A 72,089-nucleotide genomic window follows, 5' to 3' on the forward strand; every position below is an offset into this window, starting at 1 on the left:
AATGGGCATGGAAATCCTCAATAGATGATTGCTCGGCAATGGCTCTTACGATTTTATCTGAGAGAATACCAATAGCATACGGATAGATAATTTGCAAAATTTGACATGGAGAAAGAGAAAACACAAGGGCATGATCCTGAAATTCAACTAGAAATCTTAAAAAAGAAATTACATCACTGGTGGTATTAACGGAAAACTTAGAGATACCTCTGAGCAACATTGCCAATGGATGAGGCAAGCTGCTAAACCCGGGTGACATAGTAGGTAAAGGTTTCAATGGCAAGGATGTTAATTCAGAACGGATGTTACTCAATGATGCACGACGTTCAGATTCGTTGTCCAATGGGGCAGGGATAGTTTGAGCAGCAACAGTTATCCTATTAACTTCTCCCTTGGGAGGGGCTTCCTCACTACCTGCATTCACTGTGGTGGGTAGATCGCTTTTGGGAGGAACCTCCCCTGTTAACAATTGAGTGACCTTGCTAGATAATTCAGACATATTTTCAAGCAGCGTACTAGCTTCCTTCTTCTGAACGTCATTCAACTTTAGAGACAACAGATCGTTAACCCTATTCGAAAAATGATATAGCCTAGCTTGCACACGCTTAATTTGATTAGGAGAAGGATCATTTTCATCAAAAAAACTAACTACAGAAGCTAGCCCAGTAATATTCTCCGTGATCGTGGAAAGAGAGTCGTCAATTTCTTTCTCTCCCAAATTGGGGATGGAAATGGGCAAATCTAGGGACTCTCTAAGCTTGTTTGTGTCTACTGCAACCGTGCCTCCAGATTGTACATTTCTAATAGTCAATTCATAGATCAACTCCTCCTTGCGCAAATAGTTAAGATGGAGAACATCGCGAGGGCCGGGCATGGTGACAGAACAATTTTGAAAAACTCAAAAAATTCCAGCAACTGGGAAAATAGTTAGAGTTCGGAACAAACAATGTTTAGCCGTCAAAAGGGGCTAAATTGAGACCCATTCAACCACGCTCTGCTACCACTTGTTACGGAGTTTTCCGTGGTAGGTAGAGGTGAAAGAAGGTGCGGGTGTGAATAGGTCTCCAGCTACGAAAGCAAAATTAATTTAAAATTTAACAAGGTTATATTTTCTTTTCAAAAACAAAGAAATAACAAGCATGGCAGGTACAAAGTAGCAAATCAAAAAGGGTAGTTACAATATTTACAGGAATTGGGCTTCGCGCCCTGATTTTACACTGCTTGGGCAATCAGCTCAGTTTTACCCCAAACACGAGTTTTAACAGAGGGGCAGAAAACCCCATTCATACCTAGGAGCCCTTGCTCCAAATTACACAGAAAAGCCTCCACGAGGCATACAACACTCAATTTTCAAAAGAGCCACTCGCTCTCAAAATTTAAGCCTCTCTCAGGCCACACCAAACTCCACCTTCAAGTTGTCCTCACTGGACATAGACACAGGGGTAAAATACCCAACCTACTGAGGTCTATTAAATAAAAATGGGCAATTACATGACCTCTAAAATAACAATTTGAGAGGAGGCGATCTTGCACTCCTAATACACTTGTTTTTAAAAAACCTAATCTGGCTCTAGGCCACTAATGCAAGGGCTAATCCCATACTACCGAGGTGACTTTAGAAAAGAGCAATTTGTTTTACATTAACGAAGAATAGGTTGAGAAAATAAGTTCACCTCAAGACAATGTGAGTGGGAGCTCGAGAGGGTTAGCACTCTCTATCCCAATATGCAGCTTAAAAGAGAATAGAAGAAAAGATCGTTACATTTTAGGAAAAGGTTACATGGAGGAACGCTTCGCACCCGCCCCGAGAGTTAAACTGCTGAGCTAGCAAAGAAAGAATTTATTAATCGGCCATTACCTTATTGATGACCGCTGCCGAGGAAAGAGGCGCTTCCCGCCTCCTGCTATGTACTTTATACACTGAAAGATGGAACAGAAGTGGCCCGGAGACCCTAAAATCAGCAGTTTAAATACTCTCGCAGAAGGTTCTAGGCGTTAGGGGAATGAAAACACCCTCCCGCGATGATTTTATTGGTAGATCAATAAACCCCCTACACAATACTAAGAAGAAACACATAATTGGTGGAAAATTAATTCAAGAAATTCGGGATAGGCTAGATTTAAAACAAGGGGAAAAAAGGGGTTAATATTGCCAACTTAACCAAAGACTGAAAAAAATTTAGCAAAGAACAAACATTTGAAATAAAAATTTCTCCAACAAAATAGTTCTTTGACTCCGCACTAGGTTGCACTATTGTTGATCTTCAGTAGTGTCCTCTAGAAGAGAAAGTTCACACTTCTTACTTCAAGCGAAACAAAACCACATCAAAAATGACACAGTTCAAAAACTCAAAATTTTCCACGTGGTGACATCTTCTGAGAAAGTAGAGAATTAATAGCGTAGATAAAGTTCAGACTTCCTCCAGCAGAGGAGTTTCAACTGGCGCACATTTTAAATTAGTGGAGTGGAGGTGTACCGCCCGGTACAATTATTATTATTATTATTATTATTATTATTACGGAGATATCCGTGGAGCAGAAAGAGGTGAAAGAAGGTGCGGATGTTGAATGGGTCTAAATACGATAACAGAAATTGAGTTAACACTTTCAATAAAAGTTATATTTCTTTCAGAATTTCAAACTTAACAAATTTTTATTAGGTGAAATAACAATGAAATCTCAGGTACCAATAACAATGTTGAAACAAGACTTGGAAAATCCAAGATTAGTGATTTTTTACATATTTGGGGCTACAAGCCCTTAGTTTACAAATTCTGAGATACCGGATCCAGTTTACGAAAAATGCGAAATTCAAAGATTAGACAAGGACGGAAATATCCCACTTCAAGAGCACTTGCTCCAAAGGTTACAATATTTAGCCTTCCAGAGGCACCCCTCACAATAACAAAAAACTTAGAAAAGAGCTTACATGCTCTCCACTTCTTTCCGCCTTCTCAAGGCAACATTACACAAACTTTTAACTTCTGACCTCTAGGTCCGTCTTACACTTTTACCATATTTATACAGGGGTGTAATTTACCTAAACTAGTGGGCCTTTGTGGAAACAAGAGCCGGGTAAGTAACTGGCCCGTACACAAACTAAATGGAGGCGTACACTGGCGCTCCTAGATAATGAAGTATTAGGAACCTAATAGAGCTCACGGTCCGATGATACAGGGGCTAATCCCAATCTGCTGAGGTGACTCGAATGAAAAATTTAATACATTACAGGAAAGAAATCGTAGTCACCTTAAACCAAGATGAAGGGGAGCTCGAGAGGGTAACTCACTCGCTATCCCCGATTTGCAGTTAAAGACTTTATGAAATTTGACATGAAAAGGAAGATGTTTACATCAAACGGTTTACATAGCCAGAAATTTGGACCTTCCCCTCGCATACGTTTGCGGAGACAGCTAGAAAGAGAGAATTTATGTGGTCATTACCTGGCTGATGTTCTGACTGCCGGAGAATGAGGCGCCCCGCCTCCTGCCATAACACACACACTCAGAATGACGACGATCAATGAGACAAGGTAGCCAGCAAAGTCTCAGCTTATACACCCGCAGGTTCGAGAGGATTCTGGACTAGTCCGGACACACCCTTTCAATTTTATTGGCAGACACAAAAGTTACACCCAAAGAACCAAAAAGAAGCCTGTGATGGGCTGACAAATAATTACAGAAAATTCCAATTGGCCAGATTCAAAACTGGCGAAATGATAAGGAAGTGTTGCAAACTTTGAAATGTATACAAAAGACAAATGAAAGTTGATTTACTTGAGAAACCTCATGAACAACAAATTAATCTAAAAACCACCTAATCGATACTTTATTTCTTTTGCCTTTGGCAAACTTAAAAATACATTAACAAACACAGTACATGTTTGGACCACTTAGTGGTCATCTTCAGCTGTATATAAAAACTCTTAGATGATAATATTTAAAAGCAAGCACATTGGATATTAAAACTATATCCCATGGGAATCCAAAAACTATTGTTCTAGATGCTTTAAATTAAATGGAAGATGGGGGGGTTGGGGGTAAGGAGATTTATGTGAATGATACTTAAATTACACTATCGTTTACAATTGTGTTTAAAAAAACTTAAATGAAGAAAAACATATTTAAAATATTCAAAAGCGTCTATGGTAAAATTCTTTTTGATAACAGTAGGTGGCGTGAATAAAAAGTTCGTGTTTGTAATAATCTTCAGGCATATGTGAGAAAAATAATAACTAAATTAAAATTCGCATCTGTGGTGATGTTAAACACTTTGTTTTTAATAAACATACTTTAAAATATTCTAAAGTGTCTATGGTAAGGCACTTATTCAAAAACACTTGTGCTTGAATGAAAGTTTATGTCATATGCACCAGTTTTCAGGTATTTATTGTTTATATTTAATAACTTCCTTGAGTGATATTCTTGTGGTTAAAAGGCCGTGTTGACTGTTTAACTTCCGAGAATTGCTCTTCGGAATGTGATAAAAGAAATTGTGTTAGTCGTTTAACTTGCTAAAACCCTGTGGTGGCTTCTGTTATGTAAAATGGCGATCTGATTCGGGCAGCTTGCCTCGCGATCTGTAACCAGCAGGAGATCGTAATATATTAAAATATGAGATATGATAAAAGTAAAAAGCTCCGAATTCTAAATAGACAGCGGGAAGATATTTGAATTCGAGATTGCGTGGCCTTGACTTACCTTATCTGGCAAATGTTTAATCCGCGTTGCCTTGGAGAACTGCCTTCGTGCACGACCTAGTGTGATAGCGGTGTGACATGGTCTGATTGATCGCGGAATATTCCGGAGAAAGCGGAAGTAGAGTTGTGTCGTCATCTAGTACGTCTTGTGAGGGGGGAGGGATTACTGGTTGTGTTTCAGTGACGTCGCGCTGGAAACGGGTCCTGGACGGGTAATGACTAAGAATGCAGTCCGGCCGAGGGTTCAGTACCGCCAAGGCACCCAAGATGGCACCACGCCGGATCTCCTGAAGGATTTCATCCACATTAAAAGTGCTTATACAAGTATTAATATAATGAAAAACTTCTGTACTTGTCTAGACTGCCGATGCTAAGCCCCTTGTCACTGAACGCTATTTCAGGACCCCATTCCTTCAAGTTACCGCTGGATCTTCCCACTCCTGAGTCTTGTCATTCTATCCCTTCTTCTCGTCAAATTTAAGGAAATCGATCTCATCTCACAAATTCGACTCAGCATCTCGTCATTCTTTTGTAACATCACATTTCGAAAGCTTCTATTTTCTTTCTGAGCTAGTTATAGTCCATGTGTTATTTCCAAACAATGCCACACTCCACACGAAAGTCTTCAAAAACTTCTTTCTACTTCCTATATCAATGTTCGAAGTGAACACATTTCTCTTCTTAAGAAAGGCCTTCGTTGCTTGTGCTAGTCTGCATTTTACGTTTTCCTTAATGCTGCCATCCTTAGTTATTTTACTACCCAAGTAACAATATTCATCTACTTCCTGCAAGACTTCATTTCCTAATCTAATGTTTCCTGCATCACCTGACATCGTTCGAATGCACTCCATTACTTTTGTTTCGTATTTTTTATTTTCTCCTTGTACTCCTTAAACAAGGCTCAGTCCATACCATTCAGAAATTTCCCCAGATCCTCTGCAGTCTCAGATAAAATAACAATATCATCAGCAAATCTCAGGGTTTAGATTTCCTCTCGTTGGACTGTGATTCCCTTTTCCAAATTCGTCTTTGCTTTCCTTATCTGCCTGTGCTTTATAAATACTGAAAAGTAGTAGAGATAAAATCCAGCCTTGTCTCATTATTTCGATTGTTACTTCTTTTACAAAGCTCTCGATTTTTATCACTGATCTCTGTATCTGATCCCGATCACCTTGAGAATCTCAAATAGCTTGGTCCAATCAACATTTTGGAATGCCTTTTCTATATCCACGAACGCCATGTAAGTGGGCTTGTCTTTCTTAATTTCATCCTCTAAGATCAGACGTAAAATATGGATTGCTCCACGTATTCCTACATTTCTTCTGAATCCAAATTGATCTTCTCCTAACTCAGTTCCATCTTTCTTTTAATCTTCTGTAAATAATACGTGTTAAAATTTTGTAGGAGTGAGATTACTAAGATAATGCTGTAGTAGTTTTCACAAACTGCAATGTTCAAACATTATCACCGTACAATACTACATTGCCATATGAAATATTGCCTTTCTAATTGTCTTTATATCAGAACAGAAGATTCTCGAAAACTGTTTAATGTTTGCATTGACTGTATTAACCACAAATGTTTGTGGTGTTGAATTCTACGCTTGATCTCATGAAAGGTGACTCTGAGTCTTGTGTTTCGTGGAGGAACATGAAATGCTGTTATCTGCAGGAGCTCCACACAATCTATTCTACTAGTGGCTTGTGGCATCAAAGACTAAAAATGAAACTGATGATAAAGGAAGCAAGAAAACAGCAACGGAAAGTATACTGAACTCTGAAGGACCTTTAAACTTACACTTATAGAAGTTTTGAACGTTGGCAGTTTATAGAGTTGTCACAACGCATTATGTTCGCAAGATTGGAATCTATCACCCAAAGCTGATGGGGAGTTTTCAGTAGGCATTAAATCAGAAATATACCTATGAATCATCCTCTGAATCTTAAATCAGTGAGGACCTAACCTGGAATGTGGCTAAGGTTAGCAGAGAACGACATTGCACTATAATACTGCCTTATATGGTTCATTAAATCATTATCAAGTAGCATATACCTTCAAGTACGTTCTTTACTTCAGCTTACGGAAATTAAACCAAACCATCGTGGCAATACGAATTAAAATGTCTAGTTACAATTTAGGCAACGAAATAATGTGCATGGCAGTGCATACAGATTTTATTTAATAACTCTAAACTAAATAATTCAACGTAAGTTTCACAATAAAGGACTTTCTGAAATGCATATTATCCTAAGGTGGATTTCTTTCTGTTTCGCGCTTATTAGAACCAACATGGAGCAACAAGTAATATTCCGGCAATCTGGTGATAATTTTATAGAGCCATATATCAGAATAACATGGAAAGGTCTGCATAGATATTGTCAAGGTATAAAAAACTATTTTAGGAAAATAAAGGACTTAATGAAATAAATAATGTTTTTAGTATTCTAATCTTGAAATGGAGACCTTTCTTTTGATAGATAACACACAGGCATTAGTATTTCCGTTTTTTCACACTATTGTGTTACACGAGGAAATTACACGTATATATATTGTAACTGTTCCTTCTCGTCATAACACATGGGGAGATGAAAGTTATTATCTTGGGACACATGAATATTAAATAAACTATTTGTGGCTTGCCCGCAAATTGCCACGCAAATAGAAACAATTAACATTCCATGGTTCCCCATTTCTCTATGTAATGTTTGGGCGCCATGGTTACAGTTTTAAATAAAACAAAATTTATATTTACTAGCATAGAGACTTATACTTAAATCACAGGGTAGGATTTTAAATAATTAACCATTAAGTATCGCTTAAGAAAGAAAATTAACGCAATATAAAATACAAATGAATTTATTATACCAAAAAAATGAGATGAATCGGAAAAGTTTCCTTAAAGCGTGGAGGGATTTAGAATTTACTGAATTTACTAATTGCTTGCTTTATCTAATGGGACCTCACCAATTGCAGCTTCCGTTGAAGTCATCTGGTTTCCGTGGTTACTCGTTCTCTTCTTCTCGATGTAGAATTTGCTGCATGGACATCCTTCCTTCCTTCTCTGATATGGTACGGGATATCTGGACTAGCACTTCCTGCTTGCCTAGTCTTTAAATTAGACATTGGCCCTATACTTGTAAAAACTGATCAGCGTTGATCGTATGAGGAGAAAATTCAGAGATATGAATTTTTCCATATTAGTAGAAATCTCAATCCAACTGAGCTATACTATTTATACGGTACCGACTTATACCAAAAATCCATGGACTTGAACTAAACATAGTTCTTCGTCCAGAATATATACTGAAAATAACACAAGCCGAAAGCTTGTTTCGTCTCACGTAGATCCGATAACATTACCGCAGCTGAGTACTGTATCGAAGCGACAACACATTGTACAAAAATAACTATGTCGCGGAGCGACCACACATTGTACAAAAATAACTATGTCGCGGAGCGACCACACACTGTTTCAAAAATCAAATCACGTCGTTCAAAGTAGATGTTCACAGTGGAAGTAGTAGTGATGGAGTATTCGTAAATATCTCGCTCCGCGCTTGATAATATCACCAGAGTCCCCCACTCTAGGTAATAGCTCAATCTCAGATCTCTGTATAACGAAACATCTGATTCGTAGATCGCATTATCATCTCCCCTTCTCTTCTTTCTTGTCGAGTGCAGTAGGCGTGGCGATGATGTACTCTGCTGGTATGCAAGCCTCGCGCACGGGTCACTGTTTACTGCCTTCCCCAACCCATGAGTCACACAAAATCCCCAGCTTCAAGAATAATCCTCCATATACCCAAATATGAGATGAAATGAAAACAACTATGTCTCAACATATTGACCGTATTTACAACATAATGAATTCTTATCCTACATAATATAATTAGTTAAATAATAAACGATGTTATCATATATACAATATGATTCCAAAAGGCCTTGATTACAAATGATTGACGTTGAATAAATATGTTATTACGAATAATTGCCAATGGCGGATAGACTTGATATCAAATGATATCGCATAAAATGATATTATATTAAATTAGTAGGGCTGGAGAAGCCTGGACGGTTACAATATATATACATATTTGTTATGCATTATATTGTGAACATTGAGTTAACACATTTGGGACGCAGCAGTACATTCTCCATTTGCAGCTATTGGCAAAACACCTCATAAAATGAAGACGTCATCTTAATTCCGAAGCATATGTAACTCACCCACTTCATAATTTTTACTTGCACTCTCCCTAGCGAGACAATTTTAAATATTGTTGGGATGGTATCCAGATCTCGGTACCATATCTAAAACCTGACTTAATGTTGGATGCAAATAAAGTCTTCAGGGTTCGAACAGAAACGAAATCCCTACGATTTCTCTTAACAAAAGCCAAAAACATAAGTGGTTTTCAAATATGCACAATGCATAATCATACTCGACAGCTGATTTCTTACGAGTGATGCATTGCTTATTATTGTTATTGTTATTATTATTATTATTATTATTATTATTTTTTTTTATTCCAGTAAATATGGAGAACTACACTGTTACCATGTCATCATTAAGAAATGTACACGTTCCTGTGATTTAAAACAATTTATTTGAGCAAAATACATTTACTACACTAAAGTTATGAAACAAAGTTATATATTCGCATTCTTAAGTATTTTCTTTTCAAGTTGACTCGAACACACATCACCCTCGAGAATAACTTCAGACGCTGATGATATTTCTTCCTCGTCTGTAATTGATTATCTATTGCTACGATGATGATATTTCTTCCTCGTCGGTAATTGATTATCTATTGCTTCATAGGTACTGAAAAGAAATGTATCTTTTCAAATTATTACTACTTAAGACAGTAAGGAATAATTTACATGAAGCTGTATTACCAGCTCACGTCACAACATAACAAACCAACCAGATTTCCGCATGGTTGTGAAGGGCCTTACTCTAAGTGAGAATTGTACTTTGTGGAAATGCAAGACCAGATTTACTCACTGGTTCTTTAGGATTAAAAGTTTATTTTTATTTATGCTGGGGAGGCCCACCCCGCCTGCCCACCGGGGGAGGCTCCAACATCGCCTCCCCCACGTGGCGATCATCCAGTAACATCTGTCGCCCCCGTTTTTAAAATCTGTTTAGTTCTCCATCCAAAGTTAATTTTTATTTATGTTGGGGAGTGCTTATCCCGCCTCCCTCCCGGGGAAGGCCCCAACCATTCCTCCCCTTCGTGGCGATCATCCAGTAACATCTATCGCCTCCGTTTTTAAAATTCTTATTAGTCCTCCATCCAAAGTTAATTTTTATTCATGCTGGGGAGTGTTTACCCAACCTCCCTCCCGGGGGAGGCTCCAGCTTCGCCTCCCCTCCGTGGCAATCATCCAGTAACATCTGTCGCCCCCGTTTTAAAAATTCTTATCAGTATTAGCACAGCAATCTCAACTCAATTATGGCTTTGATTCTTATCAGGTCTCCGCAATCCATAGATAGAGTATTGGCAGCGTGGTCGGTGATTGAAGACACTGTTGGATGCTTAATAGTTTCTTTACTTGTATAACATCTCTACTAGATGGCAACATCACATTCAGAAGTACCTTTATTGAAGACCAGTTGGACAGAAGTATTGAAGAATTTGGTAGGCAACTCAACGTTAAGAAGACCGAATACCTGCAGTGCGGTTCCCAAACGGTCGGCTTGTTCAAAGTCAAGCTGTTGCATGTAAGCTGTTGGCAAGACATTTTCAGACGTCTTTCTTTATTGAAATGATACCAGAAGTCAGGTATCCTGTATGTCCAGAAGATCCATGCATTTCAGATCCAAGAAGGTCGTCCGCCCAGTAGCACAGGGTCGGCCAGTGCTGGCCTAAAACAGAAGAGAATTAACAGGTGCTCACATAATAACAAATGGGTAAGCTACATTCGTCTTTGAGAGTCACTCGGCTCAAGACATCCAGAACAACGCCAAAGTCGTCTGTGAAGACAAGGGCAAGATGTCAGAAGAGATACGGATTTCATCCTCCAGTCCTTGGTTCGTTGTACACCATACAGCTAGTCACAATGCTTTCTACATACGATTAGAACAATAATTCAGTTTATATTAGTGAATGTAAGTTTCCTGAAGATATTTCATCATGAAAGTTTACAATTACAGTATTTCTTAGTTGTGATAATTAGACTGCAGATTTAGCAGTAATTGCACTATAGACTTCAGAAACACTTCGAAGACATAAGTGCACTCAACCACCCGAATAGCCGAGCACATTAACTCACGCTTGACGATAGGATTGGGAATGAGCAATGTTCACAGATCCTGGTCTCAAGGCTTACATGTGACAGCAGCTTGTCCGTGCTTTCGCCAGCAAGATAAATAATACTTGAAGGTCCATTCACTTATCCAAACAATTTCAATTACAGTAACGAGCACAGACAATACAATAAGAGAATATGAAGCAGTGTCTCTGGACATAATGACTCATGCTTCATAAAATAGCTAATAATAACATATACAGGTCTAAATTAAAAAGAAAAGAATATAACAGTATGGTATTTAAATACACTTTCGACGTATCACAAGCACAGAATAATTTATCTTCAGGTCTGATGCATTCTTCATTATTCTGGAAAGAAGCCTAGATTATTCTGTTGTGTCGCATTCTGCAGAACTTCACTGTGGGAATCACGAGTTGCGTCCTGTGCAGGACTTCCGATGCGAGGTATTACTTCTTCCCTTAAGATTCCGATGCTTTAAATGCACTGCTCCTGTCAGACACGAACTTCAAACTCATTATATGGTGCCAGAATGAGTGTCTAAGACGATAGGAGCCAAAGTTGGCAGATATGACTCTAGTCAAGTCCGGTGGTGTTAAAGGTGCAAGAATACAGCAGCCTCGTGTCGATAGATTTCCATCACATAAAAGAATTCTTTCGGGATATAATTCCAACACCTATACTTCTCCTAAAATCGTAAAAATATCTTGTGGGATATAAAACCATTAATATTACATGAACATAAATCTGTACAAAATATTTTCTTACATATTATACTACAGTATATATATTATACTTGGTATAATATACAGGAAAAATAATGAGGTAGTAAAACCATCTGTTCTCCAGGCCTCTGAGTGTGTCATTATGACCAAGGAAGGTATTTGCAGAAAAATAGAACTCAAAGAAAGGAATATCCTGAGGAGAATACTGGGACCCGTAAGAAAAGAGGGAGGCACTTACAGAATTCGGCACAACGGTGAACTAAACAAACATCAGAATGCCATAGTTACTGTAAACAAAAAGGGCGCCTGGTCTTCTCTGGGCAGGCAGGGGGAAGGCATCCAGGAATAAGTGGGTCTCTTCCGTGAAGCCGGATCTGGAGCAACTGGGATCCCGCATGAGTCCATAAGTCACCACCCACAGTTTCGGGAAATCATCCACCGGGAGATTTTTCCAGCGTCACTTACGAGTGGGAAGAGCAAAGGAACTAGCAGACATATGAGGACGGAGGAAAGAATGATGGCTCGCAGTCAGAAAATGAAGGAGTACTGGAAGAGGAGAAAACGGAAAACCAAGTGACGAGAAGATGCGAGTCCCGTGGTCCTCAGTAGGCCCAAATGACAAAGAAGAAGACGGTATATACATGATGTAACAACAGTTATGACCAAACTTTCAGGACACATACTTCACACGTAGAAGAAAATATGCTATATGGGTCCTAAAACGCTCTATTTCCGTGTTAGAACTAATATTCTGCAACCCCGCATAAAACATTTATAATGGAAAATAAACTAGAACAGAACGTACCAGATACCTACAACAACAACAACAACAACAGTACCTCAAGGACAACAACATCAAACACTACAACGCAGTAATCAAACCAGAGAGCCTGTACGACACAGAATGCACGTTCTCCATGAAAACCGGGGAAATAGAAGAGATAGAAGAAAAGAAAAAAGGAGACAATGAGGAAAGCCCTGGGACCATTGAAAACGGGGGAACGTGAGTTCAGACATAAGATAAGTAAAGATTTAAACAAAGACGAAAAAATGAAAGGAGAAATTGAAAAAATTCAAGAGTTTCCAGTAGAAGGAAAAGAGAAAAAGTAATAACATCTGGACACGAGGAAAGAAAAAAACAGCGAAGTGGAAGGATAAAGAAATAATGCAAGTTAAAAAGGAAGGGGGAAGATGAATGCGCAGGGTTCTTGTTAGTTCTGTTCTTATGATTTTTCCCTGATTAACGTACTGTGTAGAGTTGTAGGAAAATGTTCTAACATGGAAGTTAAGTGTTTCCACAACCACGTGCAAAGAACGTACTTAACTTATTGTTACACCAAATATATATCATTTGCAATTATAATGTTAAAATCACAGAAGTGCAACTTAAGACATTTTATCACAAGAATAAACATCCACAAATTCCAAAGATAACTTTACTTTGAAGAGAGTAGTCCACCTCGAAAAGTAGGCCTAATTCACGCTTTAACAAACCGGCCTCTTATTTAAAAACTAACAATAGGTTGTTGTAACCTTCCTAATTTATAACACAATGTACAGCCACTTCGAAATAAAAGAATGAGCCCAAGGTAATGTAAGTTGCTCGCACTTAATACTTTTTTTACTACTCTTTTAACATCTCACGAACACTTAGAAAATTTGTGGTTGCGCAAGGAAGGGAAAAGAGTAGGATTGTAAAGGAAGCGGCTTTAATTAAAGTAGAATCCTGGTATTATCTCTTATTAAAATGGGAACCCACGTAAAACCATCACCAGGACTGTCGACGGTGGAAGACCATAACACGATCTTCCGAATGCAGTATGACTACTACGTGACCTAACCGCATGCCCAACTAGCTCGGTACTTAATATTTTATCACGCTTAATAATAATTCATTTCCCATCTATAAAAATCTGATAATACCCCGAATAAGACATTGATTCAGTTGTATCTGACAAAAGTGTAGCCTCCCTCCCAGGAACATATACAATCCCGTGTGTTCATTCTTCTTTTTGAGCGATTGTACTGTGCCCTTTTCAAGTACAACTGGATTAAATTTACCTGCGGCTAATACACGGGGCCGAACATCAAGTATCACTCCACTAAGTAAGTAAAGGGAAAGCAAACAAAGGACAGAGAAATGCTGAAATTGCCGTGGCCAGGAATAGAAACGTTCAACTCTGGCTTCACAATCCTACCCTCAAGCGTGTCTCTTCATGCTCGACTACAAAAGTGGATGAAGTATGTTTATCGGAACTAGCACGTACTCTTAGATTAATAATGATGATAGAGATGATTGATTATCTTGTTGTCTTGACGCTTTGTCGTCGTGGCGTATGAGGTGGCAATCCACTGCGGATGGGCCCGAAGGCTCCTTGAACATAAGGAAATATTGGGACAAAATAATAGGTAGGGATTTGAGAGAGAGAGAAGAAGACGTTGCGCGGATGGGTGGAGCAGTAAGGTTCAATGTGGAGGAGCTTGGAGGGATGTTCAAGGAATTGCCACCTCGCATCACCCCACCACACCTCCCGTGTGATGCCAAGATGAGGTGACAGCTCAACGTATTCAAGGATTGCCACCTCGCATCACCCCGCCTCACCTCCCGTGTGATATCAAGATGAGCTGACGGCCCACCGAGCGTATGGATAGCCATTCTGTACCTGCGGCTCTGAGAAACCCCTGATGGCCGATGTGCGGCCAGCGCTAGGAGTCGTCACCACTTTCCTACTGATATTCGGCAATCTCGGAGGGACGAGGGAGCGCCATTTGACAGACTGGAGGAAGAGGAGAGAGCACTTGTTTAGAGGACAGAGGAAGAAACGGGGAGGGATTTAAGGACACCCGAGAATGGCTACCACACGCTAACAGCCTCTCTTGCGTCTGGAACATGCAATCCTCTTCACAATTCGCACACAACAACTTAACTCACTTCACCAACTTAACTCACTTCACGCACAAACAATTCATTATTGCACCTCTACTAATGCTTATCATATAGCTTTTGTGCGGACCACACAGTAAACGTGGAGCCACCTAACAATACTTCATGAAATGTTTCGGTTATTCCTATTTATATTCTGGCATGATATGCAAGGAGAATGTACGAAACTCATATTTTTATATTCTCTTCATGTCATCTTCAAAATACCCGTGAAAATGACCTTATTAACTACTTAAATGGCAACTAAAGTGAAATCCATTGTTGCTTTAGTCGTCAATTCATGAACGCATCTCCTAACAATAAATTAATTTTACTTGACGGGTACTTTACATTATTTCAAAACGTTTTTTGTGTCTTGATGTTTAAAGAAACGCGCTCATTTCGGTCAAGTTAATGACTCGTATCCGATAAAATTTCTACCAAAGTAACAAAGTATTGTCAGTTTCCTGGGATACGACATGACATTGTTGATAAGTTTTAGGAAAATATATTATATTACAACTATAATAGGTGATGCATATAGAAGAGTTTAAGGTCTCGACTCAATCCCGCGACATTTCTGACTGCTTGTCTGCGAATCTCGAGCCTAGTGCAAATGAGGACGAGAAATTAGGTTTTCCACGCTCGGCTTCCTCTGAAGATAAACTAACACACGAAGTAGCATAACTCAGGAGTTTGCTGACGTATTACATTTATACTTTCATTGAATTTGTTACGAGTCTTTTGTGCCCTTAACTAGTCACCCATTATACAGTCTTCTCCTTCTCCCAGACGTTGGCGATCATCCTGAAGAAAGCACCTGAATTGTTCGGCGTTATTGATGCAAGTCCAGTCTTTGATGTTTTGTACCACGGCGTCAGTGGTCTACAAGCTCCTCGTTTGCCTTCTATAGTGAGTTTCTCACATCGGTTGGCCGGCAGATGCTTGTCTGCCTCCCGTTGACTCATCACTTCCCGTTACACAGCGCAGCGGCAGCACCAGAATTCGCAGTTCATATCCATGCATAGAACGTGTATTAAATGTTGATCTTCCGCTCCAAATGTTCTCGGAGTTGTGAAGTGTTACTTCGGGGTATAATTGCCTGATGCCTCCACATGTGTACATGTTAGAGGAAAGGGTACTCATGTACGATAATAATGTGAAAACAGAGTCATTCAGGGAAGTCTTTGGGAGATTTGTAACACAATTTCCATGTGTACGCCCTCCTCATAGATAGACCGTCCGGGAACCCACAAACAAATTGACAGGAACTTGTTTTTTAGTCGATAAGAAGCGAATGGATAAAATTGTGAACTTAACGAGGAAAAGTAAATAAAATCGCAGAAAGAGTACAAGATACGAAATAGCTAAGACTACTTGCCTGTGAATAGGAGTTTCCTAAGTCGATGCCAGAAATGTGAGGATGAAGGAGGAGAACATTTCCAACATCTCATGTCATAAGTTTCGAGCTTTTTTCTTAAATATTAATTACTAATTTTCTTATTTCTTATTTTCTTCATCCTTTTTGTCTTAATTTTAATTGTTATTTCATGTTAAGCACTGAAAAAGTGAGCGAAGTGCGGTCGTTGTTGCTATGCCGTGGAGCGCGAAGTGATGAGTTAAAGGGAGGCAGGAAAGCTGGGCGCCCTGCCGGCCAACCGATCAGAGAAACTCACTGTACCTTTCCTTGTAATATGAGGTGTAGAAGCCCGTACTCTCATGCTCGTAGAACGTGACCTAAATAAACTGTTTTAGTGGCATTGTTGGCGTGTTACAGCTTATACTCAGCTCTACCCCTCCTTTACACTTCATTATTGGTTATAAAATCTGTCCAGGCTATTCTGTAACCACATTACAGAGGCCTATCAGCTGTTGAAGGAGGAAGCTATGACAGTCCAGGTCTTTACTCCATAAAGCAGTGTTGACCAGACGTAACATCTCAACAGCTTTTGCCTGAGTTTGAGGTTTAGATTATCGTCGCAAATGTAGAAATCCTAAAACAGTGTTTAAACTCTTTTCAGATTTCCGCTATTGGTTGCGTCGGTAGAATAACATACACTGTATCCCCTGCCTGCCATATAAGAGGCAATTAATGTGGCACCCGGGTTTCGTAACTTGCGACCTAATTTGGCGAAAACGGGGACTTTAACTGAGCCCAGGCATTGCTTCCACTTAATTGTGACATGCTCCTCACTTTCATTTATCCTCTCCGACATCCCTTGGTCCACTCTCCTTCTTTTCTGACCCCGACGGTATTAGGTTTACGAGGACTAGGGAGTCTGTCATTTTCACACCCTTCGTGGTCCTTGTCTTTGTTTGGCAGATAGCACCATTTTTCGAAGTGTCGGATCCCTTCCATTTTTGACTGTGATTAGTTAAAATAGAGGATGGTTGCATAGTTGTCCTTCCTCTTAAAACGATAATCACCACCACCATCTCCTTTTCAGGGTCCAGGTTATCTTTTATGGTGCTGACTTACTCCTTCAATGTTTCGATTATTTAACCAAGGAAAACGCGATATAATGTGCCTGATTGATTGATTGATTGATTGATTGATTGATTGATTGATTGATTGATTGATTGATTGATTGATTGATTGATTGATTGATTGATTGATTGATTGATTGATTGATTGATTGATTGATTGATTGATTGATTGATTGATTGATTGATTGATTGATTGATTGATTGATTGATTGATTGATTGATTGATTGATTGATTGATTGATTGATTGATTGATTGATTGATTGATTGATTGATTGATTGATTGATTGATTGATTGATTGATTGATTGATTGATTGATTGATTGATTGATTGATTGATTGATTGATTGATTGATTGATTGATTGATTGATTTATTTATTTATTTATTTATTTATTTATTTATTTATTTATTTATTTATTTATTTATTTATTTATTTATTTATTTATTTATTTATTTATTTATTTATTTATTTATTTATTTATTTATTTATTTATTTTTGGGTCAGGTAATTTTTTATTCACATCTGCAAAATAATTTTAAGTATAAACTGAATTGAAGGCTATCCGATGCCTCGAAAACTTAGATTCGGCTAGTTTTAGCTGGAGGTTTTGAGTCTTCTTTCAAATAATATAAGAATGCTGCTCGGAGGTGGTGTTACGGAAGTGTGACCTCACAATGGCGACGTTCTTCCGTGAATAAATACACAATAACTAGGGAGAGGATTTCCGGGTGGGAGGTACGTTCAGAAAAGGCGAAGGAAAGGTTCAGAAAATACATACAAAAAGGTGCAAAATAGGTGCTGATGAATTAATTTTATTAGGGTTCAAACCAGTTACATGAGCTTTATTTATCACATTTACTCGGTTCTAGTAATTAATCAACATGTTATGTTGGATTACACAGAATTTGACAAAGCTATTGGCAGTATGTCGCTGGCGCTTTGAGCTAAGTAGATGCTTACATACCGTAGCGAGCAACTCCTCTCGACATCTTCAGAAACCAATGGAACATATATTTCAGCACCCTAAAGGGAGTTCAGTCGAAGTTGCAATGGTTGTTGTGGACTGTTCTTCAAACTGAATTCCAATTTGTCTTTAGCAAATCTATCCAGGTTGTCCCTAACTTCCTTCACTGTTGCACCTCAATACTTCCCTCTCAACTTTGCATATGATTTTGTGAAAAATACTCTCTGGTCCAGACTGGTAAAACACTAACGTGACCAGCAAGAGAGTACACAGTAAATAGGTGGAACTGTTAAATTCATGCTAGTATTAACTGAACTTAGTTTAAACTGTTGCCACATTATTGTTTAAATTTTAATTTACTTAGCAGCTGCAGATTGGCCGTTCTTGCTGAGGCTGGCCATTTTTGCTGGGATATCAATTTCTGGTAGTTACCATAAATTAAAATTTAAAATTTATTTATTGTCTAGTGTTGAGTTCTGATCAAATAGAATGTTAAAAATCTGTTCAAGAAAGGAAAAAATGTCTCATCTTTAAGAAACGGAGATAAATGGGGGATGGTAAGGTGCTGAACATCAAATAGAAGGGAAAAGATGGAAAATATAGAAACCTTTCAAAAAGGTGCAAAAGGTGCAACAAACTGTATTTATTTCGATTCATTTCGTGTCCCCACATACATATCTGTAGGTACTCGTACTTACCTGTATGGAAACGGCTACATTTTTAAAAAGGTGCTGAACATCAAAATTAAGACTAAGCCGTCGGCATAGACCAGACTGATTACTACATTTCTAGCTAATCGAACCTCTCCCTGCCAATTCATACCTTTCAGCAGATGATCCACGTACACTATAAACAACAAAGGTGAAAGATTACAGCCTTTTCTAACCCCTGTAACAATCATTATGGAACTATCAACATTAAAATAACGTAAATGACCTCGTTTTGTAAAATAGAAGATAAACAGAAATATACAGCCATCAGCTTGGATTCCGGTTCAAGTTCTTCAAACCCGCACATCGCTATATCCTATATACATCAAATTATCTAACTTTCCAGATTTATATTCCCAATGTGACGTTCAGTTCTCTTGGATTTCTTACCTACTGACATCAATTTTGTCTTGTCAAAGTTCATTTTCACAGCAAATTCACTGCATTTATTTTCAAGTTCGAAAATATTAGACTGCAAGCTTTCAGCGCAATCTGGCATTAAGACCAAGCAGTTGGCATAGACCAGACTGATTACTACATTTCCACCTAACCGAATCTCTCCCTGCCACTTAATACCTTTCAGCAGATGATCCACGTACATTATAAACAACAAAGGTGAAAGACTACAGCCTTTTCTAATCCCTGTAAGTATCTTGAACCTTGAACTCATTCTACCCTCATTTCTCACTGCAGATAAATTGTCAACATAAATGCCTTTGACTGATTTTAATATATTAAATACTAAATTAAATAGGATCACCGTGTAATTCTCGGAAACGTTGAACTTTAGAGAGATATTACTTACGCACGCTGTTGTGGAGTGTGGCGATCTGTATGGCTCAGTAATTTGCCACTACCTCCTTCGGAATGATTTTGTCCTACTTAAACAATGTAGGTAAAGTTGTAAGGACACTCATCAATCTGCTCAATCAACACTCCTCCTACTAAAATAAGAATTGTAATCATTCTTGTTAGTTCATATCATTCAGTACGCTGATATTTCTTTACGAAACCAACGACTGATTTTTTCAAAGCACGTGTGAGTTATTCTGTATCCTTTGGCTAACACGTATTGGTGTCAGAATGAAGAAGTACATAAATAAAAAAGAGAAGGTATAACTTCTCGTGACTACACTGGCCCGAGTGCACGGCCTCACTGGCGTAGACTATGTTTCAGCCTGTGGTATTTAATCTAGCTAATACTCTAAAGAATCTCGTGAGTGTTAGCTAAAGAATATTATATGACAAATTTCTGTACAAAGCACAGCGCACAGCTAACTTATTATGTTATGTACTGTATAGAACAGGCACTGATTGTAATGTACATTTACAAAAACTAATTGTTTGAAATTCTTTTAATGTTGTAACATCGCCAATGCCTCTACGGGATCCAATTCATTAGTGCTACACATATCAGGGCTTATGGCAGCGTTCAGGATAGTTACGATCATGTAGATAGTATAAATGACACATTTATCCTACTCTTTGCGAGTTATCAGGATCTACCGATTTTTCCGTGCAAAGACATCGATGACACCGTCTTCAAATGAAGAGCTAGAGCCCAGATTTTGCAGAAGTTTGTTTTCAATGTTCATTTGAACAATGCCCAAGAATATTCCTTCATGCTGGGCATTGTGAAGATATTTTTCTTCTTTTCAGTGAGGATATATATCTTTCCAGTGAAACACTAGTTGCTGGTATGGTCATGGTTAAAACTGTCAGTTTGAATGTTTTAGGAAATACTGATGAGGCCCAGATACACTTTTCTTCCAAATATCAGGATCACCAAAATTCACACGCAGTTCACTTTTGAGCACAATAAAATAAATTAAAATACTCTTACTTTACTTTAAGGCTTGCAAGTGCCTCTTCTGAGAGTTTTTAAAGTTTGCGAAATGAACTTCAGTTAATCGCAGATATTGTAGCTTTTAAATTCCACGAAGTCTCTCACCTTCGCACTGTCCTACGGTAGCAATAACCTCAAAAACAAGGGTCTGTACTTACATTTATCATCACTGGTGTCATTATAGGTCACACCTTTCCATTTCCTCCATTCCTATAATTTGGCACACCTTTTTTGAAATTTTCTAATATTATATTACAGTGTGAAATGGAGTACATGGAGAAGGACATCAGACTGTTGAAAGATGTTAAAAATAACTATTAGCAGAATATTGAAAGTGAAAACCACTTACTTGGTTAATAAGACTGCTGCACATATAACAGCATATTCCTCACATTCTGAATTTCATTTTTGACAACTGACTCAAATAAATTTTCCATGCCAACCATGGGCTCTTTCAGTGTTCTGACTAAACGACCTTGAAAATTCCAACGCGTCTGAGGAGCAAAGTGCATTCGTTTCTTCACGTGCACATCCAAAGCATGAATTCTGTTTGTTGATTTAGAAAAAAATGTTCTAAAACCTGCGAGTGTGATAAAGAAACTCTTTACTTCCATAAGAAAATTAGCCGACTGAAGCAGCACAAGATGTGACTAATAGGCGCAATAGTGAACGCATTTAATTGACTTACAATGCTCTCTGAGCTTTGATTGCAATCCCTTAGGCTTCCCTGACATGACTGCTGCTCCATCATGTGCCTGAGCAATAAGTTCCTCTGGACACTGCGGCTCAATGTCAGAGTCGAATTATTCGGATCAGATGGTCTGACGTCCGAGTACCGGCCAGGTTAGGTAGTTTAATCACGTTTGTTTAATTCCTGAGTATATCTGTGTTTATCGCAGCACACTCGACACATCCCACTAGTAATCAACAGAGAAACACGAAATAGTGAATACATAGGGTTAGGATCAGTAAGGGAATCTGTCCGTAAAATATGGCCTAATCTGCACTTGAGGTACTGTGTGACCCCACCCTCCCCCAGGATGTGGAAGAAGCAAAATCAGAAGCTACTTTTCATTCCTTTCCTATTACATGGTCGTACACAAAGAAACCCTTCGACACTCTAAGTATTCAATTACACCAATATCAGAATGGAATATGTTTCACGAAATACTTCTATTTCGTGAAATATATTTTCCCTTGATGGACATTGAGTACAAGACGTGTTTAACACGACAGAGCGCCGTACCTACCTCCAGAGCCCTTCGATTCAACAGGCTGACATTCGTCATATTCAATCGACGAGGAATCCTACCACACTCTCCTAGGAGAACTGAGAAACCTGTCCGAATTAACCTAGTTCTTTTTATCGAGTCTAGTAAATATACACAGTCGATATGAATCTATACTAATATTATAAAGATGAAAAATTTGTGTGTTTGTAACGGATAGACTCAAAAACTACTGAACCGAATTAAAAAATTTCTTCACCTATAGAAAGCTACATTGCCTGTGAGTAAAGTGGGCTGTATTTTATTTTCAAAACAATTCGAGGTGGGGGCACGGGGGGGGAGATATAAAAATAATAGGATAATATAGGCAAAATATCGAATTTGTCGTATCAGGACGAGACAAAACTCAATTTAATCCTCTTGACGCAAAGAACTAAACTCGGTAAGACCTACGGGTCCGAAAACCATGTTTTAAGGCCCTAAAACCAACCGTTAGGGAGATATTGGCACCACACTACCCCTGCTCTAGGAATCGGATAAAAGAAATGAACTGCCGTAACCATGGCAACGTCAGCTCCAGGATTCTAGAGCAGCGTGATTATGCATGTACGTTTGGGCATAGCTGCCAACCAAAATTGGTACACATAAGACTTACTATCTGGAAAAAATATACTGTTGTGTAGGGCACTCATAGGACTCCTTCGGGCGGGGATGGGAAGGGGGTGAATTATAAAAATCATCTCCTAAACCACTGTAGCAATTTCAACCAAACTTGATATACGTATTACTTACTATCGGAAGACGAGCACTGTGGGGGTAATCTATCCCTAGCGCCCTTAAGGGAGAGGGATCAGGGGGGTTAGTTATAAATACAATCGAGAATAGTGTCGAATTCATAGTTTTCGGGGTCACTGAGTTGAAAAGTAATACTCCAGAATTCTTTAAAGTCCAAGTTCAGCCCTCTTTTATGTGGGGAGCCAAGGGGGGAGCGTGAGATATAGAAATAATTAAAAACAGTTTCGAATCCATAGATTTCAGGGTCTCTGAGATGAATAGTAATACTCCGGAATTTTTACAAGTCCAAGTGGGGGTAAAGGGGATGAGATATAAAAATAATCGAAAAACTATATATAAAAAACCTTATTCATTTTTTCTTCTTCTTCTTCCTCTTACTATATATAAAAATGGATATATGTGTGTGCGTGGGTGTGTGTGTGTGGGTGTGTAAATGACACATCTCCTCCTAACCCACTGGAGCAATTTCACCAAACTTGGTACACTTATCAATTAGTATGAGGAGACAACCCGCATGGGGGTAAGACACCTCTATCACCCTTATGGGCAGGGGGCGAGGGGGTTGTATGAAATAATCTAGAATAGTATCGAATCCATAGTTTTCGTGGTCGCTGAAATGAATAGTGACACTCAGATGTTTTTTAAAATTTCATGTTCAGCCCCCTTTGGGGTAGGGTGAGTGAGATATAAAAATAATCGAAAACAGTGTAGAATTTACAATTTTCGGGGTCACTGAGATGAATGGCAACAATCCAGATTTTTCATCTCTTAGGGGGGGGGGGGAGAGCGAGAGGGGGACAGTCTCATTGACAGTTGAAATCCTGTACATCGTATCTATACTGCGACGGTTAAATACATATAGTTATCACTTATTAATTATTGACAGGATCAAATACTTCCCAGTCGATTCGAGCTTCCATAAGGACGAAGTTTTACTCGAAAATTAAATAATCTAAAACTTGAAATCAAACACATCTAAATAATTCTAAAACTACATAATAGATCGTAACATATCAATCTGCAAGTCAAAAAGTAATTCTATAAAAATTACTTCACACATAACTAACTGGTAATGCAAACCTTAAAAGGTAAATATTCAGAAACTATCCGGTCAACGCCGGGTACTAGAGCTAGTACAGTATAAAACTGCATCAAGGCCACGACGACCGCTTCCTTCACACTCCTTGCCCTTTCCCATCCCATCGTCGTCATAAGACCTGTCTGTGTCGTTGCGAAGTAAAGCAACTTGGAAAAAATAAAATTAAAATTGCAGCCTAACCTAACTTAACCTCTAGAGTTCACAGACAATCAAATTTTTACCGTAACCCTGTGGTGAAACTCATTTAACCCATGAGCGGAAATACTGTACTAGAAGAAATTCAGAAATCAGAAGTGACACTTTGGAAAAGTGCTTGTGCCTTTCGGATTTTTTATTTGAATAACATCTTAATATGAAATTACGTCGCAGCACTTGCTAATTCCCCACTTCCATTAGGGACGGGTCGACTGCTTTTGCTTTTTGAAATCTATCCCCTCCAAAAGCGCAGACAATCGAGAGTTTACCACAACATGTTTCCAGGTAAGCACACCCAGTTCAGATCATCAAGAATCACCAGTGTAACAAGAAACAAACAAAAAAACAAACAAACAAACAAACAAACAAACTGGCAATCAACTCAGTTTCACTTATTGTCGGTGTGAATAACAACGACGTACATTATCGCCACAAGTGGTGTTCATTGATCTTCATCTGTTGGCTCGTTCATGCAAACCAAAAACCTATCTGTAGTCAGGTGACACTTGGTTAAATGTTCAAATCCTTCTAATTAAACAAGATTATGTTTCTTTTCAATATTCTTGCTTATATGTCATATTTCATTGTTTTACCTTACAAATGTCTGCATTAATTTATAATACCGGAATTCTGCTGGTTTATTGAATAGAATTCGCAGTGTTATTTCATTATCGCAACTTCTCAAGTATTTATTCTCAATCCTGTCGGCGTTTTATGGCAGGTTGGTTACTGAATCTTACCTAGCATTTAATATGAAGATAACGCGTTTTATCTTGGCTTATTTCGCATTACTATCGCATTACTATCGCATTCTCGCTGATGTGTTCTTTTCTTTCAATACTCTTCTTTTCTTGGAGTCTTATAAGATTAATTCGGACTCTAGCCTTCGACACGTTTATTTGAAAATATCCGTCTTTTGAATCTCAGTGTTAGGTCTCCTCAACAATCCAAACCTGTTGTTTTTGTCTTTTTGACACTGCCATCGAGATGATACCTAATCCGCTGTTGTGTCCATCTGGACTTCCTTGACATACTATGAAGTTGTTCGTTCTATTGAACTTCCTTGTGGGTACTTGCGTTTACTCCGATCTGACTGGAATAGCGTATTGGTACACAAATATTGAACACCACAATACAGTCTGCAAAATCTACCGATCTCTCCCGTTATGCGTTCAGCTCTGTTGGCATCTGAATATCCAATAGAGTTCACTATTTGCCTGATTCCGAGCACTTCTAGCGCTGCTTGAAACACTACGGAGGTAAACTGTGTTCCGTAGTCAGTTATCAAGAACTCTTGCTTGCCCATCTCAGGAATGATGTTTCGACGAATTCTCCTAAGGATGCTCCAGGGGTTCGCCTCCTGGGTGGGTAGCAACATCGACAGTGACGATGTGCCGGTTGCCTTGTGATGCTTTGCGCAGTGATCCGTATAGGTCCATTGTAAAAATCTCGCCTGGTTTCCCTGAAATCAGAGGTTTTGGAAATTCTCTAAGTAGTCTGTTGTTGGGCTTGATCCTCTGGAAAATGGCGCACGTGTTGATGATATTCAGTACGTCACGTCTCAGGTACTTCCAAGTAAATCGTTCTCTGATCACGTTCGTGACCTTGTCCGTTCCAGCATGTACGGAGATCAAGTGACTGTGCCACATAATAGCTGTTCTGATTCTGGGTGGAGCATAAATTATATTTTTGGTTCTGGTATGATCCAAATACTTATGAAGCAAGCCATCATGTTAACAAAATTTTTCATTGTATGAAGAAAAGCCGATGTGCATCAAATTACCACAGAAGCTCCTAACAGACTGTGGAATAAAATGTTCACAGGCGGAATGCAGAAAATGCGAGGTGAATCGAATTAATAGCGAAACTCGCAACGCATCCACTTTTCTCTGAAGTCGTAACTCGAACATTAGCTGCTGCCGAAGCCGTTGATAGCTTGGGAGAAAGGCTCGCGCTCTGGCTCATAATCCATCACTCGTTCTGAAGGTGGTCATTTACATTTCAATATATCAGAATGAAGATAACGCGACAATATATGAATGATGATATATCCGAAAGTGTAATGAAAATTAGATACTGTAAGTTCTAATGTTAAATTACATTTGTTACTTGAGGTGAACAAATGATTTAATTTTTGTTAGGAAGCAATTGATTAATTTGGAAAGTTATTTTCAAATTTGAAGTTTCTTACTGCAAACTATAACATAAAAACAGTTATAGCAGGCTATGTATTAAAGATATTTGTATATTGTTAAGAAAATATATCGATGGCCTAGAACGAATACCTCGTATCTCACAAAGTTCTTCCTGTCTATTATTTCACTTAAGACTGGTCACGCCTTCCAGACACATCTGGGTATGTAGTCCATCAGAACAATGCTCGTTGGGTTTATTTTCCTATGCTTACTAGTAAAGGAAAATGAACCTTATAAAACTTATACTCTAGGAGTTAGTAAATATGTCACACAAACATGCTTTCCTATAGTACGGTAAGGTAAGGTTCATTTTCCTTCACACACCGCCATAGGAAAAAAGAACACAACGTACATTGTTCTGATGGACTGCATATCCATGTGTGGCTGGGAGGCGTGGCGAGTCTTAAGGGAAAAATTGCATAGGAAGAACTTTGTGAGATACGAGGTATTCATTCTAGGCCGTCGATATGTAGAACGTTTCATACCGAACAATTCTTACCCTCATCATATAGATGTATATTTAACGATTTAGACAGCTAAAGCTAAAATGACGCACGGACGGCTGTTCTTTTTTCGTCTTATTTCACTTACATAGTTACATTTCCGTATTTAAGAAATTTGATAGCGCCCAAAAATTAAACGACAATATCTCATTAAGTATAGATGAACAATACATGTCTTAAATTATATTTTAATCTTTATTAGTTACTTGAGATGAAGAAACAATTTATTTTGAAAGGCTTAAGTGATTAATTTAAAAAGTTGTTTCTAAAATTGACGTTGGTATTGTATTGAAGACTGTTACATAAAAATCCTCATAATGGGCTATGTGTTAAAGATAGATAAATGCTCTAGCGAACATATCTGAAGAACGTTTTATGCTGAGCAATTCTTACCCTAATAGTATAGATATATTTTTAAAGGTTTAGCCAGCGTAAGCTAACACTAACACGGCACACGGACGGAGTTTTCCTTCGACTTGCTTCACTGAAATCGTTACAGTTCGGCTTCGTTTCTCTTAGAAATGTTCTGTAGAATGGTGAAAACTACATTAAAATCCATCCAGTGGTACTATAGACTAGCTGTCACAGATTAACAGACAAACAGACAGACAGACAGACAGATAGACAGACAGGCAGACAGACAGACAGACAGACAGACAGACAAGATTTAAATTCATACCATGTAGAGATGTTGTTATACCTATTCCAAAGAAAGCAAATGTGAAAACTACCGCACCATTAATTTACTGTCCCCCAACTGCAAGATTCGAAAACGTATTATTGAGAGAAGAACGGAAAACAAGTTTAATGTGAGTTGGGAGAAGATCAGTTTGGCATCTGATCTCAGAAGGCCAAATTAGGAAAGACAAGGCCCCATACATTGCATTTGTAGATCTAGAAAAGGTACTCAGTAATTGAGATTGGACCAAGCTATTTGATATTCTGAAGTTTGTCGCGATCGGTTACCTAGAAAGAAGGATTATCTACAATCTTTGCAAAAGCTAGTCTAGAGTGATAAGAGTCGAGGGCTATGAGAAAGAAGCAACAATCCAGAATGGAGTGAGACAAGGCTGTAATTTGTTACCTTTCTTTTTCAGTGCTTGTAGAGAACGGGCGGTAAAAGGAATGAAAGAGGAACTTGGAAAGGGAATCGCAAGCCAAGGAGAAGAAACCAAACTTTGAGGTTTACGTATAATTTTACTAATTTATTATTCGGCAGAAGATCTGGAGAAATTTGTGAATGGTAAGGACATACTTATAGGAAAGAGTACAAAATTAGAATTAATTGATTCTAACGAAGTTAGGTGGTATAGAACATACTGTATTAGATAAGAAAATGAAATTCTAAATGAAGTGGATAAATAGGTTACTTGAGTAGTAGAATAACTAACCATGGCAGAATTAGGGAGCACATAAAATAGAGGCTAGCACAAGCAAGAAACGTCCTTCTTAAGGAATGAAATGTGCTCACTTCGAACATTTTTACAGGAACTGGAAAGATACTTTGGTCTGGAGTATTGCATTTTTGGAAGTGGAATATGGACATTAACCAGCTCAGAAAAAATGAGGCTTTCGAAGTATCTTGTTACAGAAGAATGCTGAAGGTGAGATGGGTAGATCGAATCAGGAGCGAAGGTATACTGAATCGAACTGTTAAGAAGAGAATGATTAGGCAAAATTTGTCCTTAAGAAGAGAGGAAATGATAGGGCAAATCTTAAGACACCCAGGACTTGTTCAGTTGGCTTTTGAGGGAAGTGTCAGTGATAAGAATGATGGTAATAGACCAAAGAATGAATATGACAAAGGGATTAGAATACATTTCTTAAGAAGGAAGCAATACTTTCCAGTGTTGAATTTGTTAATGTAACTTAAAATGTTTAACACTAGAACGGCCAAAACGGTCATTTTGACCGTCAGCGAATTTCAAGGTATTTCCACACTCGTAATTTTTTACGCACGAGGTTGTTCTTTTGTGACTTTTAATCTTTTAAGGTTATGTACATTCACGCCAAAAATTGCATCCCTAGATGATAAGGGAACACCGATATTGTCCCTTATACCTAGGAAGGCCACGCTTCACTTCCTTGATACGGAGAGCTCTATTCTGTTCACTGCTTGCTTCCTGTGATATATTTACAAGTGGCGCTATAGGGGCGTATGATGTAACTAAATAGTATGCCTCTAGCAGCGGTTGTGAATGGACGAGTTAGTGCCTGTCCCTTGTGTCGTATAGTGCGTAAAAATGGCTCGGCGGCAAAAACTTACTCCTGTTCAGTTATTAGCAGAACTTGAAAAGCTAGGAGAAGACGAATCAGGTGACGAAGATACATTATCAGATATAGACGCAATGAGTGACGATGAGGATTTTATACCTCAGTTCCTCAACAGTGTGATAATATGTCGGATGGTGATGGTGATTCGGCTGATAAAAATATGCACACAGTGGACTTCGCACCTACGATAGACGCAGTTACTCCTTCAACCAGCCGTGATCCATCTTGCAGCAGAGGACGATCTCTTAGCGGAGGGCAACCTGTTCGAAGAGGAAGGGGACGAGGTGGGAGAGGTCATGAACTGGTAAAGTCTTCTTCATTTGCACCAGGGGATCAGTTATATGGTAAGGATGGAGCAACTATTGGACTGTTATCGACAGTAGTGGTAACCCCCTGGAAGGATGGCTGCTCAGAATGTACTGAAAGAGGCAGCAGGGCCTACTTCTCACGCTAAGCGTAACGTAGAGACTAATAGCAAGGTTAGTGCCTGGAGTTTATTCATTGACGCATCCATGTTGAAGCACATAAAGATGTGCACAGAGACCGAAGCTCGTAGACAGACAATGGATAATAATTGGTCTATTTCATTGGAAGAATTAGATGGTTTCATTGCTTTGGTATAGGCCCGTGGAGCTTATAAATTAACTAGTCTATCTGTAGATCATATGTGGCCTTCTTTATGGGGTCCCCCTGTTTTCACTAACACTATGGCAAGAAACAGGTTCAAAGAAATTCTAAGGTATTTGCACTTTGATCTCCGAAAAACTGGATCCACTTGTTTGCAGACAGATAAATTTGCTTTGGCGTCGGCTATTTGGAACAGATTTATTGAGAATTGTTATGCGTGCTATAAACCAGGAGCGAATGTCACAGCTGATGAACAACTTTTCCCCAGCAAAGCTCGGTGCAGGTTCACGCAGTACATGGCAAACAAGCCAGATAAATTTGGCATAAAATTCTGGCTACTGGTAGACGTTGATTCTAAGTATGTGTGGAATGGGTTTCCTTATCTTGGGAAAGACGAAATGCGACCCGCCAATGAGTCACTGCCTGAAAATGTTGTCATGAAACTTATGGACCCATACCTCATGAAAGGACGTAACGTGACCACTGATAACTTCTTTACATCGGTAAAGTTGGCTGAGAGACTGACGGAGAAGAAAACCAGTATTGTTGGAACAATCAATCGAGTGAGGAAGGAAATCCCGGTGTCAATCAAAGCACTACGTATGAATCTGTACGAGACTGTCGTACTTCAGAAGGAAGATCACACTACTCTCACAGTATATCAAGGGACAGTGAACAAGAATGTACTTCTGCTAAGCACTCTACACCCAAGCGTTCAAGTCAGCGAAGATAACAAGAAGCTCCCTAGTACTACTGAATTTTATAACGGAACTAAGTATGATGTGGATGTAGCTGATCAAATGGCGCGTAAATACACCATTAACCCTTAAACTGTGTCGTGGGGACGTTTATGGCACCGCTTCTCAAACTTACTTTTATTACAGTGGACTGTTTTATCCTAGAATGTTCCCGTTCTATGTATCTTTCCGCCTACTTGCCTTTCTTTCATAGTCAGACTGGCAGGCACCTGCTCAGTTTTCCTTCTTTGTTAGTAGCAAGCGGAGCGCAAGTGGTGACACTTGTGGCACCACGACACAGTTCGCGTTCTGAAGGCTGCGTGCGCCCTGGCTCTTCCTAGTGCTGTTTGTTACTCTGAAGGAAGCGGTTGCTGTGCTGATGCAATGCCATCGATTCAGGAGAGTGGTATTTCGGTTTCACATCGTAATTTTTCGAATATAATTGAGGAGGAGCTAGACATTGTGCTGAATGAGGACGATGACGGAAGTGTTGAAAGTGATCGTGATGACCAAGATGTTGACTTCAATTCTGAACACGATTCTGTTTCCCAGCAGGAATATGATTCTCATGACGAAAATATTTCGCATAATACGGAAGAAAACTCACAGTTAGTGGAAGGAAATCCATCAGCATTTTACGGTAAAAACAGGTACAAGTGGTCTTCTGTTGAACCTTGTCGTAATATAAAGACACCTGCCAATAAATTTATTGTCAAAGTACCAACAATAAAATGGAAAGCGAAGCAGCTGCGAGAGTCTTGTACACCACTACAAGTATGGGAATGTTTATTTTGTGACGATATGGTGGAAGAAGTAGTGAAGCACACAAATGAAAATCTCACAGTTTACAGACTACGATTTTCTAATACAGACAGAACTGAAATGAGGGATACAACCAGTATCGAAATAAAAGCATTGTTTGGTCTCCTGTACTACAGTGCTATTTTCAAATCAAATAATGAAAGCTTAAGACTCCTTGTTCGCCACAGATGGTACTGGTAGAGATATATTCCGTGCGACACTGTCCATGAGAAGAGTTCTCTTTTTTATTATTGTTTTGAGGTTTGATAATCAGTTGGATCGTTGTGAGAGGAAATGTACAGATCCTGCTGCCGCTATATCGTGGCTGTTCAACAGAATGGTAGAAACTTCTCAGAGTCTTTACAACATCGGTTCCATGGCTTGTGTGGACGAAATGCGAGGTCGCTGCAAATTCAGAGTGTATATGCCCAATAAACTACAAAAATGTGGTCTCAAAATTATGATCATGTGTGATGCGCGAACAAACTACTTTCTAAATGGATATATCTACACAGGGAAAGATAGTGATGGGACTGGTTTGAATTTAGAAGAAAGAAAGTTACAAAAACCAACGCAAAGTGTAGTGCGGCTTGCTAAAATGATTGTCGGAACGAATCGGAACTAAAGAAAAAATAAATTTGACTTACCTTGGAACCATCAAGAAAAATAAGGAGGAGATTCCACCACAATTTCTTCCTAACAGAAGCCATCCTGTGGGCTCATCTGAATATGGATTCGCCAAACATATCACGCTTTCACACGTGCCAAAAAGGGTATGGCTGCGATTTTGGTATCGAGTATGCATCATGCTAGAAGGAAGGACCCTGAGTCTAACAAAGACGAGATGATTTCATTTTACAATAACACAAAAGGTGGAGTGGACACACTGGACCAGAAGTGCGTTACGTGCAACACAGGTAGACGTACACTCAGATGGCCCATGGTTATCTTTTACACGATTCTCAATATAATAGCAGTCAATGCTCACGTACCGCATACATCATTCAAGGACAATAAGGTCATTACTCGTTTCGAATTCCTAAAACTTCTGGCAAATCAACTGACTGAGCCCTATCTCAATGAAATGCTTGTGAATACTCGCCTACCTAGGGATCTTACGCTGATCGTATCTCGTATTTTAAATAAGCCACTTCCAAAGGGCACTACATGAGATAGTGAAGGACCTTCAAAGAGGAAAAGGTGAGCGATATGCCCTAGATCCCAAGGGAATACATCTAATCAATACTGTGAAGATTGTGACCGACCAGTGTGCCAGACATGCCAGACATCTGTAGTCTGCCGGGAATGCAGAGGTGACGATTGAAAGTGGAAGTTCCGGTGTTGTGAACATTTGTGGTGTAGGACATAAGTGTGTAATTCTAGTTATTATCCATTATTACATGTCTTAGGTATGTGAAAAAATACAATCTATATACTTTATTACAATCTTTAACACTGAAAGTTGAGGTTACATTTATCTTTGTGTATAAAAGTGGGTGTGGATTGCAGTGACTTGGAACTTTATTTTTTTTCAATGTGTATACTCATTTCAGAGATATTTTCTATATAGATTTGTTTATTGATGTTAGATAATGTATTATAATAAATACTGTGCCAAACAAAAGCGAAATATCAGAGTTATGTCCTAGAATATGGGTGGTGCCATTAGTGGCACCGCGACACAGTTTATGTACTCATATTGTCACGACACATGTATTTTACAACGTTCTTTATCTAGCAGCAATAAATTCATGGATAGTCTACAAGGAAGTTACGGGACAGAGAATCTCTCGACATTATTATATTCTTGAAGTAATACAAGAACTACGATCTGATTTTGTGAAGACAAGGTCCCGGTTGATTGAACTCCCTACACTTCAGCCTGAGCCTCAGATTCAGGTTCAATGTGCCAGTCGTAAGCGACGACAATGTCAAGTAAACTCCAATTGTAAACAGAACAAAACCTCTGACACATGTTCTTCGTGCAACAAAGTAGTCTGTGGAAAATGTTCGTGTAAGGTAATAACTTGCATAAATTGCTTGTCAAGTGCCTAAATAGGCTTGTAAACAAAAAGAGACTGTTATTTTTATCATAATTTTTCACAAAGGCATTCAATAGCAAGTCCGCCGAAATATTTCATTGTTACCTATTAGAAGTGAGAGAATATGAACAATTATTAATATTTAACAGTGGATTGATCTGTATACAATACATCCTAATGGTTAACTATTGTTTTAAAATAAATTATTGAACATTCGCACGTTTCCCAGATCCAGGATCCTAGGTATATGTCAGTAAGCGACAGCGGTCAATATGACCGCCTGCGGCCTTTATAGGTATGAGAAAAGTTCGGCCGTTCTAGTGTTAAGTTTGTCGGAAACATTAATTACTCCACATATAACACAATAACATACCTGTAATAAATACAGACAATTAAACAGATGTAGGATGTAGCAGTTACGCAGAAATGTGAAGATTAGCACAAGATAGGATGGCATGGAGATTAAACTAGCCTGTGGACTGATGACCCAAACAACAACAGCTTACTATTTCTCCCGCATTGTCGCGTCTGCTGTGACTGATAAAAAAAAACCATGGCCTACGAAGTGACCGCGGCTTAAACGGAAGGCGTGCCGATTGCGAGTGTCGTGTAGTCAGCATGACGAATACTCTCGGCCGTTATTGTTGGCTTTCTAGACCGGGGCTGCCATCTCACCGTCAGTTAGCTCCTCAATTCTAATCCGGGGCTTTCTAAACCGGGGCCGCTGTTTCATCGTGTGACAGCTCCTCAAGTGCAATCACGTAGGCAGAGTGTACTTCGAACCAGTCCAGAGATCCAGATAAAAATTCTTGGCCTGGCCAGGAATCGAACTCGGGGTCTCCTGATAAGGCACAGAGAACCTTCACCTACTCCATGGCGCCAGCCTGCTGTGACTGATAGATCATTTAGATAAATTTATGTAGAATTCCCATCGAAATATGCTCAGGTAAAAATGGCCATCGGATCGTCAATTATATAAAAAAACAAAGAAACAAACCCCATGGCACTACAACCCTTGAAGAGCCTTGGCCTATCAAGCGACCGCTGCTCAGCCCGAAGGCTTGCATATTACGAGGTGTCGTGTGGTCAGCACGACGAATCCTCTCGGCTGTTATTCTTGGCTTTCTAGACCGCGGCCGCCATCTCACCGTCAGATAGCTCATCAATTCTAATCACGTAGGCTGAGTGGACCTCGAACCAGCCCTCAGGTCCAGGTAAAAATACCTGACCTGGCCGGGAATCGAACCCGGGGCCTCCGGGTAAGAGGCAAGCACGCTACCCCTACACAACGGGGCCAGCTCGTCAGTTATATACTGTCCCCTTCAAAAGTGGTAAAAATCATTTATTGGAAAATATTTTATTTCTACTGTGTGTTGGAACATTATTTCGTGAACCAGGAAGGGAGTTTTAACACATCGAGTCGGCTGAGCTTAGCACCAGGTGTGCGGGAATTCCAACCAAGGGCGAACGAGGGGAGAGCGCAGATACTGCTAGCCAAATAACCTTCAAATCAGCCGTGAATGCCACGTGACCAGCCAGAATGTGTGTCAAGTGCTCGATCGATATTAGTGAAGGTGCATGACGTCTGACTATGGCAGCCAATCAAGCGATTAATTTGGTGCGAAGTTAATAAATTAACCAATCGCTTATAAGGAAAAGACGCACCCCTGTCTTAAGACGGTGAATTATGGATTTTCCTAAGGAAACTTTACTTGGAAATTTCTACATCTGAACGCGACGTGTGGAGAATTACTCTAGCTTCAACTACGGACGGGAGAAGACGCACTTCGCTTACTGGGGAACTTCGTCTTATTCAGAGCCTACAACTTGTTGCAACAGCAGTTCAGATATCTACGGATTCCACCTACAAATCACAAGATATTAAAAGATAAGTTATTTTTCCATCTTATCAAACAGCGGTGTGTGTTTTGGACTTGTCTCAGACGTACTTTTCAGTTTCAGCTTTCACAAGAACTTCCACAGAAGAGATCACCGGTTCGAGTTCAAGTCAGGATGCCTGTCTTCTTACGAGGTGAATGGTGTGATTTCCAGCGCGCCAGCATGTCCAGAATGTACGAGTAAAATGTAAGGCAGTCCAGACGGGCGTGACCAGGATCGATGGTGCGTAATGTGGTAATGCACTAGGTCATCAGCCCGAGTTCTACAACCGACAGTCACCACCAAGTAATATTTAAACTTTGTTATTCTTTCTTTCTATCTGTAAATGTAATTGTAATGACATAGCCTCTACTTATTTGTTTAGAAAATTTCTATTAGTTAGAAATTTTCCACCTCTTCTTTCTTGGTGAAGGTAGTTTGTGGATGTGTGAGTATTTTGAACCTATTAGTTTGTTTGAGTGAATGTCATCGAGAAGTGTTTCAACTGTCCCGAGTTCATTGTGGCAGGAGAAATAAATGTAAAATGACCTCAACGCTAAACTAGGACTCTTTGAATATTTTTAGACTTAAATTGAGATCAAATGGGACAGTAATTTTGTGGATTCTATTATGTCAGAGTTCATTCATCAATTATGCGACGTATGGTTGAATTCAAGTGCAATAGAGTCATCTGAAATATTATTGTGCAGTAGCTTCCGCATGTATGATCTTGCGCGGCCGGGGATGATAATAATAATAATAATAATAATAAAAATAAATTAACTTAACTATCGCGTAAAAGAATACCTAAGGTCATGAGCATAATATTAGTTATTATTGAATATGGTTGATGTGCGCTCATTTATGTTAATTTAGGCCTGGGAAATGGCAGTATCTGACCGATACAATTTTTATATATTTGCTGTGCTGTGATAATTAGTTGACTGGTAGATGGATATTATTGAATTCAGCAGTCAAGCTGTGCATCCATTAGTGAGTCAATTTAAGAAGAAAATATGTTACTTAATGTAATTTCTTCGTTGTGAGTGCAGATTAATCGAGAGTCACAATTATGGTGGAGCAGTAAAAATAAATATCGCAGCTCATGAACCGCGTGCGCGGAATGTTAATTCTGACCTGTGTTTAAGCAATTTTGTCGATGATTTTTGGATGATTTTTGTTCGTAAATTTTCTCTGAACGTCGTCGTATAACTGAGTTCTTTAATAAAGTGATAATCATTGCTCTATCACATTTCAAGTTGATGAGAGGAGGTCGCCATGATAGTGTCATCATGAGAATATTTTTCCTAACTTTGACTTAACATGAAAATTAATAATCAAGGTTTAGCGTTCGTGTAAATATGTATATAATATTTCCGTGTATCTTTGTGTGAGTGTAGTGTGTGTGATTTGTCTGTATTTTGCTTAATGTAATTTTTCAATCCATATTTGTGATGATGCTCTTCGTTGTTTCGTGAATTTTTGGCCTATTTTACGCCAACTTTAGTGGTTCACCATTTGACATAATTTAAACCTTTAGTGAATTTTATTCGTTTTTAAGGAAGAATAGGGTATTGACTAACGAATACACATAAATAAGTATAGGCCACGTCAGTGGATTGAACTCATAAAATCAAAATTGTAAGAGTTACTTAATTAATTATTTCAATTAATGGATAAATGTAGATTGACATGATGTCAAGTTCCAAGCTATTATGTGAAAGTCAACTACTAAATAATTATAAAATAGAGCTTATTAATTAATTTAAAGGTCGAGGAAGACGATTTAACCATAATTTCATGGGAGAAAAATTTTTATTTGATATTCAAAGAGGAGTGAAAATGATCATTTTCAAACTTGGTTAAAGTTAAATCCTTGGAGGAAGGAAGTTTATTTTCAAATTATTTAATTATCAAAGGGAGAGATCATCTCAAATTAATTATTATTAATTATTTAATTAATTTTCAACTAAAAATATAAATATTATATTTACAGATTCAGGCATTCGCTGTTCCGTTTATCGATGAAGTGTCTATGTGATTACGACATAAAAGAAGACAAATCATACAAAACCAAATCCCTAGATTTTGTAAATTATTGTAAAGTTTAAGAAGAGCAGTAGTTGTAATAAATGTGTAAAACCTATTTAGCTTTCTCTCAATTGCCACTAGTTCATCATCTATCCCTGCACTTTAAAAATTTTCGCACTGCCGATAAGCGAACGATCTACACCCTGGAGATCTTCGCTCACCGGCCGAGCTGAGCCCGGCATGACGGGTGCAATTCCTAGGTAAAATATCATCTATCTCCAGCCAGAGAGGGCCTGGTCAAGTCTGTTATAACCTCTACTGCGTTACCGGAGTAGTGAGTGATTGAGAGGTCGTAAAGAATAATAAATTTCTTTCAGAACTCGAAGTTTAAATGAAACTAAAAATGTAATTCTAGTTACAGAACGGTAAAACGCGTGATGAGAATTTGATGTGAGTTTTAAATGCAGCCACGGAGAAGTTTCATTTGTTTTTCGCTGTTAAGCAGAAGTTGTTAGAATGGGGATATAATAAATTCATAAGTAGACAATGTTTTCCGTGATAAACTAACGAACTAACAACGGAGTAGGCGTGTGAAGGTGTACGGTGAGTCACCGAATATGAAATAAAAATTGCTGAGCAAATTAGACATATAATAATGTAATGGGGAAATATTGAATTGTATATTCTCTATTACATGTGTTTTTCGCAGAGAAACACTTAACATGGATGAGGAAACGTGGCATGTACGGAAATAAGAACTCTAATATATATATCACGATATAATGTTATCAAATAAAACTCATTTTGACAATCTGCTTGAAAGTACATTAAACATTGTAAACACTAATTATTCACAGCATCATTCTAACAGTTTCCATTTCATGAATTCATTTAGCAACAAATTAACATTTTCAGCTCGTAACAAAATTTCATTTTCCTCTCTCATCATACTATAACCTTCCAATGTATGTCAGGATGAGTTTGGTGAACACATTGGAAGTTTATGTTGAGAAATAATGTCAATGAAATCTTATGTCTGGTCATCATACGTCCAGGAGAATTTGAATTCAGTTGACTTGTCTAACTATGTGAACAGCATCGCTGAATTGAAGACATCGGCGGACTGATAACAAGCTCTAAACCCCGTGGTGCCTCGGAAATATTGGTAAACAATAAAACATCGTGAAACATAGGGCAGGATTAAATGAATAATACACATTCCTCAAGTAAAGTTACTGAAATGCGTATGAACGGCAGAAAATGTCAATGACAGAATGTTACTGAGGGCCATGAAATGTGTGAATAATTGGGAATAAGCAAAGTTTATATGAGAGGGCCATACCTTGTGCATCTATTCTCGCACGATTCGACGATGGAGATGGAGAATGAAACTGTCGATTACTAACCTAAATACGAGGCAGCAATTATTAAACAAGTTCCTTTGCCGGTAGAGCTGATTTATACGAGATCGTTACGCATTATGTGTCAAATGTTTTCCATCGTCAAGAATACATGGGAGCTGGGAGCACAGAAGAATTCTGAAAGGCAAACCGTCTGCGATTATTATGTTGATGTAGAATTTGTTTTTTGTCTCTGAGGAAGTTAACTCTCAATCTGTGTGTCTTAGAAGGATCGGAATTGTAAAATTCGTGGAGAGAAAGATTGTGTTGAAGAGATATATTAACGTGATATTGGCATATTATAAACACATATTATTTTGTAAAACAAGATATCTTGTTATCGAAACGTTAAGGCAAGTGTGTTGATTGAACTGTGAAATTGTATCAAGGTGTATGACCCTGTCCTAATAGACATTTCTGAGTTTCAGGTAACATGGAACCGACGTTTATTGAGTATAGACATGAGATGACAACACGTATTAACATGAACAACTAAAATAGAGGGACCTCGAAGGATCTGGCCAGGAATGTGATGGACACTAATGGATAATATTAATAAGTGAGAGCTGAACACGGAAGGTGACACCGTCGTGGAGCAACAACCCAGGATGAGTACTTAAATATCGTCTATATATTCCGCCATGTAGTTGCTTATTTTAGATGTAGAGTAGTATTCATTTTAAATGTCGATTTACGACATGTATAATTTTCAACTTGAAGGCGACCGTTATTTATTAATCATTGCGTTGTGTTGATTATGATCGTTGCATCTAGTGCGGTGATTCAATCTATGTTGCGATAATATGCGATGGGTCGTGTGAGTTTTCTTTTAATGTCTTCCAGCAAGGTTTTACGGAATGATTTTTGGCATCGATGGTACTAGTGCCGTAATAGTGTTATTGTGATGAACGTTAACCCAACTCGTGGCTCAAAATACCTCGGAGGAGCTCAGTATTTGCGACGTGTGATTCTATGGTCTTCAGATATTATGTGCTTGTGCAGAAATACGGTGTTTGATAATAAAATTGCGATATTATTGTGGTGATATGGTGTTAATGCGGCAACATATTTAGTAGTTTTTGACGTGAAATGCCTGAATAGATTGTTTTCCTAGGTATTGTGAATTCGCCGTGCATGACGTTTTGTGTGACGTGATAAGGTGTTTGATACGGTAGGATCTTTGAAAATATGTATACGGATAATGAAATGTGGATGGTTATAGACGTGTCATTAGGATTGCGTATTTTGAGATGATGCAATGTGAAGGTCCTGATGAAGGTCTTGGCGTTAGGAATTGTGTTAGTCATGCGTGAATTTTAATGTCGTTATGATGAATGATTTATTTAGGCACGATGCCGTATTTGGGATAATGGTATAGGATTTCGTACTCGTGAATACTGATAGATGGTCGTCACATTTATCCTATTTAAATACAACATAGACCAGAGCGCACGCTATTAAGGAGATGTTTAGGATCTTCACAAAATGAACAGTAACATAAAATATTGGGTCATGTCGTAAAGGGAATACGATCTCCTACGGTAAGTAAATAATTTCTTTGCTAGTTGGATATTTTTCGTAGATCATTTGAGTTGATGCCTAGTGCTGATGTAGTTATTTCAGGCCAAACTTCGCAGTGGAATCCGGTGGCGCAGAATCAACGTAGTTAGAGAAGGTTATTGTAGATGCTGCAGTGTCTATTGATGTCCTTTATCTAGGTGCAGTCTTCGATGAATGTCCGAGAGGATCGAGTCTGTCTTTTAAGTGCATGATATTGATGGACGATATATTATGCTACGATCCCGTGTCTTTCAAATATTTCTTTTGCATGTGCGATGATTTATGAATTTAGAATAACGGTGTTTTCAAGTTGCTAGGTAGACAGTTTACCGATAAATAATGCGGTGATTTAAATGAGAATGACGGAATACTATGACATATTTGAGTAGGAACAGCGTTTTGACGTGGATGATTCAACAATTCCCAGTTATTTATTTCAAAATGTGTGATGGATAATAGATATTTCACTGTAAGCCTTCAGCGGTGAGACACTTTGTCTCTTTTGTTTTCGATTTACCTTGATTGACGATGTTGTAATTTCTTTGTAACAAGAGCAAGAAGTTAGATGTTTATTTCGAATTAACGTAACATTCATTTTTTTCCTTCCTATATCCGTTTGTGTTGCTATTAATTTGTTCATTGTGTAGCTGTTATTCGAAGTCATTTTGTAGTCATTAAACGGAAAATCCTTCCATACATGAAACATTTCACAGAGTTCTCATTTGATGTAGTGTAGGAATACTAGGATAGTTATTTAATTTAGGATGAAATGAAATAATGATCAATGAATCTTGATGAATATGCCAATATCTTAGATCTTTTGACATTCTGTTGCGGAATATTTACGTAATTTTGGGTAGGAAATGATGATTACTTTCTACGTTCAAACTATACTGATACCAGTCCACTATATAAACCTGTGACCCAACTCGTCGGACTTGCACGTCCCTAGAGTGGAGGCTTCATGGATCACCGACTGTTTTGCTTTACCGTGGCGTAACCCAACACTGAGATTCAGAATTGAGATGTGCAAAATGGTCACAGGGAGTGCTGTCAGGGCTCAATACCCTCTAGATTTCTAAGTGCGTAAGTTACTTCCATCATAAACTTCCAATTGATACAATTGTATGATATTATACCATAGGACTAACATTTGAGGATATGGTGTTATATTGGGAGACCGATTAGCAATTTTTTTCTTATACCATGTCTAATACAAGGCCATGAAATACCTGATCAGAAGTTGGTATACGTACTTCTAAGAGTGAAATGAATGAAAATCAAGCAAATAATCCACAGAGGAACACCTTTTAATTTGATACTGAGTATTTTTCACTTGTCTCAAAGCAGTTACGAGAACTTATATGCATTTCAGTCTGTTGAAATACGAAATGTAACACCTGTAAAAAAAATCGACAAACCTAAGCAGATAATACCCATTTAATCCTTTTGGGAGGTCACCAGGTAAACCGCTGGGTATAACTCCATGAAAATTCTCAGAGGATATTTCCACATGCTTTATTATGTATTTATTTCAAAAATTGACCTAAAAATGTATATTAATTATTATTTCAATAAAATATTACGTGTGTAATATCTTTAAATATTACAACTTACAGACATTCATCTTCAAAAACACTAAATATAACACTACAGTAAAGCATACTTTTAAAAATGCGCAGTAAGTAAAACACGCATGTTATATGTCACTTATAGTTTAGTGTTTTTGACAGACTGAAAAACAGTAAGCTGTTTTAACTGAATATGAATGGCTTACTGCTTAACAAAGAATTTTAAAATGATATTGTGTCGATTAAATTGTTCCTGAATCACATCAAAACCATGTGATCACATTGAAATTGAGTATCGCAGATCTAACACTCAAACATGACAGCCATTACTAAATAGGTAGTTGCTGAACTCGCTCATGATTTACCCTGTAAAAAACAAAAATAATAGGCAGATGGTTACACCTCTCACAAAATAATGCTGAGAAAGTATATTTAAAATTTACCTTTCCACAATGAGAGACATATACGTTTTATTTGGTTCGGTACTTATCGGTTCTCCAGAAATTTACGCCTTTGCATGTTAAAGCGGGCACACCAGAGTACCCATCGCTCAAAAGGAAATAATCTCCAGTGATGATTAGAAAGATAATGAAGATGAAAATCGAAATGAGAAGATAAACGTGAAGGAACCATTACTATAAGAATGATAGAAGAATGGAATCATAAAATTGGGTGTTGAAAGCCGAGATTTCAAATGGCTGAATATCATCGAGCCAGAAGAACACAAAATGAAATGAAGTGGCGCACGGCTTTTAGTACCGGGACTGTCCGAGGACAGGTTTGGCTCACCAGGTGCAGGTCTTTTGACTTGACTCCCGTAGACGACCTGCGCGTCATGATGAGGATGAAATGATGACGAAGACGACACATACACCCAGCCTCTGTGCCAGTGAAATTAACCAATGATGGTTAAAATTCCCGACCCTTCCAGGAATCAAACTCGGCACCCTTGTAACTAAAGGACACCACCCTAACCATTTAGCCATGGAGCCGGAAAACACAAAATCCCCTGAAAGAGATCGAAAATAGCATACCAGTGGATTACTGTCGTTAGTTAAGGTGTGCTCTTTCTCTTCTGTAGCCACTCACCTCCAATGGATGGCATTACTGCAGCACTTACAGAAACTAACCCATCAACCACAGGTAGACAATGGCTAGTGGAACTGAACAGTTATAACATGAAAATATTGTTACGTATTTCTGTGTCTGCCAACCCCCTAAAAATGCCTACATTATTTCCTGGAAGGAATGAGCGAATCTATACGTTTTAGAAGTATCATAAATATGCCTCAGGTGGAGCGTAATAGCCACCATCCACGAAATAATTAGGCTATCAACATGTAAGCACGTTTATAGCAAAATCTCTAACAATATTTCAGGAAGTGATGAAGTATTATTGTAGTGATTTGGGCTTTGAAGGATGACCTCCAGCTTCGACAAGAAGTGCAAAGTTGTAAAATATGCCGTGCTGCTGCGTACGGATGAATTTTTTGGAGACAGGCCATAAAGCAGGCAGAACACATGAAACACACACGTCCCCAGCAGTTCTCAAAATCGATGACAGTCGAGATGATTTTCAGTCTGTAGAGCACGAATATAACACTCAGAAACTATAAAATACAGGTAGAAATAAACAAATTTAAGTTAAATTAAAAACCTGTTAAAAATGAACACTTATAAATTTTGTAGAGCATTTTACAATGCTCTCCTATACTCGTGTTCCGCGGACCTAGAAGCTTATAAGTCATATTATTTGAGTAGACATTGGAAAGCAATGGCTTTATTCTTAACAAGTTATTTTAAAATGTACTTTTAACCGTAATTTTGACTAAATGGACACCAGTGAACAAATTTAAAGACATACACTTATAGCAAGCAAGAGAGGTGAGGGATTATGGCTATCTAATATCTGTAAACTCGATTTACAAACAAAAATTTCAACACAAGAAGATCCCTACACTATCGCTCATGACAGTATATTCACTTTGCTATCCGATCTCCATTTCTAAATAATACTATCTTTCGCCTTGAATGACAAAATGAAACGTTGGTCACACACTAACCCACATCACCACAACCAACATTGCTGGCTCCGTTCGCGAATTTCTACCAAGAAATTGTTTTAATTTTTTGAGAAGTTTGAATTTTTGGATTTTCGGTGTGGCATTTCTAAACGATTGAAAGCAGGTCAGTAACCAGTATCATAACCCACTTTACAATTATTTGATATTTCAAAGATTAATGTTTCTCAATACAACAAATTGGAAATTGTGAACCTTCTTTCTATCAATGTGTTACTAACCGCCGTGTACAATTTAAAAATTAACACCTAGAATAATTTAAATGAAACCAATACGTATTAGTGTAATTTTATATACACACAGTTCTATTCATAAGTCATCCAAAAATCGTTCGTAAAGGAAAATGAACCGTACCGTACCACAATGTATGCATGCACTCCTACAGTATGATATATTTAAGGTTGCTTTTCCTTTACATACGCGAATAGGAAAATGAACACAACGAAAACTGTTCCGATGGACTGCAAATCAATATGTGGCTGGGAGGCGTGACCAGTCTTAATAGAAATAATTAATAGGAAGTGCACTGTCAGTTACGCGGAATTGCTCCCGCAGTGACGATGTGACCTAGACATAGACACGTTATTTGTTCTTCCAGGATGAGTTAATCAACTATTTGTCTCTTCAGAGGCTTCACGACACACATTCGTCAAGGGAGGATGGTTTCGATAGTTAGCTCGCTTTAACAACAGCAATCGTCAAAACACATATCTGACAAACGTAATACATTTGACTTCATCAGCTTCCCTCTGCATGAGTTGCAGTGCATTTTACACCGTTTATTAATCCTTCAACATCCTGTGGATAAAGGGGGCAGAATTTATCCGCGGTACCCTGACCTGCCGTAAGAAGTGATTAAATTGGCGTCGCAGGGAGTTCTCAACATGGGAGTGTAGGTTGGTTACAATGGTGAATCTAGATGAGTTTAGTGTTGCTTCCTCTTACTTGTGCTAGGATCCTAGCAGTTCAGAAAAATACTTTCAGTTTTTTCTTCGTTTCTGAAAGGTTTACTGTAACTTAAGTGATGCCCTATAAGCGGTGAGTAGTGGTGATTATTTAAAAAATAAAAAATGAGTGACCTTGCAACTTGTCTTAACATTAATTAGGGGAAGATACGAGAGAGGTCCGATACCTCGCAGATGAGGTTCGGTAAAGGTAATGGACACGAATGGCGTGAAGGTAAAGGAAACTCCACAGTAGACTTCAAGAACAGAATACCGTTCAAGTCGAAAGAGAACAAGAGTTGCTCAAGGGAGGAAAGTTTAATGTGAGGTGCCCAGTACAAGGGTAAGTAATGCCGGACTCGTGATCGCAAAGCTCCTACATTGAGAACTCCAGTAGTCGCCTCTTTTAACAGGCAGGTTATTAGTGCATGAATTCTTCCACCCCACCCACTTAAGTTGACCGTGCGACAAAGATACAGATCACAATCCTACCTACATCTTATCTCATATTTGCTCGTGAAATTTCTCCGCTTCCACTTTCAAGTAAACCACAGCCAAAATTCACGAGGGTGGAAATATACAAGTAGATAGATTTATTAGGAAATGTTTAGTTATCAAATAAAAACATCAAAATTAAAAAGAAACATAAATACAGATACAGAAGCGAAGAAAATTACAACTCGACTTTTATTGCTTAATCTGAGAGAAGAAGTCTAGGACATAAATTCAAAATTTCTGGTAAATAATTTTCATGTATAAAGATAATGCTATAAATTTGGCCTCGTTTATAACAGTAGTGTAACTTTCGACCTTCCACCTAGCTGGCGGTGTTTCGAATCCAGGAAGTTGTTAATGTTCAAATTCATACCTCTCGGCCAAATCTAATATAATCAATAGTGCATCTAGGAACCCTACTTACAGTACTAACTGAAATAAGCTGATAAAAGATGCTCAGATTCTTTTAGGTATTGTTCAGTGAGAACTGAGTTGAACTGTGTTGTGTTGTTGTGTGATAATGAGGCTTAAAAAATAATGTTCGCTGAAGAAGATAATGTATCATTGTGTAAAGTTCACTTGAGGGTGAAAAACAACATCACTTAAAATACAAGGCACTGTTCTCGTCATACAGCTAAGATGGATGTTCCTCTTCTTCAGGTACGCTTCGACCCCATATCTGCGCTTGGAGATAAAATATAAATGACTGGGCAGGATTAATGTCACTAAAATAACTTCATTTTTGCATAGAAAGTGGTATTCCTGGAAAATGTCTGTGGAAGCAAAGCAGCTTATGCGCTCTCTAGAATGAGCAAGATATTTCAAGGGATTTGCTACAGGTTAACGCCATTTTCAAAAGTTACAGCTATTAAAATGTTAGATTTACCACAGCTTACTAGCACACATAAGTCGAAACCCTGGTGTGAATTTGTGTAGCATGAAATTACAGGCGGAATTATATCAGTTATGGAGATATACTAGATTGAGAGGATTGTAATTATTATTCACAGTCGTCTCTGTGTCCTTTATTGTGGCTCGTAGCTAACGAGGAATGAGACCTATATCTGCTGCATGTATATCTATGTATGTATGTATGTATGTATGTATGTATGTATGTATGTATGTATGTATGTATGTATGTATGTATGTATGTATGTATGTATTAATGAGTTATGGTACGACATGAGTTTCACAGAACAATACAATTCTCCATGTCACATATCACTATAACATATTATTCACGTAGTCGAGTTTTACTCTCACTGTAGCGTCGTACGTTAACTGTTTACATGTAATTCACATTTGTTATGCTGTGTGCTGAAGTTTTCAACATTACACCCCGCCGTTAAATGGGTCATGAAACCACTCTTCTTCAGGTCTCACATTAAAAAGTTCACATTTCGAGAGATTTGTGCGGCATTTATAGATTCTCATCTTCGACAATTGTGGCTGAACTCCCTTGCTCTCTTACGACCTCTACGATGTTAGACCTGTGACTCAAAGTGAGTCGCTGTCGACTACAACATGGAGAGCATGGACGTCGGTCTTTCCACAGGCTACCAGCGCATGGCTACGTTAATGCAGTAGGTCCATGAGTGGCATAGGGACGTGACAAGTAGTGTTGAATTTTCGGACATAACACGTTTCTATTTAGACAGAAATTATGGGAGTACTTTTATCGACAGAAATCGGGTGTTTGGTTGCGGGGTGGGGGTTGACGATTGGTATATTGGGGTCACATCGGAAATACCACACAACGTACCGTGTTCTATCCATTGGGATGGTGGATCACCAGTTCTTCGAATCAGTATACAACCACAATGAGTTCAGTGGATGGTCGTCCTTCCGTACCTTCAAGGTATATTGAAATATACCAGATCGCGTACTACAGCGCTTGGTGAGCGTCCTCTCATAAAGAACATAGTATCAGAGTTCCCTGACTTGCAGATCCTGCTCGTTGGGTTGACCACCTAATTTTTCATGTATTGCAAATCCCTGAAACGTGTTCAAGTGACGGATGAAGTGGCAATGGTCGGCTACCGCAACATTTAGTTTAAGCTACGGTGAAGATGTATAGAGCCTGGTTGATTACAAGACACCACTGGAGACTGAACGCTTCGGTGTGTACATGAGGTGATGTATGCCAAAGTTGGCCTCTGAACGTTCTGACTGTCAGGACACTGGAATTCTAAAAATGTACCCAGACTTGCCCAATGTACACAATCTGTAAAAACAAATGTCACAGTGCAACTTCTTTTAGGAGTCCTAGTCTCCATAACAGTGCTTATGAATCAAAACTGGTAGTGTTCGTAGATTATTTCTGTTCTCTGAAACGTTGTGCAGATGACACCACATTCATCCCAACGGTGTAAAGAGTACTAATGAACTAAGAATGGGATAAATAATAAAAAAACAGAATCGGCATCGCAACAAGCATGTTTCTGAAATTAAGATATCTTGGATGCTACCGTGACCACCCCGAATTTGAAACTCGGTTTCATGTTAAGGAGGGTTATGTGGTACCAGTGTAAAATGAAAGACACTATAGGCTTCGTCAATGAATCGTATGCACCGTAGACTGTTCAAGACCACACGGGTAGACGTCACCAGAGTACTCCTCAGTTCTGGGGAATCGTGTTAAGCCATCACCCTAAGCAGTATATTTCTAATACAGTTTGCTAAATAGCCAGCACAGCTTGATACAAATGATCATAAAAAAGATAGACACAAAACGTAGACGTGAACGGAGAATATTTTGAGTGTAGAACCTCCGACAGTGATTTTACATCCACTTTACATCTCTGAAACAAGACATTTCAATTAGAGAAAACTTATTCCGTAATGGTTTCCAACCTTCTGTGCCACCATAATAATAATAATAATAATAACATGAAGAAGAAGAAGAAGAAGAAGAAGAAGGAGAAGAATAAGAATAAGAATAAGAATAAGAATAAGGTCTGGCCAGAGTATCCTGCTACGGTAATGGAGTAGATCGTACAGCCAGCGTCTCGACGCTCAGTGTTGGGCGTCAGGAAATAGTTCGACTCCATAAAGGGGCCAAAGTCTTCGGGTGGATGAACCCCTGTAGGTGAGGTAAGAAATGCCACTAGAAGCCATCATGCATGCGTCTGTTCTCCAGGTTAGGGGTGACTGCAAAGTGCGTCTGTCTCCATGTTAGCGGACACCTAAAGAAAGGCAATGGCTCACAAACATAGTTTGATTCCCTTGAATGGGTTTTCCTGTTCAACCAAATAAACAATTAGGAAGTACAGCATTATGGAATGTCATTCCGGAAAGATAACATCCCAAGAAATCCGCCGTTGCAGTAGGCAACGCATGCAGGTCTGTGGATTCTGGGGAACCTGAGCCACAATGCTTAGGTAAATCTGAAGCATCTCTTAAAAACTGAAGGCAAAAAAAATACTACTTTGGAACATTAAATGTCAATTTGCTACTCAAGACCGGAAAACAAATGGAACTAACCAAAGTCATGGAATAATATTATATCAACATTTGGCAGTGCAAGAAACAAGATATCTGGATGAAGAGGTGTCAGAAACTAAAAACTACAGGATTTTTAAAGGAAAACCGGCAATAAGAATCGGCAGAGGAACTCCGATACTTGGCACAACTTTATCTGTAAACAGATTATTGATTCTGTGGTTGATTTCACAAGTCCGACAGAGAATCTGTGCATGCTCACCATACATTGTGGGAATAACAGATATACACTAATCAATGCCCATGCACCAAAAAATCGTGATAACAGAACTAAACGTCAGAAAGTAGAACAGTTCTGGGAACTGTTGGAAGATGAAATATCAAAGATACGTGACAAAACTATCAAGATATCCCTTGGCGAATTCAATGGACAATTTGGGAAGGAGAGGAAATTCAAGAAGGTAGTTGGAGAATATCCATCCCATAATAGAACTAACAGGAATGGTGAGAGGCTGAATGATCGTTGTAAGACGCACAGCTTAAAACGAATGTCAACTAATTTTAAACACCTACCACCAAACACCAAAACAGAAAACATGGAGATCGTTTGGTAACATAGTTGGAGAGAAGCAGATTGAACTGGTTGCAATTTGAGGGAAATCGTGTAAGGAAACAATGAATTCAAGGTACAAAGGCGTGCTCATTTTGATTTTGACCATTACCTCACTTGAATTAAGATAAGATTCATTCCCTTCAACAAAATACAGAACAACAAACAAAGATTTCCAAGATATGATATCCAGAAGCTACAAATAAAAAAGAAATCCAAAATAAGTACCGCTATTTGCATTACGTTGCACCGACACAGATAGGTCTTATGGCGACGATGGGAGAGGAGAGGCCTAGGAATGGGAAGGAAGTGGCCGTGGCCTTAATTAAGGTACATTCCCAGCATTTGCCTGGTGTGAAAATGGGAAGCCACGGAAAACCATCTTCAGGGCTGCCGACAGTGGGGTTCGAACCCACTATCTCCCGGATGCGAGCTCACAGCTGCGCGCTCCTAACAGCACGGCCAACTCGCCTGGTAAAGTATTAACAGACACTAAAGTTAGATACAGATAATTGGACAGACATAGCAACGAATATTCAGGAAGCAGCTAAAAAGCAAACTTACTGGCTAAACAGAAGAAGAATATTTGGTGGAATGAGGAGTGTGAAGAGTCTTTAAATGAGCGATTGGAAGCATGAAAAAGATGAAATTCTTCACAAACTATGAACAATTACGAAGCCTTCAGTTTTGCAAGAAAAGAAGCTGCGAATACATTTAAATATGACAAGAGAACTTACAATAACCAACAGCTATCACAGATAGAAAATGATTTTAAGAATAATAACGCGAAGATTTTCTACCAGACCTTCAAAACCAGACTTTCTGGATATCAAGCACCAAGTCTGTACTCTGTAGATGAAAATCACAAATAAAACTGAACAATAAAGACAACTGTCAGATTTTGACACGATATTTCGAAAAGCTTCTAAACAGTAGTGATCCAGAAGAGAGGTTGATGACAGAAGAACTTAAAGTCCAGGATACAGATTCTAAACCACCAGATAAGTATGAGATTAAAGAGATTGTCATGTCAATGAAGAATCACAAGGCAGCGGGGGAAGATTCAATCGTGGCATAACTGTTGAATATGGGGAACGAACAATTATTTGAAGCCTTACAGAGATTGTTTCATAAAATATCGTCTGAAGAGAGAATCCCACCTGAATGGCGGATGGCCTTAATACAGCCGTTATACAAGAAAGGTGACAAGACTGATTTGAATAATTACAAAGGCGTTTCACTGCTGTCCGTAACCTACAAGGTCATATCCAAAGTGCTGCAGAATATAATTGAACAACGAAGTGACTATGAAATTGGAGAATAACAGGCCGGTTTCAGAAAAACAAGATCATGTGCAGAACAGATCCTGAACTTGAGAAACATAGTCAGGAATAAAATTATCCAGAACAACGATAATGTAGTAATATTAAATTTATAGATTTTAAGAAGGCCTATGATTCTATTGACAGGGAAACCTTAATGAGGATCATGGAAGTATTTGGTGTGGGCAACAAATCACGGAACCAGATTAAACAAACTATCGGCAACACAGTGTCGATGGTGAAGTTCAGAGAAGAAGCATCAGATTGCTTCGAAATTAATACAGAAGTTAGACAAGGGGTTGGGTTATCACCAATGCTCTTCAACAGTGTGTTGAACAGGGTTATTAGAGAATGGGGAGGACAACTAAAAACCTTAGAGGGAGAGAAAGAACAATTCAGGTTTGAGGTACGGAATAAAGTGGTGAACTTTAATTGGCTTGCCTTTGCATATGATCTGGCTACCTTTGCGAACAGGGTCGAATAAGCAAGTAGAAGAATCAGTATTATTTGTGAAACTGCTATGAAGATGGACTTTCAGATCTCTTTTAAAAGAACAAAATTTATGACAAACATCAAATCAGCTTCAATAATCATGAACAGAACAGGAGGGAAGGTAGAAAAAGTCAGGAGCTTCAAATATCTTGGTGAGATGATCCAGTCTAATGGCTTAGAACATGAGGCAATCAAGGCAAGGATTAGAATTATGGAATTAGCGTACCAGTTGACGAAAGATGTGTAAAACAAGAAATTAAGTCTGACAACAAAACTACGGCACTATAACACCGTGATCAAACCATAACGACTATACGCTGCTGATATTTTGGATTTAACAAGCAGAGGATTGCTGGAACAATTGGGGAAGAAAGAAAGGAAGATCCTAAGGAAGATTCTGGGACTTATATAACGGATATTAAGACCTAACAAATTGTTATACAAAGAGACTGAGGGAATTATAGAGTCGATGAAGAAGAGACGAATGCAATTTTATTGATATCTCCTACGTATGAATCAAGAAAGGCTGACTCGAAAATTCGTTGGATATTTCTAAGGGAAAAAATTGTTCCCAGGTGGTTTATGGAGATACATGCTGATATGGAGAGAATGAGCATTAGTCATGAAGACATCCAAAACAGGAACCATTTTTGACAATTAGTTTCAGACTTCAGAAGCTTCAGAGAAGAAGGAGAAAAGAAATCTTCTAAAGTGATTTTAAGCAGAAAGAAGGAAGCAGATAAGCCAACGAATGAAGCTATATTGGCAGAAGATCAAAGCCATGGGAAGGAAAAGATCCAGGATACCGTAGTCGTTACTCTGTGGTCCAGAGTGGCCAAAATATAACATATTAATAATAATAACAATAATAATAATAAGATAATAATAACAAGGAAAACATCCGACTGCGCATGTGACTTTGCCACCTTCCATCTCCCCACTCGCATCGCATCACGAATCCCACCTCAGCGCTCCCATAGTCCAGGTGGCCTTGAAGTTCTGGCGAGCACATTAGCCAATCCGAATACTATAATTTCCTTTAATAATTTAAAAATATACTGCAAGAAATTCTATGCTTAAATGACACTCTGGAAATCTACAGACCAGAATGCTTTACTATGTCAATCGGTTCAGTCGATCTCTCAAGCTAGACGTAACAAAAATCAGCCTAGTGTTTGAAATATATTAATACTACTACTACTACTACTACTACTACTACTAATAATAATAATAATAATAATAATAATAATAATAATAATAATAATAATACTCTAGTAGTATTTAATTTTCAGGACCGCATTGTGCTCGAAATAAACATGCAACTTATTAGGTCGGGTGCAGTACATATCGATGGCCTACCTATAATACGTACCACGTATCTGGCAATGATCTCCCTATCCATTATTTTCCTTAAGACTGGTCACGCCTCCCATTTACCTATGGATACGCTGTCCATCAGAACAATTTTCTTTGTGTTCATTTTCCTGTGCTACTGTGTAAAGGTAAATGAACCTTACTTTACCGTACTGTAGGGATGTATGTTTACATGATCCATTTACGCACTCCTATAATATATTTAAAGTTCGTTTTCATGCATACACATTAACATAGGAAAATGAACACAATGAAAATTGTTCTGATGGACTGCATATTTATATGTGGTTGCGAGGCGTGGCCTGACCAGTCTAAAAGAAATAATAGATAGTAAGAGCACTGTCATATATTTAGTATTAGAACTACACCCTCGATATAGTACATATTGAAGAGATTTATTTATTTACCATGTCCAGGTACACTGCTGAATAATGTCTTTCCAATATTCGGCTACAAGGTCAGCTTGATCATTGGCCTGCAAAACATCTTCCTTCGTGCACGGTGACGGCAAATGCTGACAAACCAGAAGGTGTTCTTCATTTTATAGTAGTCTACAATCACAAATCATGTCTCCTTGTATATAGTACCACTTAACTAGGTTAGACTTGCACTATGAAATACCTGTTCCTGTCTTCCAGACATGATACGGAAGACGAAAATCTGCAGAATGTTTTTCCTTTAACATTAGGGATGGATTATGTACCTGCTGTTGCCACAGGTCACGCCTTCGTTCTTCTGGCGTATCAACAAGTGGTAAGGCTGTTCTCAATAAACTCTTCCCTGATCTAACGGACTGCATTTGATGGCCATAAACGGGGGTGACGCGAATCGGTTGACTGCTTCCGACGTTCAACTTCCGTGGCTACTTCCCTTCTTATGTGAGGAGGGGCGAAATGATACATTTTTTATGTTGGAATTGGTATCATACACCCCGTAATTATGCGACCAGTCTCGTTGACAGCAATATCTACTTTCTTAGCATGGGCAGAGCTTCTCCATACGGGTGATGCATATTCTGCAGCTGATAGGCAGAGGGCCATGGCAGATGTGCACGGGATATGATTGTATGCACCCCAAGATGTGCCTGTTAGTTTCCTAATACTATTATTTCTAGCGCACGCCTTTGGTTTGGTAGTCTGACAGTGTTAAGTACAGAAAAAATCTGTCCAACTGGACACAAGTGGGATCCGAAACTACAACCTCCACATTTTTAATCGGAAGCTTCGTCGCCATAAGACCTATCTGTGTCGGTGCGACGTAAAGCCCCTAGCAAAAAAAAAATAAAAAAAAATCGGAAGCTCTATCCAATTGAGTCATAGTGGTCTAGGTCATATTTTTGGCGGATCTAAGCAACAGATCTAGCACAATTTCCATCGCACTGAAGAGTGCACGCACGTCTTCGTTTGTGGGCCAAGTCAATGAATATTGAATTTTCACGACCGCATTGTATAGAGTAACCGACGCGAAATCGCGAGTTAGTGTGTTCGGATCCCACTCTTGTTCGTTTGGTCATTTTTCTCCTGTATATAACATATCTTCAATATGTGCTATATGTACTGGAAACGACCTAATATGTGAAAGGTTATTTCGAGAATAATGAAAAATGAAATGTCCCCATATCTATGCCTTATTATGTTAAAATGCGTGTAAAATAATGGTAATATTGAATGAATTTATCTTACTGGTTATTTGAGCTCACTTGTCTGCTGTGAACATCGACTGAATATGCCACGCGTAAGTCTGTGGTTATTAACTACTAGGAGAAATCGCAGAATACGGAAATATAACACATTGGCACGGATATATAGGAACTTAACTCGTTCCTAAGAGAGTCTCTCGCCTCGAGGAATGTGGACTAGATTCGAACGGGTACTTTACCTACGTCAGTTTATAGTTGACGGGAGCCGTTTAGGAGCTACACGAAATAAAATAATCGCAAGGTTTAAAAATATAGACATACAGAAAATGTGAGATGTAAGTCACAGCTTCATTAGTTTTAAAACTGGTCAATGTAGAATAGAGGTTAAATTTATTCTGAAAATAAGAGTCTCTTGGGCTGCCATAACACAATAGTTCATCCAGATATTTAAGCACCACTAAGCCATCTAGGACAACGTCAACATTTTACTGTCTACACTCAGAAATATTTGAATTACGATCTACCACAAAGAAAAACCAAACCAAACCCCATGGCACTATAGCCCTTGAAGGGCCTTGGCCTGCCAAGCGACCGCTGCTCAGCCCGAAGGCCTGCAGATTACGAGGTGTCATGTGGTCAGCACGACAAATCCTCTCGGCCGTTATTCTTGGCTTTCTAGACCGGGGCCGCTATCTCACCGTCAGATAGCTCCTCAATTCTAATCACGTAGGCTGAGTGGACCTCGAACCAGCCCTCAGGTCCAGGTAAAAATCCCTGACCTGGCCGGGAATCGAACCCGTGGCCTCCGGGTAAGAGGCAGGCACGCTACCCCTACACCACGGGGCCGGCACCACAAAGAAAGCTAAGCATATATTCCTAGGTCCAACATTAATACTGATTGTACTCATTTAATTCCTCAATCCCTTGAGGTCTCACGGCACTCAAACCTTAATTCTCCTGTCTATATTCATACCACTCTGTAATGAAAAAGGTTTCCTGTTGTCATTTACACGTTGCCCGAGCTGACGAGGCAGTGGAACAATAAAATCATTCTACGGGAGATAGTGAAAATTATAACAAAGGAGGAGAAATGCTGAGTAGAAAATGAGGACTTCAATCATCAGCTTGCTGTTGGAACAGATCTGTATTTAAAATCGCAAGGTATTCTTACAGAGCGGATTAGTATATAGGGCCTAGTAGTGTAAGTGTGGAAAAGGCTCTATTATAAAGTGAGTATCGCAGTTGGAGAACGAGTGAAGTGAGTACTCCGGTCAGTCAAATTTGTAATGGCAAGTTCCGCAAGTACGTTACATATGTTTATTCCAGGAAAGTGACCAAATTTAACAGACCAAAGAAAGATTCATATACTTGATATCATGATAAGAGCATTCATATTTTATCTGGTACACCACTTTCTGCAGAGCTGTTTCTTTGTATACATAAAACCCAACGTCTGTCCATCTGGTTGTCTGTATATCCATCTGTATTGCACCCTAATCCTATAATGAGAATCAAGAGCGAATAAATAACTTTCCATATATTTCATACATATTATGTTAACAATTCTGTTTTACGTCGCACCGACAATGGAGTAGGAAAGGCCTAGGAGTGGGAAAGAAGCGCCCGTGGCCTTAATTAAGGTACAGCCCAAGCATTTGCCTGGTGTGAAAATGGAAAACCACGGAAAACGATCTTCAGGGCTGTCAACAGCGCGGTTCCAACCCACTATCTCTCGGATGAAAGCTCACAGGCGCGCGTCCCTAACCGAACGGGCAACTCGTTCGGTCGTATACATTATTATGAAATGATTTTATTTAACGTAATTCCAGTCTTAATTTGATTTTGAGTCAAACCAGTTAATCCAAGTGTAATTAAATTAATCAATTATTTCTAGTAAGCATAATGTAAGATAAATGTACTAATTCAAGCTCAGAATAATGTTACTTTAATCAAATTGATGCCCTGGGATGAGGAAAGAAGTGGTAAATCTCCTAGCAACGCCGAAGCTAAACCCACAAGACACGAATTCATGCGAGATCAGTATCATTTAAAGGGGACAGTACGTATGTATTGGTGTCCAGTTATAACTCGAAAACGACTGCACGGATGTATATGCGTTCTTCCCTGTTATCTAGACTTCCAGAGGAAGGTTTTGTGTATGAAATACGGAACTTAGGTGAAATGAAACCGAGAAGAACCGTTTTGTGTAATGCAACTGTAAGAAAATGACGCCATGTGACAACTTTATCGGCTTACGCTGGCTAAACTATTAAAGACAGCCACAAACTTTATACGTACGAATTTAAAAGTATGAAACATTAACACAAAGAAGTCTGCAAGATCTGATACCTAGGCTATGTGTAAAAGCTGGGATACAATAACAATGTTTACTCTTTTAACGGTAAAAATCTTACACTAAGTGCAGTAAGAACAACCTATAACTCAAGAATCACTGGACAGATTTGTATTCGCTTTACGCTGTTGAACTCCAGAGCATAGCGAGTTCTATAAAAATAACCCGGAGACCGTATTCCTATCATTTAACGGTCAAATGATATAACTCTTTTTATGTTTCTCAGGATGCCTTTGCTTGCGAGACCTAGTGTTTACAGTGCACTATGACTCCTGGTGTTGGCTACAACGAATTTTTACTTTGTTTGACCTGCTCATCCTTGGCTTTGACAACATGAAAGTGACTGACCTATTAGCGATGCTAGTAATGCCATTCTTTATGCAGCCAGTCCCTGTTATGTATGGTGTGAAAATATTGCTTATAGGATCGGTTGATGAGTGCGTTTTAGCTATCATGGCAGACTGATTATGCAATAGCAATGGCTCGGAGAAGAAAGCAACGGGAAACTTTCTCACTCCTCATTTTCGATGTGTACTTCTTCAGTGATATTCAGGCCATCCATGTCTGCTGAAGACGGAGCTGTTGAGGATCAAACCAGTCCTTGGGCTGAATATTCAACATGCATACAACAGTAGAAACCCTCGTTCCTGACACTCGCTTGACGCTGCCTAAAGCATGATAACTCGAGAAACGCTGCATAGCATTTCGTGTTGTATTCACTGTTTCCCACAGAATCCTCAGAGAAATGTGTTCGTGTAGTAAAGGACTATAATGAAAGGACGCCGAGCAGTAACGAACTCTGCGAGACAACACCATAAAATGATGGCATAAGAACGTTTCTCGACTTAGGCTGCCTAAGCCATTTAAAGTGTCTACGAACTACATGTGAGAGAAATGTATAGTACAATTCCGGGGGTTTCACACCTATCTTGAAAAAGCCGTTCAGATTAACAGGTTTTATACTGTATTTGTTAAGTGTGAAAACCCTACGCTAGGTAAAGAATGAGCAGTCCTGAGACTCGGTTTAACGCTGCTTAATCCGTTAAATATATCTTCAAAGTATGTGTGTAAGAATTATCGAGTATAAAATGTTCTATGAAAATTTCACGACCCCACATGTGTTTGAGAAATCCTACAATTAATAGCTGCATATTTTCGCGTGATCGCCCACGGGAGAATAAGTCTAATCAGTTTTCAGATCTCTGTTTTCAAACGATGCTAGGGGAAGAATCATTATTTCCATCCAAGTAGAGATGATGACAGGAGATAAAACTAATAAACTGCAAAATATACAATTCTAACTGCTATATTTTCAGAAACAACATCATTCATCACTGAGAACGTCGTCTTCTGTGCCCAATTAAAACGGACTTTTTTCTATTTCAAGACCATTGCTACCTGGCATTAGAGAGAGTACTGTACATCATGTACAATAATACTGTGCCAATTGCATTTATGGACGTTTTCCAAAATGGCGCATGCCGAAGGTATAGACCACTCGAGCTAGAAAAAGTACATAACAAAGTCTTAACATTTAAACACAATAGGAGGCCATGACTTACTCGAAACTACTCTATTACGAAGGCGGTGAAGAACAGAGTAAAGTCAGGTAGATTGTTTCAAAAACAAGTAAAATAGAATAGATTATTGAGAAAAAATCACTTGAAAAAATTAACCCGAGAGAATAAGAAGTGGACTGACATCGCTCTGTGGAAATAAGGAGATTACCAAGATTCTAATAGAAATACCGAGGAAAAGCTTCGATAATATTGAAGAAGACAGCAAAACAATATATAAAAATAAGGTGGAGGATATAAAATACACTGAGAATTACGAAAATTCATCCAAATACGTGTACTGATTGTCCCGAAGTACAAGATCGGTAAAACTACGAAAACAGAAACTGGAGGCCGCAGGAAGAGGAAGCAATAGCATTGAATTACTGCATTAAAGGAGAAGTCGTAAAAGAAATAATATTTCCGAAATTAAATAATTTAAATTCTGAAGAATTGGAACTTAAAGAATTGGACAATTATTTATCGAAAGAAGACTGGAAAAAAATAGCTTACAAGAAATATTACTTTAGTTAAAATCTAAAATGAATATGTACTTCTCAGAAGTATTTGATCTTATCGGCAGTTTTTCAAAGAAGATGATGGTCTGCTAAACACCCAGATGGACCGACCTGGAGGGAGATATCATCCGAGCAGTTAAAACTACCCGAGATGAGAGAAGGATCTCGCCCAGCCAGATCAACCTAAGATGAGAAACCCAGCCAGTCATCGAACCATGGTCAGAATACCAGCCATGTGACGAACGGAAGAAGAGCAACTGAGGCCCGAGGTGACGAGAGACGAACTAAGTGTTTATGTTAAGTAATATAATTCTTCATTCATGTGTTTTTTCGGTATATGTGGTAGAATAGAATAGCCTAAGCATGAGATAATTAAGCGTGCAAGTGAAAACAGTGAAATGAAATGCATTATATTTAAGATACTAATGATATATTAAGTCAATGTAGAACAAAAGGATATTTCGTGGAGTACGGTTACGTATTAACAAGTGATTCAACGAGGTAAATGAGAATACGGTTAAGAAGGAAAGTAATATAACAGCTTATTTCAAAGAGTGTCAAATGATGAATAATATCTATGAGTTTCGTAAATCCATCCAATCTTAGATTACGTCATGTGCGGGTCGTGTATTGAGAAATGATATTTAGAATCAAGTTATTCCTTGCCGGATATTATTGTTAAAAGTACATGTACGGTATTTTAAGGTTATGCATTGCATTTTATAGTGAATTGGCCAATGAAAAGGAATATTTACGCGGAGAAAAACGTTATGTCTCAATAGCAGCAAATGATATAAAGAAGGTTAGACGTGTTTAACATAGACATTGTGGAAGTTAACAAGGTATTAATTGAAGGTTATAAATGATAATATGGAGCTTTATGAGATGATTTAAGTATAATATTACGCGTTGTGATAGTTAATGAGACATATATGTGATGAATAGACGTTAAATATGCATGGAATTGATGCAGTTAGACGATGCAAGTACTGAAAAGGAATACGCCGCAGGAGTAACTTGTGGATGGTATGGATGGTCAAAATACGTATATAGTTGAGAATTGAAGATGATATGGATGTAATTACAGCTGTTAATAGATAGATATATGTGTTTCGTGTTGTATTCTCAGAAATATAGAATGTGAGGTAGGCAAGATGACATATGTAACTGACGTATAAGCATAATACCGAGATGTCACACCGCAGATACTTGGTGAATTTCTTGCACACGTAGTATATGTGAGATAAGCTTAACGGCTGAACGCATATTGAGAATTATACAGGTAGAATAGGGAGATAGGTTACTTTATATGTTGAGTATTGTTTTATATTTTAAGTTAAGATTTTAAATGAAAAGATAATAGACCAGGAGCCGTAATTTAAGTGGCAAGAGGGTCGAAAAACTTAGCACGTCAGTCGACTTCGTGTTTTCATCAGATGATATTCAACGCAAACGAATTCATATTTGAACATTGTAAAAGGTGTAAATTATTTGGAGGAATCCCGAATTTTTCTTAATGATGAAATAATTGTGTCACATTAATGCATATGAATAATTAACTTTAATTTTCGAGGATAATTGGGGAAGATTTTACTTCATTTCAGAAATATTGAATTCATAATATCATGATAATTCAAGAATAAGTCAGCGCTGACTTAAATAATTTCTACGGAATAATATTTATTTTTGAGACAATAATTATGGAGTTCATGAAGTTATTCATTTTCATTTCTTTCAATAAATATGTTTCTTGATTATTTTCATAATTCAATGAGTGATCATTTATAGTGATAGACAGTAGACTGACTTAGTATGTAAGGTAATTTTTAAGTGAGTTGCGTAATGAAATTATGGTCGAAGATGAGTTTGCGAACTATGCGGTAAGGTGAAGACGTTCATCGGATGGTATCGCGTACGGTCGTTGTGTCTTTCTTGGAATTCACCTAAAACCTGACTTATAAAAAAATTAAACATTTTTCTTGCTTCTGGATACCCTAGGACTACATCTGACTAGCCGGAGTGATAGCTGTGTCTAACCTGGACGCGGGTAGGGTTCAATACTAATATTAGCAACTAATAATAATTTAAAAAGCAATGTTAAATTGTTTTATTGGAATGTTATTCATGTATTTGTTTAATAATGTGTGGCTATTCCTAGCCTGGTGCAGCCGCTGAAAGGCAGACCCTCCAACGAGGGTGGGCGGCATCTGTCGTGTATGGGAACTGCGTGTTTTTGTAATGGAAGATAATTCTGTGTGCGGTGTGTCAGTTGCAGGAATTTTCGGGATAGTACAAATATCCATTCCCCGAGCCAGGTTTAAATCTCCATGGGAGTCAAATCCGGGGCACTTTAAACCGAAGGCGACTACGTTGACCATTCAGCCGAGGAGCAGGACATTAGCAATAATCAGTTAATTATGCAAGTACTCTACCGTACGTGCACTTATTATGCTGCGAGAGGGGAAGAACTTGGAAAATTTCCACACTCACAGCAGGAAAACAAATCTTCAATGGAATTTTTCTTGACAGGAACACTTTCTTTCCGAACTTTCTTTAAAAAATTATTGTTATTGCCAAGAAATAATGTAACCCGTTCTTCACAGTTCCAGTTCCCGAGCCAGACGAACTAATCATACGCAATTGAAATTCTCGACCCAGCCGCGAATTGAACCCGAGGACTTCTAAACTGAAGGCCATTACACTAACCATTCAGCCACGAAGCCGGACAAACATTAGTCTCCTACACGGAATATGTATCTCTGTCCCACATAAATGTAACGAAGGTACACGTACTCTTTAACGTTCTAATATTGTAATCATTACTCTCCACATCCTTCTCCAACTCCTTTATTACTAGCGTCAGGAAGGATGGACTACCATTGTAATTAATATTTCCCTTCTCGATTTGACTCGGCAGAAGTCAAGGGAGCATGCAATTTCATTTACAACTCCCCTAATCGATTGTGTTAGGGAGTAGGCATGTGTGCCCGAAGTCATAAACAAATTTACCCATCTAAAATGTGACTGGCATTAGGCATAGTGGCCTTGCTACTATAATGAAAACTCAACAACTCGGTGTGACTGTCATTAAGAAAAGGGTTCTGTCATTATAATGATAACAGCACAACTGAACTTTGGCTTGCAATGGGGAAGGTGCCTGCTGTTGTAATAAAAACTCCTGAACCTTAATCCGTCTGGAAGTAGGAAAAGACGCCTGCCATTGTAACGAAAACCTCACATAATCGACTATGGCCACGTATTAGGTAATGGGGCCTCCCAATATAACGAAAATTGACCTACACGATTGCGAATGTTAGTGAGCAAGTGAGCCTGCCGTTATCATCACAACTCCGCAACTCGCACTTTACATTGGGAACAACGTATGGCGACCTCCCCCTGCTGTTTCTGGATAACGCTAAGAGACATGCAATTTTAAAAATCTTATTCACTGCATGTACAGTAATTTACTTGATATCCGTATACAATGTAGAATACCGTAGCGAAGCACGGGTACATTTGCTAGTAGTATATATCGAAACAGACGATGTCTATGAATATATCAAAAATAATTTAGAATATTTTGACACTTTGGATTCCTTTATAGAAGAAATACTCCAAGTAACTATAAAAATTCCAGAATTATTTAAAGATGAATATTTAGGAATACCATTAAGAGAATTTGTTGGATTAAGATCGAAGTGTATGCTTTTAGAGACGATATGACAGAAAAGAAAGTTTGTAAAGATTTTAAAAATCTGTAAAGAATGAAGTTCGAAACGTATAAAGAATGTTTAATGAATTGCGAAAATATTTTCAAAAAGTATAATATTATATCTAAAAATGTAAAACTGTACACAGTAGAATTAAATTAAGTTGCTCTTTCGCCTCATGATGAGAGATATTTAATCGATAATACACTAGTGTCCAAAAGTTAAGCATAATCTCTAAACGAGGCCATACCGCCTGATAGGAATGTCACACGGATTGCTGAACAAACAGAAGCTGACTCACACACCATATGTCACACAACTTGTCCAAGAAAACAGTGTCAGAAAGGTTCTCATAGGTAAGGTACACTTTTGAGAACAACTAACAAAACTTCGCAATGTCTTCCATAACAAAATATGCTGTTAATAGGGTGTACGGTTACCTCTAAGGGCACACATGCTTCGCAGTGACGTGGCATGCTCTCTATCAGATGGTCCAAGAGTTCTTGTGGCAGTCGATCCCATTCCTCCGAAAGGGTAATGCGAAGGTCTTGGAGGGTCCTTTGTGGAGGCTGACGGGATGCAATTCTCCTCCCCAAAGCATCACAGGCATGTTCTATAGGATTCAGATCCGCAGACATCGCTGGTCAGTCCATGCGATGAATGTCTTCCCCAGCCAGAAATCCATCCACCTGAGCAGCGCGGTGTGATCGGGCATTATTGTCCATTAAGAGGAAGTCTGCACCAACCCCACCTCTGAAGAGTCGAACATGTGGTCTCAGTACCTCATCCCTGTATCTCCGAGCGTTAACAGTGTACATCGGACCACCCATGAAGATGTGCAGGTCAGTACAGCCATTCAAAATGATGTCGCCCTACACCATGACGCCACCATCACCATACTGGTCCCGTTCCACGATGTTCCTGTGGTTGTATCGGCTACCCGGTTCTCTCCAGATTAATGTGCGACGGAAATCGTTCTGCAAACTGAAGCGACATTCGTCTGTGAAGAGCATATGCCTCCATTCATTCATGGTCCAGTTTCTATGTTCACGGCTCCAAAACGGGCCCGTCTCTGTGCTGGAGTGAGTGGGACGCACACCGCTGGACGTCGGGCAAAAAGTCCTGCTGTTCTGAGCCTCCGGTATACAGTTTTCCGGGAAAAGGCAACCTCTGAGACGGCTGCAAGCCCCGCCGGCAATTGTCTTGCAGGTGCACTCCGATTTCGTCGGGCGGTTAAGGCCAGATATCGGTCCTGCTGTGGGGTGGTTGCCCTTCGTCGACCTGGTACTGGCCTACGACTAACATCTCCTGTGTCTCGAAATCGTCCCCAAAGCCTGTAAATGACACTTTGTGGCACATTCAAGGGTACGGCCATTTCGGTCTGTGTCTGGCTTGCTTCCAGTCGGCCGAGTATTCTACCCTGCAGAACGGAGTCCAAATAGCGTCGCTGTGCCATTATGTTGTCACGTTCACCACAAGGCTACACTCCGCACACTATAACAGGGCAAGCACGACTGAGAGAATATGGGGCGCAGACACTGGCTGTCTTTACCTTGCGGTTACGCTGCTAGTCAAAGCAGGGAACACTCCTTTCCTATACAGAGCAAACACGCAAACTTGGTCGGTGAATATGTCGTGCGATTTGCGGTTATTTCCTGTTGCCCTACGTACACGTAACTTATGCTTAACGTTTGAACACTAGTGTATAATTACAATTCTCTTTGGTTATAAAAAAGAATATGAAATATAATATAACTACAATTAAAACATTGAGACACCGGGATATTCGATAAATAGCATGGAGAAGCAACAAGTTGCTCTCCATTGGATATTTATTACCAATAATTCAATTGTATGTATATTTGGTATTCAGCCCGAAGGCTGGTTTCATCCTCTACAGCTCCACCAACATCTATCGTAGATAGCACAGGTGTCACTAAAGAGGCATACTAGGGAAATGAGGAGTGAGGTAGTTTCCCGTTGCTTTCATCACTGAGCCAGAAGTTGCTATTACAAATCAGTCTACCAAGCCCACTGAAATGCATGCACAAACCGACACTATGAGCGATACTTTCACACCATTCATAACAGGAACTGGCTGCATAAGGAATGGCATTGCTAGCATCGCTCATATCTCGGTCACTTTCATATTGTCAAAGTCAAGGATGAGAATATTTTATAAATGTATATTTCGCGAGACACATGATTGTTTGCTTAAATCGTGATATGTAAGACATATATTGGTAATTTCCATAAATTGCCTGATTTCACCCAGCTTTTTTATATTTCGCATTGTTTAAATCCAAATCCTGAACGAGTTAAATTTTATTGATTTTTACTTATTTTTTCTTTGATTCTTTGCTTAATTTGTTAAAGTTTTTGGAATTTTTATTAATTTTTTATTAAATCCTGAGATTTAAAAATCTGGGGCATATATACTCCTGTGGATTTCTAACTTCAGATCAAGGTGTGAATTAGAACAGTATGTAGCATATAGACCATGGCCGCCAACTCGCCACTTCCAGTCGTATTCCATTGTAGGCTCAGACACATTTGTTGCAATAAATTCACGGGCGACATTAGTGCCAATGCAGAATTGTTGTTGGCTTTCTGATCCCACATACAAAGGCACAAAATAAATAAATAAATAAATAAAGATAGCACACTTAGATCTCGGTTCATGTGGGTGGAATTTGATGACTTTTAAATATGAACACCTGGTGTCCTCCAGCATTTAAAAGATCTACTGCATTTCATGTTCCGAAGTTGATATATTACAAGACGGTGAACACTTAAATCATACATACATCCGTCCTTCCATCCGTCCGTCATTTGTTCGTGCATTTTTCATTAATTAATTCATTCATGCATTCGCTCCTTCATTCAGTCATTCATTAACCCGCCATTATTAGTCCAATAGTTCGTTCATTTATTCACTTGTCTTAACAGATAGCTCGTTTTTGTCTGAAGTGTAGGTATGCTTTAGCACGTGGCTGGAATCACGTTAAGTTTAATATTTTGTACTTCATATATTTACAGATGCTGTTGTTAATTATTACCAAATCGGTTACTGAAGTCGTTCAGCTTGTCATACTTTATTTGCGTTCTGAAAGTAGGGGTGTCGCACCTGATTATGCTGACACCAGCCGTGTGTCGCGACGAGAAATGCATGTCTTATCGTCAGGCTCGAGAGTCCTCCTTGTTATAGAGAGCAAGCTTTGAAGTCTAAACCCGTATCCGCCCTCCAAACTGTACATTATTTGTAACATGAGCAGTATTGCACTTTAATTATACTAGCTGAAGCTGGAACAGGGCAGTGACTTTCAATTAATTGATACCGAAAGCGTTATTAGTGGATCTAGATCTCCTATGACACACAGCGCTGGTAATCACACACGAATGAGATCTATCTTCAAGGATAACCTTTCCCTCTGCACCCTCCAGCAGTCCGATGTCAAAAAGAGTAGTTAGAGAAGTAAGAGGTAGGTCCAGTGTTCAGCGATTCCCTGTGTCTATGTGTGTTGAGTAGGGCTCGGAAGTTGGAGAAATAACCTTTCTTTCTCGAGTGTCCGAAGACGAGGCACAGCATAATATATGTTCATTCTCGGTCTTTGCCTTTTTTTTGTTGGCAGTTTTGGCTTAATGGACTTTTTAGCCTTTTGTAGATCTTACTGGCTTTTTCTGCAACTTCACCTTCTTTCGACTATAGTTTTTACTACTCATTCTCAATTCGAATCATCATTAGTTCAGTCATCACCTCTTAAACATATTTTCTCTAGTAAATACATATATTTGAACCATATTTTTAAAGAGAGAAATGGAAATTAAATTAAATGAAAAATTGAAACTATTACTTAAAAACCATGCCTATCGACTTATGTGCTAACTAAGTAAAATATTGAAAGGAGAAAATGTGATGTGTTTTTTTAAGAGGAAGATTTCACTTGATTCAAGTATGAAACCTTCACATCCGTTTATGTAGAGAGAAGTTTCTAGATTTTTCGCAAAGTGCTGTGCGAAAACCGATGATCCTTTACACCTAAGAGCCTGGATATGACTATTGTCGTACACTGCAAAGCCAAATGAGGTAAGGTTTCCGAATTCGAATTTCTGTAACCCTAGTGTGGTTAGGACAAATAATGTGGTCCCAGTTATACCAATTTCACTTTCTTTCTCCAGGATGTCCACTGCGGGTTCGGTGAATTAATTCTAGGTGGAAAAAATATTCCATTCTGAATTGTGAAAGTACATTTTTTACAAAAACGGAATTCCTTTTTTGAAGCTATTTTAATCTAAAAATATACGTCTGAAAGAAGTAGTATTCCACTCAGAGATTTTTGCGCTGTCTGTCTCATACCAGCAGAATTTTGCGTTTTTAAACATTATCTTCCTTCATTACATATGTAATTACACTAAAATTAAGAATGAATTCCTATCGCATTTTTACACCGTTTTTGCAATTTCGTGAGGTATTATAGGTACTTTTAAGCAATTTATAGTTCTTCAACTTGCGAGCCCTACTCATGGGCAGAGTTAGGATGTTCACAAAATTTGATATTTTTTTCCTTCTTCTGTTTGTTGTAATTAAGCATGAATTGTACGTTTCTGAACATATGTAACCATATTTTATAGGGCATGCATATGAATATTTTAACATTATTGTTTTGGTCATATTTTGATCATGTTTGTTATATGAAATCATATATTTGTCATAATTTGCACGAAAAAAATGTACTGTAAGTGCAATGTTATGTCCGATGTTACTTGTGTAAATGTGTTTGTGGCATTGGGGAGAAACTTGACGCTGAATACTGACGCGATTTGTATCTCGTTCGAGTTTACATCGCTAGTTTTAGAGTAACTTCCTTTAAAGTAAGACTTACGTTCCGAGTATTTACGTCCACTGGAATGTCATCCTTGTTGAAAGACACAAAATACCACAGAGGTTGTATTTTATCTGCCTTAGAAATTGTGGTTCGTGATCACTTTAGGTAGCACCTAAATTACCTTTCTCCCGACACCTTTCTTAAGAATTTAAACAGAGATCATTTTCAAACCTTCGTAGTTTAACAATGATAGAACTGACATAAGGCTATCTAAATAAATTGTACATTTAAGACATTACGTTAAAGAGTTCGGAGAGGAATGCTTCTCTACAGAAGAAATAATCCTCTTCTACAAAATTCGGAAAGTTAAATTAAGTGCTATAAAGCGTTTTAATGTCCAGCAACATACCAACACTACAACGGCACGAAAGTACAACAATATATTCATCGAGTTATATTTTTAATTCCAAAGCGATGACCTATATTTTTCTTGGGCTTAAAAGTTTCCTTAAAGTCCAAATTAATGTTAACGTCAATCCCAGAGAAAGTGTTGAATGAAATTTTCAAAATATTAAAGAAGGCAAATGGAAGTTGAGAGGGAAGGAATTCGAAGTGCAAAGAGCATAACAGCACAAAAGTAATTAAGCCGTACGGAAGACGGTAAACTTTGCATAATGTAGCATCGGAGTCCTGTTGAGAACATTTTTACTAGAAGAAAACCGGACAGAGTGAAATTCAATTTATGTTCTATTTAGTCTGCAAAGGGACCTTCAACCGGCACAATGACAAGACATTTCAAACTTAAACATCCTACAGTTTTTATTTTCGTGTTCCGAGTGTATATTGTGTACGTGAATAGAGCACTGACGAATGTTTCTTCAACTGTGCGAGTATACATTTAATTGGTATAACATTGTGACATTTGTAAACACCTGTACTGCCAGTGTAATCGTGACAGGTGTATTTCAGAAGAAATGAAAACATTCTTATCCTAAAAAGAAAATTTAGACATGATTTAATTCAAAGTTCCGACTGCTTTCTCATGTGCCGTGAAGTTTTTTCCTGGCCCTAATTACACACAATACAGGCCAATATATTCAACTGGTGAAAATATTCTTGAATTAGTTACTTTTAAACACCTGCACTGCCATTGTAACCTGTCATGCGTATTTCATATTGACCCGAAAAATCTTAACCTAAAAGCAGCCTTTAAACGTGATTATTGGGCGCGAATTTCAGTGTTCCGACTGTTCGTTCACTTTCCGTGCAGCTTTATGCTCGGCATGGCCATAACTATACACAGGCACACAACACACACCACACAGCACGTTCGGTACAGGCACATTACCGCTGACGCGGAGCATGTAATGTTGCCTCTCGAAGTTCTCTCTACTGCGCAGTTACAGTCCTGTGTCCCGTGCGCCCGCTGCACAGTTCAGCTAGTAGGCGAAGGGCAGTGCATAGTGGCGCTTCTGACTGGACAGCGAGTCATTGTCTCCGTCTCGCTTGAGGATGTTTCGGAACAATTGACACTCGGTGTTCTGGAACAGCGGAACATAACTGTGCACCGGTACAGTGTGCCGAAACAGGGACATAGTGCCCAACCCTAGTGCACATCAGAAGGACCAGGGAGAAGAACTCTAAGGACCGTCGTATATCCAGTGTAATGATGATGTAAACGTGGCATCGTCGGGCTGACTTGATGGCCTAAATTGGTGCATTGCTGAATCTTGGAACGGCGCGGACAAGGATGATTATGATTACATCTGATTTTATTTAATCTATAAATAACCACTGCTAGCTGCCAATGTAAATTTGTATACAGTCATTTATTGTATGTATTATTTTTATTTATCTGAGTTAATTAGGTTGCAAGGGTCAGCTTGGTTAGAATAAGTTATTCTGTGGTACGAATTCCTTGGGGGTGTTTACTTTTGTGTACATCATTTTATAGTAATGTTGTTAATTTTATCTTCAGAATATATTCTTGATCGTGTGTTGAAACAATCTTCTGTGTCAATGATATATCATCGTGTGTTAATGTAATGGGGATAAGGATTAGATGGCATTATATACATTTAAATTAGTCTATGAGGCTATGTAAACGTATGGCATTTAGATGTGTATTTTGTTCTTCGAGAAGACCCATCAGCTTTGTGTTGTGGACTCGAACAAGTATCCATCAACGAATATTGCAGCTTATATTTAGAGCTTTCGTACGTGGATTGATGATTTGATTTTGGTTGAGATAAAGATTTGTGCTGTGAGGTAGTTGATGTTTTCGACGTTTATTTATTGCGATTTATTTAGGGACTTGTTGAGATGTGATATATTTTAAACATCAGAACGGCAGTGACGGGAAGACGAATAAGTGAGAGATAAAATAATGAAAACCTACAACCTGTTTTCCAGTCTTTGACTGGGTCAGGGATGTAATGAATGAACCATATAGGCTGTTATTACAATGGGGTCGCCACTCCCAAAGTAATATTAATGAGTGATAAATGCTATGAAATGATAATGGAGAGTGTTGCTGGAATGAAGGATGACAGAGAAAACCGGAGTACCCGGAGAAAACCCTGTCCCCACCTCAGCTTTGTTCAGCACAAATCTCACATGGAGTGACCGGAATTTGAACCACGGTATCCAGCGGTTAGAGACCGACGCGCTGCCGTCTGAGCCATGGAGGCTCAAGTGAGAGATATGGGATGAAATATCATGGAACTTACAATAGAGGCAAGAAACTGTGCAATCCGGTGTATGGTGATTTGAGGAATATTATATTAATCCTGGTGAGATAGTGAATCAGTGGATGTTTTTAGAGAGCCCGAGAGAGCCCAAATTAGAATGTATTCTGAAGAAAGACTGGATATACTTGCCTTGTTATGGAGAGAGCTAGAGAAATGCTGATATGTGTGTTACGCCAAGAGAGCGTTGAAAGATAAATGTTTACTCTCAAGTTAAGAGCCTCCTCGCGACTGCGCCTGAATGTGAAAGATTATATCTTGTTGAGATAGGGTCATTGAAGTTAACTTAAGATGTTATTTCATACAGTTCCAATTGGTTCAGTAGAACCACAGCATAAGTTTAATTGATTATTCAACGTCATCTGAATATCATTTTGGTTAGAAATCAGGGCAATTTTAGGAATGGTGTAATTGGTGTCTTGAGGGACTTCGCTTCGATCTCGACTGGGTCACTGGACTTGGGATTTTCACTTATCGTTGTCATCATGGATTTATTTGTTTACATGTATGATTTATATTTCTTGTATGTGTATTTGACAACACAAATGCTGTTTTGTGGTTGTGGTAATGTTTTGATTGTGAACTCAGTTCCATTGTCGTTGAGGCAGGGGTTCCATTCCGACAGCAGTAAAGCCAGTGTTGTTATACGTTTTGGGGAGATTGTGTTTGCTTATACTACGTAGGGCCCTTCGCTACTAATTTATGATCAGTGTGATTTTGTTAACGTAAAATTTCCTTGTTGGTGGAATATAGTACTTGTTGAATATAGCCAGTTGTGTTTGATTATGAGATTAAATGTTTGGTTGGATCTAGTCATGTCAGTGAATTAGATCAGACATACACGTTCAGTCCGTGTTCGGTTCGCAGTAGTAAATCTTATGAATGATTCGGCAAAATTATGATTTATTTTTACTTAGTGTAATGTACTCTAACTTAATTTATATTTTAAAGGGTTAGAACAAGTCAAATATATTTTCGGAACACTGATGTTAATTATTTTAATAATGTAACCCAATAATACGGTAAACAAACTGAAATGATACGTAATGATTTATGTCGGTAGTTCTTTTGTTGTAAACAAACCGTAAAGATGTATTTTAAGATAATGTAAACAAACTTCACTCGATGAGTATTCCTCTAGGATTTCAAGATTCTGGGAGAGTGTTGTATTGTGTTAAAGAGTTAATGAGTGGAAATGAGTTTTAGAACAAACCGACTTAACAAGTTTAATTAGTGATGCATTTGTGCTCAATTGAAAATTAAGACTTGGAAGATATAAGGAAATTATATAATATCCGAGTGGATTATTAGTGGATTTTCATGTCAATTGACCATGTGAAATTTTATCAGTGCTTTATATTTTCATTGTTCTTCAGTTTTTCTATGTCGTACTGCCAAAGTTTTTAATAAATTAGTTTTGGAAAGAGTTCTCATTAATATTTTTTTAATTTTATTTAATCTTTATCCTTCCTGCCTATTAATTTAAGTTTAGTTTTCATATTTCGAAATATCACCTGGAATCACCCGTATATCGACTCTGGGATGAACAGCCGGAGCCCAACTTATAGACTAGAAAGGCAAAATACATACATACATACATACATACATACATACATACATACATACATACATACATACATACATACATACATACATACATACATACATACATACATACATACATGCATACATGCATACATACATACATACATACATACACACATACATACATACATACATACATACTTACATACACATACACACATACATACATACATACATACATACATACATACATACATACATACATACATACATACATACATACATTCAAACTTAGTGTCACTGAAAAGAGCGGTAATTTGCGTAAAGACTCGAAGGATCTCATCTTGAAGTCCGTGAGTAATTTTAGGACTATTTTTACAGAACTTTAGGTATGCATAGCTAGTAAAGATGAACAATACAATGAAATGAGTGTAAATGAAGGTTTTGAAACTGTAAGAGAAGATGCGATTTCTGGAGGATACACTCAGAAGTAGGGCAAGACAGGTGGCCCCATCTTCTACCGCTTCTCTGAATCAACCTGGACCTCACATAGATATTACAGCTGCACCTAGCAATCAGTGGTGGAGACATTACCCTGAAATCGCCGGGTAAGTAGGATCAGTCGTTTCCAAGATCGATAATCGATACAAACTAACAGTGATGTATAAATTAAATGAACATGCAAAAGGAATAAAGATTATACTGAAATGTAAAATAAATCCAAATATAATAAATGTTTGAATGAAGGTTTTTAAGTCACCTAAGAATGGAAGAGTACTTATTGAGTCAGGAAGCAAAGAGGAGATACAAATCCTGAGCGCAGCAATAAATTCGAATTGTGGCAACACCCTGGAAGCGAAAGTCTCAA

Source organism: Anabrus simplex, chromosome 1, assembly GCF_040414725.1.
Source record: "Anabrus simplex isolate iqAnaSimp1 chromosome 1, ASM4041472v1, whole genome shotgun sequence".
Taxonomy (NCBI): Eukaryota; Metazoa; Arthropoda; class Insecta; order Orthoptera; family Tettigoniidae; genus Anabrus; species Anabrus simplex.